The sequence below is a fragment of the Myotis lucifugus genome, unplaced genomic scaffold (genome assembly GCF_000147115.1).
Source record: "Myotis lucifugus unplaced genomic scaffold, Myoluc2.0 scaffold_43, whole genome shotgun sequence".
NCBI lineage: Eukaryota > Metazoa > Chordata > Mammalia > Chiroptera > Vespertilionidae > Myotis > Myotis lucifugus.
The window spans coordinates 6,494,309-6,566,397 of record NW_005871091.1 but is presented as its reverse complement, the minus strand read 5'-3'; the positions used below and the strand labels follow the sequence as shown (position 1 = coordinate 6,566,397).

The 72,089-nt window shown below is 37.1% G+C and overlaps 1 pseudogene; it reads left to right on the top strand.

The window, feature by feature from the left end:
• Positions 1 to 26,412: 26,412 nt before the first annotated feature.
• Positions 26,413 to 26,960, top strand: LOC102429887 (annotated as a pseudogene).
• The last annotated feature ends 45,129 nt before the right edge of the window (positions 26,961 to 72,089 follow it).

Here is a 72,089-nt window from a genome sequence, read left to right as displayed (position 1 = left end):
AATACTAAAAGGGTTCTTCAAGTTCCACGTTGCAGTTGTTTGAAAAAACACATACACATTCACCGCCCCCGCCACAGAGACACACTCACACAAAGACTCCACACATGCTCACATGAACCTGACCCTTCAGAATAAAGAGAAAGTCATGTATGACTATTCAAAACCAGAAAAATTCTAAGAAGCATGAGACTCCTTCCATAGAATAAACCATAGAAAAACTTCTTATAAATACATAGAATTTCTACAGCTCTTCTTGTACATAGAGACACTGTAAAATTGCCTCATTTGTCCCTATTGTTTCTTAAGATGTGATAAAAAAATTACCTGAGAGAAATCATCGCAAACAATTTTACAGCACTGCCCCCAGATCTTCCTTTTTATATCTTAAACCTATACTATTACACTAAAGATTATAGAGCTCTCGATGTTCATACATAGCAATAAACATTTCTAATTATAGGCTTTTAAAATACATTGCAGAGTTTATATATTTAGTTTCCTGTAATTTTTATAGTGATTCAGGAATACAAAAAATGCAGTTCTTAATCAGGGTTTTTGAAGGAAAAGTAAACTTTTGCTATATCTGTCTGATAGTTTAATCAGAATCTTTCAACCATTAGTAGATATAAACGTTTGTATTTTATAGTTGTGATATCTCAATGAAATTTTGAGCAGAAGCATATATGTGGATGTGGATGTGTGTGTGTGCATATATATACATGTAGTAAATGTATGATTTTGATGGGGAAATATAAACAAAATTTTGTCAACCTAACATTTTTTCCATGAAGGTAGAGGAGAAAGAAAATACTTTGTTAAATAATCTCTAAGCTTGGATGTGATGCCAATCATAGGAAATCCACTAAGAGGTTGCAAAGACAGAAAGAAATCTCACTCATTTATATAGCCAAGTCTTGAGATACACCCCATTACATCCTCAAGATAAACAATAGGAATCTTTAAGTAAGAATATTTGATAGTATCTTTTGTCACACAGAGTTCATCCTAAATGTATCTGTTAATTCAGCTGACCATCTGTGTTAGCTAGTTGACTTTATCTAGAGGAGAAACAAACATTTTTTTATGTGAAGGGTTAGTTTTAAAACTTGAAGAAAGTGCCTATTGTTGGATTCCAGCCCAGCCACAGTAACTGGGAGGTAGCAGTTCTATCTCCAATGATCTCAATGAAAAGGCATTTAGATACTTTTTTAAAAGTTGACTTTATTGGGGTGACATCAGTTAGATTTGGAAGCAGCCCATGTGCCAATCAGTACATGAGTGAATTAAAAAACTGTGGTACATTTATGGAATGGAATACTATGCAGCCATAAAAAAGGAAAGCAATCTGGCCTTTTTGTGACAGCATGGATGGACCTGGAGAGCATTATGCTAAGTGAAATAAGCCAGTCAAAGAAAGACAAGTGCCATGTGATTTCACTTATATGTGGGATCTAAAGATGTTTAGATCTTTAAGTGTAAAGATGTTTACATTCAAATGGAAGGTTCTCAGGCCTGTGAAAGACATCCATGGGTCATAGACTGAAAAAATGCCTATTTAGTTTCCAAAAGGTTTTAAATAGATTTCAGAGAGAAGAAAATACTTATAATTACAAGTTTTCTAAAGTAAATGTTCCAAGAAATATGGAAAGTAACCTCCTTATTTCAACAGGAAGAAGTCTCTTGTTTTTAATTTGTCCTTACCATATTAAAATTCAATTCATATGAATACATATTAATTTTTAGATGCATATGTATACATGGACTCTTCAGTTTAATCATCCCCTAGTCTTCTTCGTTTTATTTTCTAGACTTAACCATGATTGTATCCCACACCTTATCTTCTATTGTCAACATGAATATTGATTTTTTTCTTCCTTTCTTCAAATGAAAATATGCTGTCTTAAGTGATTCAGCTTATTCCATTACATATTAATAAATATGCTGACTAAATCTGACCAAGGTATCATAAATAAATATTTAGGAATTAAAAATGTTAGTTTAATTTTAAATAAATTCTTCTTACTGCATTATATGGAATTTACATATGATCTTGTTGATTTCAGAGATCCCTATCTTAAAAATCTCACTGGGAATATATTCACATTTGGTAGTAACTGTCTCCAAGAGTTATGTGTTATTAAGTAATGATATGAAAATCACTTTCTACAATAATTTCTTAGGCTTTTCAAAACATAATTTTCCATCCCAGAGTAAGAGCAGACAGATGGTTGAGGTATTAAAAAATGAAACCATGTCCTATTATACAATCATCTTTACCTTTAGGAATCATTTTCTTTTGCTAAAAGTTTTATTCCTTACTTCCTCTGTCAGGTTTTGTTAATCTTGTGGTCAGAAACTATATTTGTAAATATCAAATATTATACTGATTTTAAAATACAATAAAAAATAATAACAGTTCTTGTGTTAATAAAAATACATTTTAAGGTCATTTTGTGATTCAGGTATGATGTATGACGAGAATTCCTAAATCAAATAATGGTTGAAATAGAAACATTGTGTTTTAAATTTATTTCCCCATTATAACCCTAGTCCCAGAGCAGAATAGGCATTTCATAAATATATTGACTGAAAGAATGATGATAGTGGATCAAATAAAAAATATGAGAGGATTATTTTATTTCCATAATATAAAATAGCCGGAACATTTCCAACCTGGTAACATTTACATTCATAGGTAGGGGATCAAAAATAAATGTCACTAGTGTAAACTTTACAGACTTAAAATAACAACTGTGCTCTCAGATGTCTGAAATTTTTATTGTTTAAAGAAAATGTGTAATTTTAAAAAGATGAAGCATGAAACTGCCTAAATGTCTAAATATCTTCACACATCAAAAACAATTTAAGAGCAAGGACAATAGTGTTTTAGCTAACGTTATGACTAGTTCCTCACTCTTTCATTACCTCCCTAGAAATCAGGTTCCCTGATGCCTCCCATTTGGCTTAGGATGAACTTATTCTCCTGAGTCAATTTCTTCTTGTCTTGGCTACCACCTTCCTAATCTCATCAATTCTGCCTACTTCTTTCAAGGAGTAGAGGGAGACTATGGAGCTAATTAATCCATTTTTCTAATGGTTGCTAATGATTTAATATGTTCATTCTACCAGATAATATCTTTGCATTTTAACAAGAAAATAAAATGTCTTAGTGGAAGAAATTACAACTGTGATGATTTCAGATAGATGATGAATATTAATGTACTTTAAGTTCCCTTGGTAAGTTATAATTGTGTTTATTGAATGGGAAAATGTTATTGTTAATTATTTCAAAAATATGTTTGGGGAAATCAATTCTTTGTATAGACATTTAAATAAAAATGTTGATCTAAACAAGGAGGCAAAGAGTGACCATTTAATCTAGGTGAAGCAGCATATAGTAAGTAAAAATTTGGGAGAATACTACTTTAAGCAATTACTAGTTGCGATAAAATTATCAGTTATTTATAGAATTATATTTCAGTCCTAACTTTTATCAGCTCCTCACTTTCACTTTTTAAAAACTTATTGGGTGTATAATTGACATACAGTAAATTTCATGTATTTAAATGGTATAGTTTGATAAGGTTTTATATATCTACTTGTGGGGGGGGAGAGATCCCTCAGCCCGGCCTGCACCTTCTCACAATCTGGGACCTCTCAGGGGATGTCTGACTGCTTGTTTAGGCCTGATCCCACAGGGACATCCCTCTCACAATCTGGGACTGCTGGCTTCTAACCACTCACCTGCCTGCCTGCCTGATCACCCCAACCACTTGCCTGCCTGCCTGATCACCCCTAACTGCTTGTCTGCCTGCTGATCGCCCCTAATCACAATGCCTGCCTGCCTGAGAGCCCCTAACTGCTTGTCTGTCTCGGCCCCTGACTGCCACTTCATCAGGAAGGTTGTCCGGAAGGATGTCTGAAGGTCGTTCGGCTGTCCGGTCTAATTAGCATATTATGCTTTTATTATTATAGATAAATCTATAAAACCATTAATACAAACAACATATTCATTACACCTTAAAATTTCCATGTACCCTTTTGCAATACATTCTTCTTCCTTCCTACCCCTACCCATAGTCCTCAGGCATCTACTCATTAGCTTTGTCACTACAGATCAGTGAGAATTTTACAGAATTTCCCCAAAATACAATCATAAGTATATAATATATTTTCTGTACTCTCTCATTCAGTATAATTATTTTAAGTTTCATTCATATTGTTACATGCATTCATAATTGCCCCCCACCCCTGCCATTTTCTGTATTAAATAAGCCAAGACAAAATACATTCAATGGCCATTCATTAAAGCATAAATGGAAATTGTAGCATTTGTAATAATGGTAATAATAAATAATTGTGCTTATAATGATTATACCCAATTTGTTAAGAATTTACTTGCTATCAGATACTTGTACTTATATGCAATTTAAGTTGAGTCTCTTGACATCATAAAAATCTGGTTTTTTTATCTGTATTTTATAGATAAAGAAAGTGATATTTATAGAGGTGAGATGTAATACCTGGAACATCACACCCCTAGTATACTCAGAAGTGGAATTTGAACAAAATCATCTGCTTCCAAAGACTATTATATTATAGCCACAAATGTATGTCTGCTATTTCCCTTGTGCCAACCCCTTAACTTTTAAAAAAATATATTTCTTTATTGATTTCAGAGAGGAAGAGAGAGAGGGAGAGAAACATCAATGATGAGAGAGAATTATTGATCAGCTGCCTCCAACATGTCCCCCACTGGGGATCAAGCCTGCAACCCAAGCATGTGCCCTTGGCTGGAATCGAACCTGGGACCCTTCAGTCCACAGGCCAACACTCTATCCACTGAGCCAATCCAGCTAAGGCCTCTGAACAACTTTTTAAATCACTCTTCTGCAAACAAGCAGAAAGTAAACTAAAAGTTTATTATTTTAGAACTTTTAAAATAATATAATATTAAATAGCAAAGATTTAAATGAGCAAAATGAATACACAATATAATCCAGTGGGTACTAAATATTGTCTACTTTCTATATAATGGATCTTTAAAAAAAGAAAGTGGTTTATACAGGTTATTCCTGATCCCAAACTACTTTGATTTTTTTTTCCTTTTTAAAAACACTTAAAACTGTTTACAAAATTACAGTGCATATGCACCTGTGCTGAAAGGGAACAAATCTTCCATAAGGAAAACAATATTTATTTATATATGAGTCATTTATTCCATTTACCCAGACATGACTGCCTGTATTGTTTTTCTGTAAACAACTGGAAATGATTCATCAATCTCAGGAAAATTGGCTAATATTTACTAGGTAGTGATGGATTTCTGCAACATGATAAATTGTCTTTCTACCATGTGTTTATAAATAACTTAAAACATCCTTTAACAACATAAGGAAAAAATAATCACCACACATTTATATTTATAGGTTAGCAAACTGGAGTCTGGAGAACATTTAAAAAATATTATGGAAAAATAATTTTGTTTTGTTTTGCTTTTAATTTTTATGAGTTTACTTGAGCCAAATTGATAATAATTGCCAGGAAATATTTTTCAATCACATAATTAAAATAAGAGTTTCAAATAAGAAGTAAATAATTAATTACTGTGATTTATAAAATAAGAAACAGCTGCATAATTAGTTAGATAATATGAGTTTAATTGTCAAAAGGGTCATCTCAGGGATGTAAATGTTGTTTCTTCCATGAGGTACAGGAATGTATGGAATGTATGGTAAGAGGCAACTGCATTTATTAAAAGCATCTCAGCTCTACTTTGTTTTGTATTTATTTTATTAAAAGTAGTCTGATACATTTTTAAATATTTAACAGGCAGATTATAAAAGATATCCTATATAATAAAAGCCTAATATGCAAATTGTCCCCTCGGGCGGTCATTCGAACAGGAGTTCAACCGGGAGACCAAGAGTTTGACTGCTTGTTATGATGTGCGCTGATCACCAGGGGGTGGCACGGAACTTGGTGGGTGTCAGTGATGCAGTGCTGGCAAGAGGCGACAGTGGAAGCGCTGCTGGCCACGATGGGCCCTGACAGCCCCGAAGGGCCCTGACAAGAGTGGACTGTGGCAGGATGGTGGAGCAGGTGAGCGGTCAGCACCAGGCCAACGCAGGTGCCAGTAGGGGCCTGATTTCCCTGCCGATCATCCTGCAGACAGTGACCAGCAGCAGTGGTGGGGGCCCAGCCCTGATGGATTGCCCAGCAGACAGTGACCAGCGGTGGTGGGGGGCCTGGCCCTGACTCATCATCCTGCAGATGGCGACCAGTGGCCAGCAGGCCCTGATTGCATGATCAGGGCCAAGCCCCAGGCTGGGATGGGGAACTGGGTGTGGGTGGCAGCAACCAATCACCTGTGGCACCCAAGCAGGGGGCTGTGACTTCTCACTGGCTACCTGGGGGTGGGGGTGTTGGGGATAGAGGTGTGGTGAGAATGTAGTGTGTCCGCCGAGCTTGCTCTCACTCCCCCTGCTCCCCTCCTCTCGGATGCCAGGGCTCACATGCCGGGGAAGCCCCCATGCTCAGGTGCCGGGTGCCTGCGAGGAGCCCATCCTACACCAGTGTGGCCTCTTCTGGGTGAGCTAGGCCACAGTCACTGGGACCACAGTGGCTAGTCAGGCTCCCCATGGTTTCAGGCAGGAGCCGGTCTACAAGGCTGGCCGGGAGAGAGCACACTGCCCACCTGGCTTCTGTGCAGCACCACTGGATGGCCCAGAGGCCCACACTGTGCCCCAGCCTGTGGCATCTGGCCATGCTCACCACATCTCCGCATGGGGACTCAGGTGCCGTGACTCAGGTGGAGGGAGGTATGCGGGGGCCCAGGGACTCAGTGCTGCCTAGGGCCTAGAGGTCAACTAGGACCTGCCCTTCCACACCAGACATTCATGCTTCGATCACCAGCCAGGCCTAGGGACTGCACCCGTGCACGAATTTCATGCACCAAGCCTCTAGTTCAATCATATGTAGATTATAGCCATCTATGTCCTAAATGTCAGTGGTTATGCCAAAGACTTTAGTTACTTAAGGATAAATAAATAAAACCTCACTCTTGTTTTTCTGTTGTTGTTTTTTTTAAATCATTGCCTGAGGATATTTTCCCATTATTTTTAGAGTGGAAGAGAGAGGGAATGACAGAGAAAAACACCTGAGAAACACGTATGTAAAAGAAGCACATCTTGGTTGCCTCCTGCAGGCTTCCTGACCAGTCCGGGCCAGGCCAGGGAGGAGCCTACAACCAAGATACTTGCCCTTAACTTGCCCTTGACTGGACAGGCCAACTGAGCCAAACCAGCTGGGGCCTCACTCTTAAGAAAAGGAATTAGAGGAAATAAAATATAGTATACAACAATATATTGTCTGCATAAAAAATTAATAGTTTTGGAAGGTTTCACAGCAGAGTTCATGTTGGAGAGGGGTCTTGAAGGATAAGAACTTCTATGGTTGGACTGGGTATGGGAAGAACATTTTGTGAAACAAAAAAGAACACATAGTATCATCCATGTAGAAGCATAGGGATATTATTGGAATATTATTGAAGAAATAACTTTCAAGTATGGAAAGTCAACTAAGTTGTTATTTTGAAAATATAAGAGGGTAGTATTATTTGCAAAAAAAGCCAACACAAAAATAAAGGCCCCCCACAAAATTATAATCATTCATGGTTCACTGAAAAAAAATAGTTCAGTAAGTGTCAGCCACATAGTTATCAAATAAATTATAGTTTATTGAATAATAAAGATTAATAAACAACCATTAAATTTAATTCTGGTAAATTCTACGTTAAGAATAAGTTCTTTGAGAGGACATGGGTGCACAGAAGATAATTACCATTGTAAGGTAATTAAAAGAAGTTAAAAGTGAGCTAAGACTAAGCTCATAGATAGCTGGGGAAACAATATTCCAAACAGCAGAAATAGCATGTGCAATTTAGGGACTAACAACAATCATAATGCATGCAAATCTTTCTATGTACCCAGAAAACTGAGAATAAAGAATCTAGAGTACTTAAAAAAAAAAGAAATGTAAGTGCATGGGCTTTGGTATTTGAAAGATCACGATTCAAGTCCCAAGCTGAATGATTAGTTAAGTCTTAATCAAGTTATTAACATCACTCAACTAAATAGTGATAGTAATAGAGGATTTCTCATAGGGCTTTTGCAGGAATTAAAGGGAGTTATATAATTCAAGGTTAGCTTTTTGGTTAGAGTAAGTGCTAGATGAATAAAATGATGGTGCTGGTTGTTATGAGCTACCTAAGCATAAGAACCTTGTCTATAGAGTAGTTCCTAGAATAGTTTCTGACTCATAGTAAGTTATTAATTAGTGTTTCTAAATGCACGAATGTTGTTTTTCAAATTATCACCACTAACTCCAAGGAAAGAAAATTCTGGTACAGGGGGTATTAAGACTTTTAATAGCCATATAAGAACAATCCTAAAATATTAGTCTCTTAGATTAAGAAACAAAAATGCTCCTGGTGATTTCTATAGGATATCATCATTTGAACAGTAAGTTAATAGGAATGAATAGAAATGAAGAAATATAGAGACCCATTATAAAAATCCATTTCAAGCAATTTGACCATAAAAAAAAGGAGGACAGAAAAGGGGTTGTAGCTGAAGGAAGAGATACAGAATTTTGTCTTTCTTGTTTTTTACCCAAAAAATTGGATTTGGGAATAGCTTGCAAAGAGGAGAAGTTAAAGAAACCAAGATATCATGGATGAATGAAGTCTGTGATAAGGTAAAAGCAAGACAGGATATAGATATAGATTAAATCCTTCTCAAGAAGCATTACTCCCACTGTACCATAAAGAAGATAGAATCAATGATATAGATACAAATATATTTGTAGATTCTGAAATGGGAAGGAAATTGTTGACTTATCAGGCCTGAATTCCTCAAACTTGAACATTCTATAGCTGGGTGATCCTTTCACCAGCTCCTAAGAGATAATTTCTGAGCCCTTGAGTTATTTTTCTTGGTAAGAGTGAGTCTATATGCTTGAGGGCTAGAAGCAAGCTATACCTGTTTCAGCAAACAAGTTTACTCTGTTAGTGCAATTTATGATAAAAGGGTTTTTGTCGTCATTAGAATTGGAAATGCTGGTAGAGAGGGTTTCAGCTGAAATCTCAGTGACTGAGATTAGTCACATGGGCTCCAGGCACCAGCAGCAATACTAGTACATGGATCATGGTGTTCATCTTGTATGGAATAATCTGTTATTTTCTACTCTAAGGCTGAAGACTAAGGATGTAATCCATATCTGTCCCTTAGGTAGATGTATGTATGCCAGATGCTTCAAAGAGACTAGGTAAATAAACTGTTGGATCAGTAAAATCTTATATCCAACCACTCAAAAGCCATTCCTAAGCATATACATACTTAAAGGTTATTCAGTGAAGTAATTGCTTTTCAAGCAAAATAACACTATTATAATGGTTTCATTGAGACAAAACACATAAAGCACTAGTTCCTATATTCTTAATTAGGGGTCAGCAAAATTTTTTTCTGTAAAGGACCAGATAATATATTAGGCTCTCTGAGCCATAGGAATCTGTTACAACTACTCAACTCTACTAAGACTGAAAGCAGCCAAAGATAATGCATAAACAAATCAACGAGGCTGTGTTTCGGTAAAAATGTATTTACAGAAACAAAGTAGAAAGGAGGCTATGATTCTCTCTAGCTGGACATGAATCAGGTACCTTAGTTTGTTGGCCCAAATTCATAATATCACATGTGCATATCTCATTTAATGTCAAAACATCTATATGAGATAGGTATTATTAGTCCTAATTTAAAATGAGAAAATGAAGAATAGAATGATTGAGCAAAATGTTATTCAGCTAATATAAAGTAGATCTGGATTTTTGCAAATATATTTTTGTTAAGCTATTAATTTATTAGTTTTGGTCAAGTGTTTGTATTAGCCAAGATTAATTTAGCTCTAAATGACCAAAATCACAGTTATAATAGCTTTAAAAAATACATATGAAGACAGACTACTACCCCAGGACTGAAGTAGAAGGGAATGATCACCCCAACTTTATTTGTGCTGTTTTTTTTAATGTTTTTATTTATTTCAGGGACAGAAAGGTAGAGGGAGAGAGAGATACAGAACGATCGATGAGAGAGAATCATTGATTGGCTGCCTCCTGAACACCCCCTACTGAGGATCGAGCCTGAAACCCTGACATGTGCCCTGACCAGGAATGGAACTGTGACTTCCTGGTTCATGGGTGGACGCTCAATCACTGAGCCACATCGGCCCAAGTTTCTTTTAACTTGTTACTTTGTGATTCTCTCCACAAACCTTCCAACTTGTAAATCGAGATTTCTACTCAAGCTAGCACATCCACACTCGAATCAGCAGGTAAGGGAAGGAAAAGACAGGAGGACAATGCTATTTGCATTAATGAAAGTCCTGCATGCTATGTACAGAACTTCCATTTTGTCATGACCATCATAAAAAAACAACTGGGAAATAAAGTCTTTATTCCAGGCAAAGGGCAGAATTGAAACAGAGAAACTGGCAGATGAGGAAGATGCTATATGTGGATTTTACATAGGCTCTGTCATCTAGTGTTTAGCATATGCTCGCACATTTTCATGCAGTTTCTTTCTTTGATGTTTTCATGCAATTTTTTTAAATTGTCAAAAAATATCATTTTAGGAGTGTGGGTGTGCATAAAGATTCCTAACTCTCTGACCTTAAATATCTTTGAGAAACATAAGATTCACATTATTTTCCTCTTTTTAAAGATTAAGAAATTAAAGAGAAATGGGTGAGAGGAAATAACTTTCCTCAGAGCTCTGAAGCAAATGAACCAAACCAACTCTTCAATCTTTGTAATGATTTGCTTTTACATTAAAAGCAGGTCAAATTTTAAATAGTTGCACTTTCTCCAAATAATTCTCTAGCTGGAAATCAATAAAATGTGTAAGTAGTTAACATCAGTCTATCTTGAGGGGGGGAGGGAAACAGTATATGCAAATAAGATATTTAGAGAGAAACTTTGATTATAAAACTCTGCAATTACCTTAGTAACATTTTATTATATTCATTTTAAAACTGGGTCATAGCTTTTCACTTGAGGCGTGAAAGCATGACTTCCTTTTCCTTCCTTTATGATAGAGATTAGTTCAGTCATCATTTTTTGGCATTGCTCTTACCCAGAGAAAATTATGGGGTATTAATTGTAAAAGCTTTTCTGCTCACCTCACTCCTTCCCATCTCCTGCCAATACTCCTTTTCAGAGAAAATCATATACTAGTAAAATTAAATGTTTAGGTTGGAAGGAGCTTTAAAGGTTACCCACCTAAGCCACCTTTCTGAAGCATGAATTGAATACTTGATTATAAGGAGTGAAAAAATAGTTAAATTATATGTTTGTAATTTTTAAATAAACTTTATTTTATCCCATGTAAATAAAATATTTGCAAGATGAGTTCATTTTAAAATGCATTCAATAAATTGTATAAAAGAGGGAAAAAGGGATCATTGTAAAACCTGTATTAATACCCAAAGAGAAAGGACAAATAAAAGGAATACAAGATTCCTATTTCTCTTTGGATATGTGACCAAGTATCCAAATCTTAGATTAAGAAACAGTACACACCTCTTTAAAATGGGCTAATCATGGCAGTGAAAACCTTAAAATAGTTTCATACTAACATAATTTTGTTGTAAACTGAAGAGGAGTATAACTCTAAACAGAGTGAATATCATTTTGGTGTAAGAAAACAGTTAAATCAATCTCAATCTTTCATACTGGTTGTAGAAGTGCTCATATTTGTCTTTCTTAGTTTTTGTTTGTTTGTTTGTTTACCTGTATCATTTTTATCCTCATAAATCAGCTAGTGTTCCAAGCAGATAACTACATACAAAGATGCTTCTTTTTGGAGCAACTCTGGTTCTCAGCCACCGATTAGATCAGAACAGTCCACTCCAACAGTTCTCAGGTTCTGATGTTAGGTAGTGACATCAGTCTGGACTCCTAATCCCCACATTGTAAATTCAAACTGAGGAACATAGTGACTTTTCTTTCTTTCCATTTTTCTTTTTTACATATGTTTTTAACCATTGAAAACTTTTTTAGAAAGAGCATATACCATTTGAGAAATGGAAAAAGTGTCTGTTTATGTTCTTTCCTCTTTGAAGTTTCTTAACCTCAAAATAAATTTGACCATATACTCTCTACATACCATCTCTGTAAACTACTGGCCCATCTTTATGAGGGTATAGAATAGTAACATATATACTTATTAAAGGACAGAGAACCCCAATGTCCCCTACATTTTATAACTAAGAATGGCCACTTAATTCTTACTGGAACAAAGATGTTTTCTTGAAAGGTAATTTTTAAAAATTGAATATGAAGAAATTCAGATAATCCCGGGGAAAAGAATTCCAAAACATCTATGATCCAACCAGTAATAGTTAACAAATGTTTGAGTTCATCACATGTGTGTCACATCACACCCCTACCACCACCAACAACTAGACAGACATAATTAAAGCCTCTTGTGTTCTATTTTACTTTTCTGTTTCTGTCCTTTCTCCAGAGTATTTTCTTGTGTATATTTTATAATTTTTCCATTAAATATGTATTCATGAAAATATATCATTTTAAAGTATACTGATATATCATTTTCCAACATGGTTTAGTCACTTGATATTATATAATTCATGTTAACTTTGCAATGTTCCATTTACAAAAATTCTTCAATAATTCATTCAATTTATTATAATGAAATACGCATTATTTCCATTATTATTAAGTTTAGTTCCGCAATGAGTCCAGGTGCGCATGCATAAGACTTTCTCTATGGTATCCCACTAGAGGTGGATTTATTGAATCATGAGTAATTTACACTTTCACCTCAAGTATATTGTTAATTACTCCTCGGCATGATTTTTCCAATTTAGACACTCATGAACATTTCTTGTTCCACAGTTTGTTTTGCCAAACTTTCTGACTTTTGCCCTCTGATAAACTTGAAATAGTAGTTTATTGTGTTGTTTTTTTCTAGTACTCTTCTGGATTCCTATTAGTTTGTAATTCTTTTAATTTTCCTTTTTCTATTTGTTTTATCTTTATCATTATTTTTAAAAATATTCTCAATATGCATTCATTTTCAATCATATACATATCTATATGTCTACATGTACATAATAAATAATCATCTCCGACTCTATAACTTGTCCATTAGCTTTTTTATCTTCACCTTTCACCCAATAGAAATGGTTTTTGATACAGTAAAATATGTTAATATTTTATTTTGTAAATCGTGCTTTTTTATAAAATAGGTTTTCCTACTTTTAGGCATTTACTATATTCTTCTATATTTTTATAGTAGTTACAGTGTTATTTTTCACATTTAGGTCTTTAACAATCTGGAAAGTCAGGGTGAATTTCAATAACCACCTTGTTAAAGAAGCTGGAAGCCTCCCTCACATAAAAAAAAAAAAAAAAGGAAAGAAATTCTGCAGTGTATTAAGTGCCCGGATAAAGAGCATGCTGGATCACCATCTTATTTCGGGGTTAGTTAGAAGTACATTGAGTTCTATCCTATGTTAAGGTTAGACCAGTGGTCGGCAAACTGCGGCTCGCGAGCCACATGCGGCTCTTTGGCCCCTTGAGTGTGGCTCTTCCACAAAATACCACGTGTGGGCGCGTTGGAGGGCAGTGCGATTGAAACTCCGTGGCCCATGCGCAGAAGTCGGTATTTTGTGGAAGAGCCACACTCAAGGGGCCAAAGAGCTGCATGTGGCTCGCCAGCCGCAGTTTGCCGACCACTGGGTTAGACTCTAAAGTAAACATACAAAGCAATAGCCACTTACTGTCAAGTCTATCATTAAAAATCCCTTAAGAATGCATAATATAGGACATCAACATGCTGCTTCTCTAGCCATGAAACTTGGCCATTTTCCCTTAACATTGTTGAGTTACTGAGTTCAAGTATAAGAATAAAATAATATGTCATTTTACTTGCTGTAATTTTGGTCAGTGCTTTCAGACACTGACATCTGGGATACAACTGAGAATTGAGACAGACTGTACGTACCTCTTTCATCTCTGTGGCATTTGTGTCTTATGTTTTTTGACTACAATTTCAATTACTATGATTTTAAAGGGTAGAACAGATTTTAGGGGACACCTACATACATGTCTTGGCATGAGTAGAAGTCAATGCTTATTAAATGGATGATTATCATTAAGGTAAAGAATAGTTCACTTTACTAAACACATGCCATTCTTTCTTATAGTATCTTATGTAAAATGCTTCACTTTCAGACACCTCTGAAGGAATCAGTGCATGGAAGGGGACATTGGCATTGTGTAGAACATGTAACTTGAAGTTATTCAAAAGAAAGATTGCCCTTGGTGGGCCTGGCCTAACCAGGGAAGCCCTTTGAAACAGGGTATATGCCAGTGGTTCTCAACCTTCTGGCCCTTTAAATACAGTTCCTCATGTTGTGACCCAACCATAAAATTATTTTCATTGCTACTTCATAACTGTAATGTTGCTACTGTTATGAATCGTAATGTAAATATCTGATATGCAGGATGGTCTTAGGTGACCCCTGTGAAAGGGTCTTTTGACAGCCAAAGGTTGAGAACCGCTGGTATACGCAGAGATACACTCTACTTTGCTTCTAGCTTAGAGTAAGTAAGCTTTGATGCATTTGACAGTTGTAAATGAATGGTTCTGCCTATAATTTAGGATGCTTACAAGTAGATTCTAAACTAGTCAGACTTCCAAATTGCTGATTATGATTATTGCAGAGTCCAAATTATGTGGCCTGATTGATACCTTGATTTCAGCTTTGTGAGACCTTTAGCGGAGAACACTGATACATCTGTACCCAGACTTTTAACCAGACTTTTACAGAAACTGTGATATAATAAATATCATTTCAAGCTCCTAAATTTGTAGTAATTTGTTACATAGCCATAGATAATGCATGTACTTATGTAAATAAATAATAATAAAGGGCAAGCCAGGATTGAGAAAGCAACAGAGATTTTTTATAATTTTAAAGATTTATGTTATACATTTGTATATGTTTATAAATGTATAAATATGGCAAGTTTAAAAATAAAAGCCTTGTTTTGTGAATGTTGTGTTGAACCCCCCCCCCAATCCTCTCTTCTTATTTAAAATCAGATGGAGAAAGGAATGAAAGAGCAAAGTCTAACTTCGTGTCTTGCAGGGCACATCATAAGGGAGGAAAGTGAGACAGCTGCATCCTTACTAAACCTTAGCAGAATAAAACAGCCACCTGTTATGTTTATGAATTCTATGATTCCACTACTTAAACTGGGCACAGTAAAGATGACTTGACTCTGATTCAGAGTATCTGAGGGTTCAGACAACAGACTGAAAGGGTGGTAGCTGCAATAATATGGAGACCCATTCCCTTATATTATGGGAGGATGATATTGGACATCAGATAGGTGCCTCAGTTCTTTCAAACATGGGTTTTTATAGGACATCTCTTGACATGATCTAGTATGGGCTTTTTCAGGAGCCAATATGGGCTAATTTCTAAGTGTGAGTATCAGGAAAGTATGAATGTTATAGCACAAGCGGGAACACAATCATGTCAGAGAGAGACTGTATGCTGTATTCTTTTTAAAATACAGCCTTGTATATCATGTAGCATTACTTCTACCATACTCCATTGTTTAGGACAGTCACAAGCCTACCCAGTTCATGGGAAGGAAAATAGACTCAATCCATTGGTGAGGGACTGGCAATGTTCCAGAAGAGCAATGGGGCAATAAATATTTCTATAGCCATTTTTGGACAATACAATCTCTCACTTGTGTATTTCTTATTCTCTTTAATGTATGTTTGGATCTCGGTTTTATTTAATAAATAAGGAGTAAAGGACTACAATCACTTATATATTACATAATTCATTAAAATGCTAATTTTAACTGTTCTGCATATTTTCAATTTAGAAAAGAATCTGCAAAAGTATGTGTATCTTTAAATCAGTTACCTTAAAATCCTTATGAACTACAGAGACTCTCTCTTTGTTGTTTCCTATATACACATTTTTTTTTTTTTTTGCTTCATAGAGATTTCTGCTCCTTACTCTCCCTAAAGCTCTGGGAATTGCTTGTACAGCAAATTTACCTAGGCAATAGAATTAATTATTTCTCAATCGTATTTGTTGGAATTTAAATAACTCTTTTGGCTATTTTCATGTATCCACATGCCCATGTGTGCACGCATGCGCGCGCACACACACACACACACACACACACACCTTTATAAGTTCTCAAAATGCAGAGATCTTTTGCTCAGTCCTTTCAACATTTGAAGCAATCAACAGCAGTAAATATTGTTTAATTGAGACCTGCAAAATACAAGCACAATCTACATAGTCACGGAATTTCAGTGGCTTAGCAGACATTCACGTACATCACACAAACTCATTTCTTGCTAACAAACCCTTACTGAGAACAAAACCAGGTTTTGGGCTACCAACATTTGCACATTAATTCTGGAATCTAGGTTTACAGACTCTGCCATATTCAATACATGGACTTCAATATCAGCCCAGGAGGTCCCACTGAAATGGGCCAGAAGGGACAAGATCATCAGAGACTATAAAAGGAATTTCATTGTTCCAGGCCTGTAATTAATGCACATTGCTATTGTTTATATTCCAAGGACTAACTCAGTCATGTGAAAATTCCTAAGCACAATAAAAAGAACATGGGCAGCCATCCAGTGACAGCTCTTTGCTATGGAAGTGTGTGCACTGTTCCGAATAACAGTCAGCGGCTCTGCCACAATGATCAATCAAGTACTCCTGGGTAATGGTGGGGCTAAGTAAGGTCTAAATTCTGCTCAATTATTTATTTGAAGAACTACTACTATGTATTTACTCAAAGTATTTTATGCATTCTATATATTTAAATGCATGAAATGATATGCAAATGATGAAAAAGCAAAAATAACTGCACTATCTTCTGTTCTCTCACATAGTATCTAGGTCCATCATACATTGAATTGACTAAAGACTGATTAAATAACCTCATTAAATCTATTTACATAACAATTGTTTACATTATATGAACTAATATATTCTGAATTGTAAAGTAAATATACTCCTCAAATATTATATTTTGAATATGTATTTTTGTCACAAATTAGAGACTATACCACAAATTAAATAGCCACATGGTGTATTGTCCAAGGCAAACTTAGCTTTATTAGTAAGCCAATGATTTTATTATTTAAAATTAAAAATGTTTTAAATATAAAAATATGTATCTATAACAAAAAATGTTTTTTGCTAATTTTTCAAGCTTGCATACCATAATGGCGATTTCATGACCACCTTTAGGCATGGCTGTATATTCAAGAACAATTTTTTAGATAATCATGTGAAAACACATTAACATACCAATTGCTATATATTGAATGTTTGTGTTCCCCTTCCAAATTCCTATGTTAAAAATCCTAATCCCAAAGATGATGGAATTGGATGAGAAGCCTTTCAGAGGTAATAGCAAGCCGCCTTTAGAAGAGGTCTGAAAGAAGTCCCTCACCAATTTCCACCATGTGAGGAAATAAAGAGAAGTTGGCTGTCTACACCCCAGAAGAAAGTTCTCCCCAGAACCTGACCATGCTGGCAGGCATCCTGATCTGGGACTTCTTGCCTCCAGAACCACCAGTAAGAAATACATTTCTGCTATTTATAAGCCACCCAGGTTATGGTATTTCACTATAGCATCCCAAATGGCCTAAGACACTTGTTAAAACAATAATACTAATCACTCATTTTACCTATTAAATAGGGAATTGTGTTAATGAACAGCATTAAACTTGTTTACATGATAAGAAAAACCCTACATAATGCAAGGTGTTTTGTTAATAAATTATTTCAATATGTACTTCTTACTGAAACAATGTAAGAAAGAAATACACTTACTATGTAATAAGAATGACAGACTGCCCTATGACTTTGATTTATGAGAACTAACTAAATATGGTAACCTTGAGAGAGGGTAAAAAACACATTGAAATGCCAGATAGTCTAAATTCAAGAGACTTTTAGGTCATGCTTTCCCATAAATCATGGCTTGTTTCTTTCAAAATCCAACATTAGACCAATACTGTTAGGTATTTTTTCCTAAGTGAATACACATAAAATTAACAGGGTTCAGAGAGCTGAGGACTTATAAATATTTCAGCCCATGCTATTCCTGTGGAAATGATGTACACCACAGTCTCTGAGGCAATAGCAAGAGTACAGTGTTTCCCTTTCTGCTAAAGGCTTGTTAGTTTATAACAACAGCCTGGACTGGGAATTGCACCATCAGTTTTCCTATTTCTCAGACATTCAGACACAGACTGGTAACTATTTTATTGGCTCTCCTGGGTCTCCAGCTTACTGACTTCAGATCTTGGAATTTCTAGGCCTGCCATAACCATATGAGCCAATTTCTTATATAACAATACACAAAAAGCCCTAGCTGGTTTGCTCGGTGGAGAGAGCATCAGCCTGTGGACTGAAGGGTCCCAGGTTCGATTCCAGTCAAGGGCACATGCCCAGATTGCGGGCTCGATCCCCAGTGGGGAGCGTGCAGGAGGAAGCCAGTCAATGATTCTTTCTCATCATTGATGTTTCTATCTCTCTCCCTCTTTCTTCTTCTCTGAAATCAATAAAAATTTATTTTAAAAAATAATACACAAAATATATAATACATATATATCCTATTATATAATTCCATATGTAATAACATATAGATCCTATTGTTTCTGTTTCTCTGATGAACCCTAATATATCATTAGCACAGAAATATTTATTAGATTTCGTCTACTTAGTATTTTATTTTTATATTTTTAGACTATCTGAAGTATTTTGGATTATGAATATTTTTGTAGCATTTCAAAGTGGTCTAAATCAAGCAAAACATTGTTAAGTCTTTTAAAATCAGTATTAAACTTATTTAGAATAAGATTTTAATATTGAAAGCATATATATGCAATATTATAGCATGCCTTGTTTAACTGAGCTTCATATCAAAGAATTATCCAATTTCATTAGAAATCCTATATAATAAAAAGGTAATATGCAAACTGACCTTAACAGCAAAATGACTGGGAATCACTGGTCACTATGACACACACTGACCACCAGGGTACAGACGCTCAATGCAGGAGCTGCCCTCTGGTGGTCAGTGTGCTCCCACACGGGAAGCTCTGTTCAGCCACAAGCCAGGCTGACGGCTACCAGTACAGCGGTGGTGGTGGGAGCCTCTCCCGCCTCCTCAGCAGCACTAAGGATGTCAGACTGCAGCTTAGGCCTGCTCCCTGCTGGCAAGTGGACATCCCCCATGGGCTCCCGGGCTGCCAGAGGTATGTCTGATTGCCAGTTTAGGCCCAATCCCCCGGGGAGTGGGCCTAAGCCAGCAGGTGGTCATCCCCCGAGGGGTCCCAGACTGCGAGAGGGCACAGGCCAGGCTGAGGGACCCTCCCCCAAGTGCACAAATTTTTGTGCACCAGGCCTCTAGTATATTATAAATGAGTGCAGAAGGCTCTTTATTATTTCATTTACTATAAGAACTCAAGGTTGAACATTTCTTTAGTGCTACTCATTTAGAATGTTGTCAATAATTTATTACTTATTGTATGTGAACAATTTTGCTATATTTTGATACTCATAGGTTAAAACTATTTTCATAATAACATTAAGGCACTACTCAAATTTTCCACTCTTTTTCTTTCATATATGTACAACAGAGACTTCCAAAGGTTATATGATATCATCACTCTAGACACTAATAGAATGTTATTTGTATATCATTGTATTTTAAATATTTCTCAGATTTAACTTCAAATATGGTAATTATAAATGGGTATAATCCACAAAGGTAAAAGCTCTTGCGGTCCTCCAAAATTTAAAAGTACTACAGTGTTCTGAGAACAAAAATTTGAGAACTCCTGGCATAAAGATATGCTCAGTTCTATAGTATTTTAGACCATGTTAAATCATTTTAATTGCCCCCTTCTTAAAGTTTGAAAACAAACATTTAGACTAGACAAGTAAGGCTGACTGTCTAAAAGCATTCTGGGATAGCATTATATTGTCGATGTAGCACGGTCTAAACCTGGTTCTCATGCTTGCTTTTATAGACTCAGACCGCTTTCAGCACATCCAAAGCTGAACAGTGGTTGTTGGTCAGACAAATGCACCTATGTAAAAATGTGCATAGAACAGAAGAATAAATCAAAATGTCAGTTTTTATGTAAATAATGATTGCCATCCCTGCCCATTAACTGTGCCATTTATCAGAGGATTTCCTTTTTATACATTCAGGAACCTGGAAAGATGACTAGCTATGCCATTCATCTAAAATGCATAGGGTTAGAGCAAAATGATCTAAGATATATTATGACATACTTCACTCCAGCTACGGTAAAACTTTGGAAATATCACTGACCAGGGGCCAAATATAACCTTCTAATAATTGTCATGTTCTTTAAATTAAACTTCTCTCCCCCATATAAAAGTCAACCCTGTATAATTTAAGCAAATATTTTATTAAAACAATGCCAGACAGTTAACAGCATCTATTGAAAAGAAGGAATGGCTTTAATAAAAGAAAGAAGCCAGACTTGCTGGTGTAGGTCAGTGGTTGAGTGCAACCCAGGAACCTAGAGGCCACTGATTCAATTCCCCATCAAGGCACATGCCCGAGTTGTGGGCTTGATCCGCAGTGGGGACCGTACAGGAGGCAGCCAATCGATGAGAGACTTCCTCTCTCATCTATGTTTCTATCTTTCTATCCCTCTTTCTTCTTCTTTCTCTAAAAATCAGTAAAATATATATTTATAAAAAGAAAGAAACCTGGGCCTTTACTGTGATTCTATTAAGTCTTCCATGGTTTAAAATAAAGCATCACCCCCTTCTACAGGAATTCTGAGCATCAATGGATCTGCTGCATCAGAAAGCTGAATACCAGATTACTTTGGCTAAATCGCTTTAACCTAAATGGTAGATAAAGGACTTAAAAGTAAAAGCTTTTCAATAACAACTCAATGAATTGGAGTAGCACACTCAAATGTAATTTGAATTGCATGTAAAGTTTTATTAAACTCACTAGGTGTTTTAACTCATTTTAACTGAAATTGGTTCTATGATGCATTTACCTGAACCTTGGAAGGGGATATACCAGTATGTTCCAAATCACTGTATTTATAGAAAGTTTAGCTGGGGGTGGGGGGATGGAGGAGGGGATTTCTGTCTTTTCATGGACTCTTTATTAAATGCTTCTGGATAAAAAAATTTCATACCAACACTTCCATGGAGACAACTTCTACTTCCTGTTTTCCAAGATTTTCAAAACTAGAGAGTGGTTTAAAACTGGAAGTGCCCTGCTAAGCTGCTGTCCCTGCCAGGTGAAAGCAGAATGCTTTTTATGTTTGCTGTTTATTGGTTTAGAGGGGAAAAAGTTATCTCTGAATCAATAATAGCATACCAGAAGCCAGAGGCTGTATTGATTCACTTTAGTAAGGAAAGTACATTTGGGGCCATAGCTGTAATTGGAAAACCACCTAATCAAGTTCATGATAAAGCTCTATAATTCTTCAGGACAAATCTTCTGTCTCAGACAAACTGAAAAGTAAAATGGGAATGTAATAGGGATTATCACTTCTGAAATTTTCCAGCTTTATGATCTCTGATTCCCACAGTTTTATTATCTGTGACACAGAGGAGTGTTCCAGGAACTTCCATTCAGTCTTTCTTATAAGCATGAGTTTTCCCAAGGTAAGAAAGAAAGTATGAGGATGTTTTTCACTGAGAAGAAATATCTTTATTATTCACCCATAAGTGGGAAGCATTTCAATGGCTGGGCTCCATTGGGACTAATGTAAACTGGCTAGTTTAAAAATTGTACTACTTGACCCATCATGAGCCTCTTCCACATTATCTGTTAGGCTTCATGACAAACTTGTTCCAAAAGAACCATGCTTATCTCAGACCAAGTTTACATTTGCATCCAAAAAAGTACCCTGAAATAATCTGTGTACTAGGGGAAACATTTACCATTAAGTCAAAACCAGTAATGCAAATCTGATTAACTTTTACAGAATGTGAACAAAGTAGAGATATCCTTGATAATCTTTAGTATCCTGTTTTTAAACTGTTTTACAACCCAACATAATAGGAAGTAAGTTATTCATTTAAGTTTCTTGGGTAAGAAGAAGGGAAAATTATAAACTCTGCAAGTAGGATAGGAATTCAGGTGAAAGGCAATATGTTTTGGGAATCCATAATAGTATGAGCCTTTCCATGTGGCAGGGATCCTCGACCTCCTAGAACACTCTACTGCCAGAGCTGAAAAAGGCAGCTGCAGCATGCTAGTGGGCACGTAACCAAAGCTGGTTAGTCTGATCCCCCCACAAGTCTTAATAAATCAGTGTAAAAAGAAATAGAAACAGTTTAAAGTTCATTATTCTGCTGGTAACAGTAACATTTCAATAAGCATGTTGTAGGTAGTGTCCTGTGGTGGGACCATCGAACCAACTTGTTCCTGAGCTATATTCTTGCTCATGAATTCAGTTACCTAGATATCCTTGATTCTTGCCCATTTTCTAAGATGAATTTTCCATAGTTCCTTGTTTCTTTGAGCCCCCATAGCTTTTCTTTCTTTTTTTAATTTAAATTCTTTATTGTTTAAAGTATTAGATGAGTCTCCGTTTTCCTCAATTGACCTCTCCCCGGCCACTCCCACCCCCAGCACATGCCCTTACTGTCTGTGTCCATTGATTATGCTCATATGCATGCATACAAGTCTTTTGGTTGATCTCTTACCCCCTCACACCTCACCTTCCCTCATAGGTTAGAGACAGTCTGTTCAATGCTTCTATGTCTCTGGTTCTATTTTTGTTCATCAGTTTATGTTGTTCGTTATATTCCATAAATGAGTGAGATCATGTGATATTTTTCTCTAACCGGCTTATTTTGCTTAGCATAATGCTCTGCAGTTCCATCCATGCCGTTGCAAATGGTAAGAATTCCTTCTTTTTTACAGCAGCATAGTATTCCATTGTGTAGATGTACCAGAGTTTTTTAATCCACTCATCTGCTGATGGGCACTTAGGCTGTTTCCAAATCTTAGCTCTTGTAAATTGTGCTGCTATGAACATAGGGGTGCATACATCCTTTCTGATTGGTGTTTCTGGTTTCTTGGGATATATTCCTAGAAGTGGGATCACTGCGTCAAATCGAAGTTCCATTTTTAATTTTTTGAGGAAACTCCATACTGTTTTCCAGTGGCTGCACCAGTCTGCATTCCGACCAGCAGTGCACGAGGGTTCCTTTTTCTCTGCATCCTCATCAGCACTTGTCATTTGTTGATTTGTTGATTATAGCCATTCTGACAAGTGTGAGATGGTACCTCATTGTTGTTTTGATTTGCATCTCTCGGATGATTAGTGACTTTAATCATGTTTTCCTATGTCTCTTGGCCTTCTGTATGTCCTCTTTCAAAAAGTGTCTATTTAGGTTTTTTGCCCATTTTTTGATTGGGTTGTTTATCTTTCTTTTGTTAAGTTGTATGAGTTCCCTATAAGTTTTAGAGATTAAACCCTTATCGGAAATAACATTGGTAAATATGTTCTCCCATGCAGTGGGCTTTCTTGTTGTTTTGTTGATGGTTTCTTTTGCTGTGCAGAAGCTTTCAATAAATTACATTTTTTATTGTTTTATTGCTTAAAGTATTACAAAGAGTATTACATATGTCTCCTTTTTTTCCCACCCTTAACAATCCCCTGTCCTCCCCTACCCCCAGTGTCTTATGTCCATTGGTTATGCTTATATGCATGCATACAAGTCCTTTGGTTGATAAATTACATTTTTATTTAAGTTAGCTGGAATGGGTTGACATTACTTGCATACAAAAAGTTTGGCTGTTAACAGCTAGTGAGGTCTATATGTAGGGAATTGAAGTGGGTTGGTCATCTTGTATATGTAAGCCAACAGACAGCACAAATTTAATAATAAAAATTCAGATAAGAGGACACATAATACACAGTAGAGAAATAACTAAATAATCATGTATATTTTTCTGGAAGTAATTGCCCACCAAAAATAAGTGGTTGAAGGTAGAAATGCCAATTCCACAGAATAGTGTGACAGATGAAAGGAATGTCAGGGTGAGATAGCTGTTAATATTTAACTTTGATAGCTTAAAAAAGAGAGAAATGGTCAGTTCAGACAACTAATAACCTGAGGCACCAAATGAATGCTTTAGGCTTTCTATTTTTATCCAGAATTAGATTGATACTCTGATGTTGCAAGCTGAAGTAACTGAAAACCTAATGCAAAGTCTTATTCTTCAGTTTACTGAATTAAAATGTTACTTGTTTTGCAGCCTTCTTGGGCTGTTTTGTAAAATCGAGGGCATTTACTTTTTAAATGTGGAAAACCAAGAATTTCACATAAGATATAGTTTAGAGATCTTATATCTCTCCAATCTACAAAATGTTACTGTTCACCTTAAAAATTAAAATGCCATTTTCTCCTTGTTAATGAGATTGTTTATTTCTTTATCAAATAAATTGGAATTCCTAAATATAGGGAATTACAAGAGAGATAACACAGATTTTTCAAATTATAAGGGAGATAACACAAATTCTTGTTTTGGCCTCAAATTTGTTCCTTTTTATCTCTACAATTATATCTTGAATCAAATTCAGATATGTTGGAGTGGAGGAGAAATTATAACATACAAAAGAATAGGTAAAAGTATTTTGAAGACTTTTCTAACTTATGTATGTAAAATAACATGGAGAATTATGTGGGGAGAGATAGATTCCAGCAATGCTTAACTAAGAAGAGAATACCATTTCAAATTTAGGCTTAATTTATTAATGGAGGTATATTTACCAGAACTCGTAGGTTAGTTTTGTTAACTCTAGTAGTGGGGCATTGTTCAAATTTTGCACACTTGTTGGTTAAAAACTGGACTAGGCAGTAAATAAAGGTGAGGTTAAAAATTTTCCTTGGTTTTGTATTGGGGAGTGAATACAGTGATATAGGGAAATAGAAATGATATAGTAAACTTGAAATATGTAACTCACCTACCCGCCTCCCCTCCCATCTTAAGGGACCCAATAAACAATTCCTCTAACTAAGTCTGAAGAAATATTTTGGTGTATAAGGAGTGTCATGACCATTCCCAGATTCATTATTTACTAGGAGTACTAACAGGATTCAGCAGGTAGTTCTACTCATGGCTATGATTTATTGTCACAAAAGGATGCAAAGCAAATCAGCAATGGGAAAATGTTTATGGGGGGAAGGGGGGAACCAAGCTCAAGCTTCCAAGAGTCCTTTTCCAGCAGAGTCACATGGGATATGTTTAATTCCTCTAGAAAGAGGTTGTGACAACATGTGTGAAATGCTGTGTACCAGGGAAACTCATTAGAGATTCAATGCCCAATGTTGTATACCTTGATTTATTACTTACCAAACAGATCTTGGAAAATTTCATATCAATTTAAAAAGATCACCTCCTCCCCTCTCTACCAGTTTTATTATATCCCATTTTATAGATTTTTTAAAAAAATAGGGGTGGGGGTGGCTAGCCAGTTTGGCTCAGTGGATAGAGAGTCGGCTTGCAGACTCAAGGGTTCCTGCTTTCAATTCCTGTCAAGTGTGTATCCCAGGTTGCAGGCTTGATCCCCAACAGGGGGCTTGCAGGAGATAGCCAATCAATGATTCTTTTTCATCATTGATGTTTCTATCTCTTTCTCCCTCTCCCTTCCTCTCTGAAATCAATAAAAAAATATCTAAAAAAAAAAAGAATGGTGGGGAGGGAGGTATAAGAGGATATAGGGGAGATAAATGATGACATAAAACTTGACTTTGGGTGACTAACACACAATACAATATACAGGTGATATATTATATAGTGCACACCTGAAATCTTTATAATTTTGTTAACCAATGTCACAATAAAAATTTCAATAAATTGTTCAATTTTTTAATAAAACAGTAAGTGAAAATATAAGAAGTGAAAAATAATACCTCAGTTAAGTTTTAATTGAACTTTCTATTGTAATCAACTTTTCACTGATTTCTGTTTTAGAGCTTTTTAAAACTTATTTATTAAAACTTTGTTCTCACATTCTTTGCCTATATTTACAGGTGTTTTTGGTCTTTTAAAAATCTATATGCAGGAGTGCCCTATATGCAAGAAGTCAGTCCTTTGAATAAAAATTTGTCACTGTTTTCCAGTTTTGTCAAATATTTTTTGACTTAGATTATTTTTAAATTAAGATTGTTTTATGGTATGATGTCAAACTTCTCAATCTTTTTTAAAAATATTTTCTGAGACTTGCTCTGTGGACCGTGGGTGAAGGATCTCAAGATGGCTGGGCGAAAACTTGCTCTAAAAACCAATGACTGGGTAGCTTTTGGGGAGATCATACCCCGAAACCAGAAGGCCGTTGCTAACACCCTGAAATCCTGGAATGAGACCCTCACCTCCAGGCTGGCTACTCTACCTGAGAAACCACCTGCTAACGACTAGGCTTACTACAAGGCCAATGTGGCGAAGGCCGGCTTAGTAGATGACTTTGAGAAGAAGTTTAGTGCCCTGAAGGTTCCTGTGCCAGAGGATAAGTACAGTGCCCTGGTGGATGCTGAAGAAAAAGAAGATGTGAAAAGTTGTGCTGAGTTTGTGTCTCTCTCAAAGACCAGGATTGAGCAATACGAGAAAGAGCTGGAGAAGATGAAGAACATGATTCCATTTGACCAGATGAAGTCTTCCCGGAAACCAAATTAGACAAAAAGAAGTATCCCTACTGGCCTCACAAGCCAATTGAGAGTTTATAAACTTGAGTCTGAGAAGAAGCTCTGCTCCTTGTATTTTAAACTCTGGACATTAAAAATAATCAGATGGTCAAAAAAAATATATTTTCTGAGATTTTAATCATAGTTAGAAAGATATTGCCATCCAAAAGTTAGTAAAAAATTATCTTTTCTCTAATAACACTATATTGTTTTATATTTCAGTCTTTTATTTAAAATGCACTCTAAATTGGCAGGCAGTACTTATTAAATGCATATCTTTTTCCTCCAATGATTTGAGATATTACCCCTAAGATATATAAAATATCCACATTAGATTTCAAATATTGACATCCTCTAACAGTTTTTGTAAGTGGTAACATGATATGCATTTCAAATTATTCACTTTGCTTTGAAAAATTCAGAATTTTTAATTCAAATTTTGCACAGTGCTATTTAAATTCATGTCGTTGCACAGACTTTTATCCCTAAGTATTTGATCTTTCCTCTATGCTATCTTCTGAAAGATTGTTACTGACATATGTGGCAAGAGTATTTTCATATATTAATTTTGTACTATATTACCTCTATAAATTAGTATATATTTGTATAATTTTTAGTTCATGTTCCTTGATTTTTCTTATTATAAAATCAGATCATAAAGAGCAATAAAATTTTATCCACTTTTTATAGTTTATATACCTCCAGTTTTGTATCTTCTCTAATTGCAGTGTATACCACCCTCAGTACAATGGTAAGTAATTAAACATGTTAGTGGATACTTCTCAATGTCCTTAAATATCAACAGAGTGAATGAGCATAATTTATGTTAATAAGATAAACCCCTATGTTATAATTTATTTTACTTATCATTGTTAACCACACAGCTATTGAACAAATATATTTTATTAAATGCTTTATATTATAGAGAATTATTATAAACTTTTGCTAGGTACATAATATATTGACTTAAATTATCCATAATCATGATGCATTATTTTCATATTCTGCTTGATTTTAGTTACCATAATTAACACTTAGGCCTTAATATTAAAAAATGAGTTTGGTCTTTGTACTTATATTGGTGCTTTTAAGATTTTTTCTTAAAATACAAAAATAATAAGTTTTCTTTTAACCAATATTCTAATACTATGTAAATAGAATTGAGATTATCTCACAGAATTTTGTGTCAGAATTCTTGTTAAAATCATATAAGCCAAATATATTTTGAAAGTAATATAAAAAATGGGAATCACTCTATTTAGATTATCTTTCTCTTCTAGAATTAGTTTACATAAGTTACATTTTCTAAAAATAAATTATATCCAGGTTTCCAAATGTATTTGTAGGGGTCTGTGCAAAATGGTTTCTTATGAGATTTTAATTTTATTTTCTGTTTTTAAAATTTATTTCCATTATTGATTTTGCAAATTTATTCTTTTCCCATTTTCTCCAGATTTATATTACCTAGTGATTTAGCTATTATATTGGACTAGAGGCCCGGTGCACGAATTTGTGCACCAGTGGGGTCCCTCAGCTTGGCCTGTGGGATGGGGCCAAAATCAGCTCTCCAATATCCCCTGAGGGGTCCTCGATTGCAAAAGGGTGCAGGCCAGGCTGAGGGACCCCACTGGTGCATGACTGGGGCCAGGGAGGGATGCAGGAGGTTGGCCAGCCGGGGAGGGACCTCGGGAGGACTCCAGGGCATGTCCGGCCCATCTCACTGCAACCCAACCGGCCAGACCTCAGCAGCAAGCTAACCTACCAGTCAGAGCATCTGCCCCTGGTGGTCAGTGCACATAATAGCGACTGGTCGATTGGTCAACTATCTGCCCCTTGGTGGTCAGTGCACATCATAGCAAGCAGTTGAGCGGCCTTAGCATATCATTAGCATATTATGCTTTGATTGGTTGAACAGATGACTGGACGACTGGACACTTAGCATATTAGGCTTTTATTATATACAACAGGCCCGGTGCATGAAAATTCATGCACTGGAGGGAGGGGTCCCTCAGCCTGGCCTGCCTCCTCTCACAATCCTGGAGCCCTCAGGGGCAGGAGGTGACCCGGCGATCAGGGGAAGGTGACACCCCATCACACCTCTGCTGCTGCCACTGCTGGCAGCGCAAGCCTCAGCCAGCCCTGGTTACCTGAGCCTTGGGTGGCCCTGGGCGGCTGGGCAGCCACCATAAAGGCTTGACTGCACCTCAGGCCAGCCCTGGGCAGCTGGGCAGACAACATCCCAGGCTTGCCTGTGCCTTGGGCTGGCCCTGGGTGGCTGGGGGGCTGGGGAACTCTGGAGGCAGGCACATGGAGTGGTCTGGCCCACTTGGGGGTGGGCCTGGCCTTGCCATGTCCCTGCCGCCCCAGCGGGGCTATGGAGACTGGGCGCTGCCATCTTGTGGCTGTGGGCGCTGCCATCTTTGAGGGAGTGGCAGTCAATTAGCATATTTTCTCCTTATTGGCTGTGGGCGCCGCCATCTTTGAGGGTGTGCCAGTCAATTAGCATATTCCCTCTTTATTGGCTGTGGAAACTGCCATCTTTGAGGGCAGTCAATTAGCATATTCCTTCCTTATTGGCTGTAGGCACTGCCATCTTTGAGGGCAGTGCATTCAATTAGCATATTCCCTCTTTATTGGCTGTGGGCACTGCCATCTTTGCAACAGCATGAGGGTCAATTAGCATAATCCCTCTTTATTAGATAGGAGGATTTGTCCAAGAACCTGATTTTTTACTTGTGTGTTAGAGTTTTTCAAATTCATTTTTTCTACTTTTATTAGTTCTTACTTTCTACTCCCATTTTTTCTTTTCTTCATTTACTAAGTTTTGAATCATGTTTAATTCATTTATTTTGCTTATATCATTTATGAATATACATAATTAATTTTCCTTTGAGAGTTGTTTTAGCTCTATACCTTAGGCATTCTAATATGTACTATTTTTATTACTGTTATAGTCTAGATAAACTGTACTATCAACTTAGGTTTTATCATAGACTCAATAATTATCTTATTACAGCAATGTTTATCTGTTTATTTAGCTACAAACCCAGATGGTTTAGCTTTTTTCTTCAGATTTTATTTTTAATTTACAGCTTTTTATTTCATTGCATGTATAGATGGTATGATATTTCTATTTCCCATAATTTTATTTCTAAATCATTGTTTCATTAGGAAATTTCACATGAAAAAGAAAAGATACTGACTGGTGTACCTTACTGATTGATATCAAACAGAAAAACAAGTACCAACTTTGTACAAATTATTTTACTTCTCTTAAATGGCAGAGGTATCAATAGCCTCTTAATTTTACTTAGTTTTAAAGTTCAGTGTTTCTCTTCCCACTGTATTAGTTGTGAAAGAAAGAAGTTTTGGCAGAGAAAAGGGAAGAATGAATGGATGACCTATGATGATTACTACTAAGTGATTTTTAAAGATAAGAAATTTTAGGACTGATTTTAGCTCTAGAAGGACTACAACAATATAGACATACCTATGGGCAGCACTGCCTAAGAGGGCTTTGGTATTCTATGTTCTTAATTCTACAAAACTTATCACCTTAATTAAGCCTAATATCAAATTATAGACCATGGGGCTCTGATTAGTCTGGCTTTGGTCATGGTATAGTATCCTAGACAGCTGAGTCCACTGTCTGACAGCTGTAGAATGTAGAGCCAAGAACAATCCTATATAATAAAAGCCCAGCAACCAAATGGTGGAACAAACAGAACTGGTTGACCAGTTGCTGTGATGACACTGACCACCAGGGGGCAGACACTCAACGTAAGAGCTTCCCCTGGTCGTCAGTGCGCTACCACAGTGGGAGTGTTGCTCGGCTGACTGGGATGAGCAGCTGCTCCCCCTGCAAACCCTGGGCTGATGGGCAGGAACTCAGGCTGCAATCATCACCTTTTCGCCCCAGGCTCCTCCTGCTCACTCCATGCTGCCTTCTTCAGATGCCTGCAGGCTGTGCAGTGCTGCCACTGGGCTTGCAGAGCTGACCCCAGAGGCTGGGAGGCGGGTTCGTGGCCACCACAGGACTGAGGCCTACTCCACTGCCTCTTGGTGCTATTGTCCCTGGGCCCGGCCCCGACCAGGTCCCCTGGAGAGGCGAGTGCTCTGGCTCCACAGAAGATGCTGGACCAGGGAGCAGCTGCTCAGAGGGTGGGTCCACAGCCGCTCAGCAGACCGGATGAGAGGCGCTCCCACAGTGGGATGATCCCCAAAGGCCACACCCCCCCCACCAGTGCACGAATCCCATGGACCGGACTCTAGTATTAAAGAAATCTCTCAAGGGAGTTCACAGTCACAGCCTGGAGACGCTGCCTGACTAAAGTAGCCAAGACTGAAGTTACTTTGGTTTGGTAAATTATCATCACTTTCCTATTAGTGACTTTAGTTGTTTATGAGTTCTTTATATGAACATCTTATAAGGGTTTCCTCTTTTAGTTTTTAACTAATCAGTAGCTTTTATTTTTATTATGAATGTATTCAGCTAAGTGCCTCACAATGTTATTAGTTCAAGGAAAGGGTTCAATGAATGCTGAATTGAATATACCTTTTACATTTTTAACATATATATATATATATTTTTTAGTTTAGAGAGAGAGAAACATTGATTAGTTGTCTCCCATAGACTAGAGACCGAACCCTCAACCTGGGCATGTGCCCCAACCAGGAACCAAACTGGTGATCTTTCAGTGCACAGGATGGTGTTCAACCAACCGAGCCACAACAGGCAGAGCAAACCTTCACATTTTAAATGGACTTGTTATAGCACCCTCCTATTCAGAGTTGTGATGCCTTTCTAAAGTCCAGGTAGTTTTTGCTTTGTTTCTTGAAAGCATAGCCTATCAAAATATGAAGAAAAGATGAATGCAAGCTTTAATTATTTGTTTCTTTGGAAAGCTCTTTTATCCCCTCTTAGAAGACAGATAGAGTTTCCTGTACCAGAGTCTTGGCTGCAATGCAGCCTGAATTGCATCTGTCTGATAGAGTTAGGTTTAACATCACCTCAGTGTGATTACAGTCCTTTAGGCACATCACATTTCTGCATATATGGCCTTGATTTAGTCTTTCAATTAATCATTCTTCCTTTCTTGTGTTGCCTTTTTGTTGGGAAAGATTTCAATATGTCACAACAGAACAATATCTCCCATTATATTTGAAGCACAAGCAAAGGAAAACAAATACTGACTGTATAGAATTAAGAACAAAGACATGCCAAGCACTAAGTGACTTCCCTGTCTGCAGTTTGTAAATAGTATAATAGTAAGTTATGTTCTTTGGCATTTTTAACTAAAGAAAAGAACAGATGGTAAAGGCTTATTTAAAATTTAAAAAGAGAAAATATTTATTTAAAAGAATTGCACTGCTAAGATGTAATTTATTCCATGTATGGGGGGATGGGGCATGTGTTCAAGGAAGCTTGGTCTTAACTAGAATGAGATAATGCTATATAATAAAAGCCTAATTTGCAAATCGGCTGAACGGTGGAATGACCAGTTGTTATGATGTACACTGACCCCCAGGGAGCAGATGCTCAACACAGGAGCTGCCCCCTGGGGGTCAGTGCACTCCTACAGGGGGATGCTGCTCAGCCAGAAGCCAGGCTCACGGCTGGTGAGTGCAGCGGCAGTGGCGGAAGCCTCTCCTGCCTCCGCTGTAGGCGGAGGGTAAGGAGCTAGAGGTCCGCGCTGCCAGAGTCCCGGACTGCGAGAGGGATGTCAGACTGCCAGCAGGCAGACATCCCCCAAGGGATCCCAGACTGGGAAAGGGTGCAGGCCAGGCTGAGGGAGCCCCCCCAAGTGCACAAATTTTGTGCACCAGGCCTCTAGCATACTATAAATTGATAGGCTCTCATATAAGTGAATTGCCATTAAGAAATCCACATTGACAGAAAAAAATTCTCCACTGCATTCACCGTATATCATCCTGAAATATTAAGCATAGCATTTTAGACTCAATTATTGTCTTTGGTTTTTACGAAACAATCCATGTAAGAATCTGTCAACTAGACATTAATTATTGGATTTATGTTTGAGAGGGGGAAAAAAACAGTCTGATTGCATTTGAAGTCTACAAGGATAAGATATTGAATTTGCCATTCCTCAGTGGAAAAAGAAAAAAAAATCCTAGACAGTAAGTCAAGTGTTTTGGGAAACAGGTTAAGTTTCTTAGGACATTAGGTACTGTATGGCTGTTTCTTAATTTTCTGTGACAGATGCATTCCTCTTAGATTCCTACTCTGAAAATTGGGTTAAATTAATTGAACATATCTCTGCTATTAAACAGCTCTACAATTGATAGAAATAAAGAAATTGAGATTCAGAAGTATTTCTCTTGTTTAATATCTCTAGACAAGGGGGTCAAAAACTCAAATACCTATAAGAATATGGGTATGAACAGAAGATACATATTTCATAATAAATATTTTGTTTTCAGAGTAAATAAGAACAATGATTATCTCTACAAGGAAATAGTCTCTCCTCTTTTTGGACACATTAACTCTTCTAGATTTAGTTTTTCATCTGCATACCTTTGTTAGAGCAGAGAAACAGGGAAATGGTTATTTACTCTAACCATTGACAACACAGTTGACAACATAGTTTACATTCAGTTTTTCTATCAAAGAGACAATAAATCGATAGCACTGTGTTGAACTGTGCAACTGCAATTCAGCTCCAGCTAAATGCTGGCCCAATGTTTCCAAATATTCTGGTCACTGTCCCCCAAAATGAAGGATGTCAGATCTTTATTGGGAAGGTTTTGAGTTTTCAAAATGTTGGCCTAATTTAATATTTTTTTTCAAATAAAAACTAAATAAAAGAGAGCATTCCAAGCTAACCAATATTGATCTGCAGACTAGATTGGGCAACAGGCAAAGAGTTCCCAGATTTTATGATATTTATATTAGTAAATATTTAAAATTACACCACCAAAAAAAAGCCAGCAAACAAGAGTTTTATTCTATGACAATAAAAAACTAGAAAATGAAAAACTGAATTCACTTCAGTCAGACCACATATAAGAATCCAAACTATGAACATTGTTTTAAGCAACATCACATTCCCTTGTATATTTATAATGGACAAACTAAATAAAAATAATTAGCATACCAAGCCTTCCTTATTTTTGTATGGCTCCCGATCAACTTGCCATAGCTGTCTTTAGAGGTTTCCTAGTGTGGTGTGATATGATTACAGTGATGGCGAACCTTTTGAGCTCGGCGGGTCAGCGTTTTGAAAAACCCTAACTTAACTCTGGTGCCGTGTCACATATAGAAATTTTTTGATATTTGCAACCATAGTAAAACAAAGACTTATATTTTTGATATTTATTTTATATATTTAAATGCCATTTAACAAAGAAAAATCAACCAAAAAAATGAGTTCGCGTGTCACCTCTGACATGCGTGTCATAGGTTCGCCATCACTGGATTAGGAAGAATTATTACATCGAAGTATTTCATTTAAAAATTTGCATGAAATTCACCTACATGTCTGTTATTCAGATTGTGAGAATTCTTCTTGAATATAGTTTCAGCTATTAAAGAATTGGGAATTAACTAACTACTGAGTAATAACTATTCAGAAAGGTAAAACCTTCCACCAATATGGTGGCTATACATGCATCATTAACTTTCTGGATCATCTGTAAAATGGACATAATATTAGTACTAACTTCATTTGGGTTGTAGGTATTAAGTTACATAATATGTAAAGCTTTTAGATCCTAGTATGACATAAAAAGCATTCATTTGTTAGTTATCAATATAAATTTAAAATACTGCTAATTAATAACTATGTTCTGGTAGATAAGAATTTTTAATACATAGTCCCCAATTGTTCCCTCTGACTCAAATTAAAAAATAAAAAGAAGGTGTTGACTCTCTCATAGCCTAAACTCAACAACTAAAATGACATTTGCAAAGTGCAAGTAATGAATTATATTTGAGCAATGGTCTAGTATAAAAACCAATCGGAGAGCTGTTAAGAATGAAACATAAAGCAGTTAAATATTCATCATTAGAACAAGAAACCACAAAGTTAGGAAAGGTAAATATCTTAGTCATAAGTGTAAACAAAGGGGGTCATGAATTGGCCCTTGCAGTTGACATAGACGAGAATAAAACCAGAATAAATGCTATCAGACTAAATAATTTAAAACACCAGCCTCCTAATGGCATGAATTATTTCTAAAAGATTTACCTCTATGATCAATACAGTAGTCCATACAGGAATAATGAATAATATGGAAGTGATTAATATATTTTAGGTAGGAGATTAAGTTACCAACCAAACAAACAAACAAAAATAAAGGATTGCGGAAATTACATAATTTGTCAAAGTGACAAAGCTACAAAAATGTAAAAGTAGGAATTCAAATGTGGCCCTCTCATACTCAAGAAATCACACTCTTTTATTGCTGCCTTTCCATGTAGGGACTAAGAGATTTTTAATTTAATAATCACTAAGAAGCAGTTATTTGAACACACAAATGTGTAGGTAGAGAACAAGAATCTTCACACAGACACAGTGTGTTACTTTACTAACTGGTAAGGAATATTAGCCACTTGTTCATAGGTACTATCCAGTTGCTGGGATTATTTGTAACATATTTAAGGTCAGACATGGAGTAGGGATTAAAACAAATGGTTTTCTATCTCAGATTGACAGCTGACAGACTAGAGGGGAGAGGGGTGACTAGATGAAAAGAAGGTGAAAGGATTAACTAAAGAACATATATCCATAACCCATAGGCACAGACAACAGTGTGGTGATGGCCAGAGGGAAGGGGGCAAGGGCTGGGTAGAAGTAGACAGAGTGAAGGGATGGGGGATGAGGACATTTGCAACAGTATCAACAGTAAAAATGAAATTAAAAAAGAAGTATTGCTCATTAATTTTCTTCTTTTTTGTATTGTAGTATTTTTTTCTGACATGATTGTATATGTGAAGTTCAATAAAAGAAAGTTTATGGGGGGAAAAAAGATAAACGCAAAAAAAAAGATATCCTCTCTTTAGTGAAGCAGGAAAGTTTACAAATATTATGGCACACATTTAATTTGGTTGTTCAAAATCTAGTCACCTTTAAGTAAGAACAATTCACTTTTCTTTGTATTTATCCCTGTGTTAGCTGCATGCATGATGTCCTGTCCTCAACAACAAGGGAAACAATCCAATAAAAATATGTGCAAAGAACTTAGACATTCCCCAAAGAAGACATAGAAATGGCCAACAAATATATGATAAGATACTTAACATCATTTGTCACAGGGAGGACATGCAAATCAAAATCATCAGATTCTACTTCACACTTAAAAAAAAAAGAACACAGAATATAAATTTTGGCAAGGATGTGGATAAACTGCGACCACTGTATATTGCTGATGGGTATGTAAAATATATATTGCTGATAGAAATGTAAAACGTTTCCACAGCCACTGTGGAAACCAATTTAGTAATTCCTTAAATTAAACATAGCCCAGTTGGTGCGGCTCAGTGGTTGAGCATCAACCTATGAACCAGGAGGTTAAGGTTCAATTCCCGGTCAGGGAATATACCCACATTGTGGGCTTGATTCCCAGTGTGGGAAGTGCATGGGGAAGCCAATCAATCAATGATTCTATCTCTGTCTCCCTCACTCTTCCTCTCTGAAATCAATAAAAAATACACTAGTATATACTTTTAAAAAGTTAAACATAGATTTACCATCCTATATAATAAAAGGCTAACATGCAAATCAACCAAACGGTGGAACAACCAATTGCTATGACATGCACTGATCACCAGGGGTCAGATGCTCAATGCAGGAGCTGTCCCCTGATGGTCAGTGAACTCCCAAAGGAGGAGCGTCACTCAGCCAAAAGCTGGGTTCACGGCTGGCAAGCGCAGCGGTGGTGACAGGAATCTCTCCCATCTCCATGGCAATGCTAAGGATGTCCAACTGCCAGCTTAGACCTGCTCCCCATGGGAAGCGGGCCTAAGCCCTCAGTTGGATGTCCCCCAAGGGCTCCCGGACTGCGAGAAGGCACAGGCTGGGATGAGGGACCCCCCCCCCAGGACATGAATTTTGTGCACCGGGCCTCTAGTCTATACTAATAATAGCCTAGGTGGTCATCATGCCCTCACACATCACACCCTAACATCATCACAAGATGGCTGTCAAAAGATGGCCACGTCACAGCAGAGGTGGGGCCCAGCGGAGGAGGCAGGTCGTGGCAGGAGAGGGCAGTTGGGGGCAATCAGGCTGGCGGGGGGGGCGATGGGGGTGAGCAGGCCAGCAAGGGGGGTGGCAGTTGGGGGCGATCAGGCTGGAAAGGGGTGCAGTTGGGGGCGAGAAGGCCGGTGGGGGGAGGCAGTTGGGGGCAAGCATGCTGGTAGGCGGAGTGGTTAGGGGCGATCAGGCAGGCAGGCAGGTGAGCAGTTAGGAGCCAGCGGTCCCAAATTGTGAGAGGGATATCAACTGCTGGATATCAACTGCCGATCCCACAGGTATTGGGCCTAAACCGCAGTCGGACATCCCCAAGGTGTCCCAGATTGGAGAGGGTGCAGGCTGGGCTGAGGGCCACCCCCCCCTCCAGCACGAATTTCGTGCACCGGGCCACTAGTATTCCATAAAATTATTTCATACTGGACTATCACTCCATAAAAAGAAACGAAGCACTGAAACATATTATAACAATAATTCTCTATAAATTTAGAGACAGAAAACAAATTGGTGGTTCCAAAGGGCTGGGAAAATGAAAGAATGAGAAGTAAGAACTTATTAGGTATGGGTTTTATTTTGGGGGCAAAGAAAACGTTTTAGAACTTGATCAAAATAGTGGTTATACAATATTGTTAATGTACAAAGGTCACTACATTGTTTAGCTAACTATGTTAAATGAGTATATGATAACATGATTATATTATGTGAATTTTACTACAAATTTAAAAAAATTACAAAAGGGGTAACAAAGTTTGGACAATTAGTGTTTTATTTGAAACTTTAATCATTAAGTAAGGAGAATATTTTATAAAAAGTACTCATTATAATGGAAGTGTTATGATGGTGATGACTTTTATTGATATTAAGATTATTACTATGATTCTTATTAATATATACTTCTTTGATGGCCCAAGGCACCGAATTTATTTCTGTGCAAAGACTACAGAATAAATCTATGGGGGAGAGTTTCCTAGCTTCTAAATCTATTGATTAGGCTTGTAAAGCTTTGCATTATCAGACAGGAATACAGCTTCTAGCTTCACGATTATTCCACCACAGGCTTCCACATCATTTTGCCACACTGCTCTCTTTTTATTATAAACAGCACACTTGTAGTCCCAAACAGTTCCTAGAAAATCCTAAGATGCCATAATGAAAGCTAGCAGTCCTTTACTGAAAATTCTACTTCTACAATCCACTCAAAAAGGAAATCTCTCACTAATTTGACCTTATATATATCAAGTTTTGAAATTGTAGATAAAATGTGTAAGACACCAGAGTTTATTTTAACCATTAATCTTCAAAATGTTACTAACAATATTATATTCTCTTTGAAAATTATCCAATCTCTACTATAAATTTCACATCTGTGTCATCTATTGATTTAGGAGTTATAGCTGTTCCTCCTCAATCAGAGAGTTTGCCAAATTACTTGTAGTTTTTCTGTCCAATTCAAATTCTGTAATCATCTTTCATGATTTAAACATCCTACATCAAATATTCAAGGTAGTTATTTATCACATAGAAGTTAAGCATACTTACTTTGATTATACAATTCAATAAAGCAAGGCTTCAAAAAAAAGTTGTGACAGCCAAATCTCCACCCTAACACCAATCTCCCTCAATCACTCACCTAGTGTACATTTTCCCTCCCTCCCTCCCTCCCTTCCTTCCTCTTTCCTTCCTTCCTTTTATCAATTACAGTTTACTTATTTTTTTAATATATTTTATTTATTTTTTACAGAGAGAAAGGGAGAGGGATAGAGAGCCAGAAACATCGATGAGAGAGAAACATCAACCAGCTGCCTCCTGAACACCCCCCACTGGGGATGTGCCCGCAACCAAGTTACATGCCCTTGACCAGAATCGAACCTGGGACCTTTTAGTCCGCAGGCTGACGCTCTATCCACTGAACCAAACCAGTTAGGGCTGCAGTTTACTTTCAATATTGTTTTATACTGGTTTCAGGTGTACAACATACTGGTTAAAAATCATATACTTTCCAAGAACCCTGGCACAATGCACAGCCATCACAATAGCATTGACTACATTTCCTATGCTGTACTTATCTCTCCATGACTGTTTTGTCATTTGTATTTCTTAATTCCTTTACTTTTTACCCATCCCCTAACACACCTCCCCTCTGGCAACCAACAGTCTACCCTCTGTGTCTATGAGTCTGTTTCTATTTTGTTTGTTAATTTATTTTGTTCTCAGGATTCCACATATGTATTTGTCTTTCTCTGACTGACTTATTTCACTTAACATAATATCATCTCCAGCAGTTCTCAACCTGTGGGTCGCGACCCCTAAAAATACATCCTGCATATCAGATATTTACATAACGATTCATAACAGTAGCAAAATTACAGTTATGAAGTAGCAACGAAAATAATTTTATGGTTGGGGGTCACCACCACATGAGGAACTGTATTAAAGGGTCGCGACATTAGGAAGGTTGAGAACCACTGACAGGCCAATCCAAGCTATCACAAATGGTAGGCTTTTGTTACTTCCTGTGTCAGAGTAATATTCCACTCAATGTATGTACCAAGTTTTTTGATCCATTCATCTATTGGTGGGCAATTGGGTTGCTTCCATATCTTGGCTATTGTAAATAAAGCTACAATGTACAAAGTTGAGATCTGAGATGTAATAAGATATTTAAAGATAGCCAAATTAATAACCTATTAAAGCCAAACTAAAAAAAAAAAAAATTCTTAAGAAGAATATAACCAAATGCAAAGTATCTGTACAATGTCATGTTCACAATAACTAGGGCATAATAAAAATTAATCAAGGATGAGGAACCAGAAAAAATGTTACTAATTCTTAAAGAAAAAATTATCAACAGATAATTGAGATCATCCAGATGTTGGAATTATCATACTAGGACTTTAAAGTAGCTAGCATCTATCTATGTATTCAATTTGAGGAAGGAGAAAGACTCATAACCTATAAAAATCAAAAAATCTCATTAGAAAAAAGTAAAAGGATGAAACAAAAATTATAACAATTTCCAGAAAAATACCATATACAACTAAATAATTCTTTGGATTACAAGAATGAAAGTGATGGAAGAAAGAATCAATAATCTTGAAGATAGATCAATAGAAATAATACAGTCTGAAGAAGACCAAGAAATGTTTTGGGAAAAAATAAATAAGTAGAGTTTTAGGAACCTGTGGGATATATCAAAAGCATAAACTACATGTAATTTCAGTCCAAGACAAACTGACAAAAGAAAACAGAAGAGAAAGAAAATGTTTTTGAAGAAATAATGTTCAAAAACTACCTAAATGTGTGCAAGACATCATTTTACACAAACACAAGGCTTAGGGAAAAAAATAAAAAAAATAAAAATAAATAAAAAGAATAAAAAGAAAAAAACAACTACAGGCACAACCTAGATCTAATGGTAATTACACAACTCTGCATGGTATAATGTCAGAATACACATTCTTTTTGAATGCTCAAATATTCACCATGAAGAACCATAAACTGTACCACACAAAGTCTGAATAGATTTAACAGAATTGAAATCATATGGAATAAATTATCTGATCACAATGTAATTAGATATCAAGTACCACAACAATCTAGAAAACTTGTAAATATTTTCAATTAAACAAGACACTTTGAAATAAACCATTAAAGAAAAAAAAGTCAAAGGAGAAATTATAGAATAGTTCGAACTGAACAATCTTAAAAAACACAGCATTTAAACATTGGGGGAGGGAACTAAAAGAACTATCACAGGGAAATTTGTACTTTTAAGTGTTCAGATTTTCTTTTTTTAAAAAAAAAAATTAAAATAAATGACCTAAGATTCTAGATTAAAACAAAATTTTAAAAACAATAGGGCAAAGTAAACTAAAAGTATGTCGAAATTAGAAAAAAGTACAGATAAAAGGAGATAGCAATAAAAGACCAACTGAGAAAACTTAACAAAGTGGAAACCCATCTTTTTAACTCAATTTGAAATGTAGCAACCCAGCTGCAAACAATTCTGTCCTCCCTGCCCACCCCCACCCCCATCTTTACTCCTACCTCCACCCTCACCCCCACCCCCACCCTCACCCCAACCTTCACCCCTACCTGACCTCCACCTGACCCCCCACCCCCACCCCCACCGGACCCCGCACCCCCACCTAAAAAAAGCCCTTTCACGGGGCTGTTACTGTGGACGGGCGAGAGGGGGGCAGGCCCGGGCTGCTGCCTGGGGCTCGGCCTGGCCTCCGATGTCGGCTCATGCCCTCAGCAGGGACCGCCGCAAGAGGATGAGCTTCTGGGAGTCGCTCCGCTCCGTGGGGCCGCCAGCGAAGGCCTGGAGGCTGCTGGCCTCGGAGGCACAGTCCGCACCACGGGCAGCGCCTGGACAGGTGAGCGGCGGGAAAGCACCGCCATGGCAGGAGGAGGGTCAGGCCCCCGAGGGCTCCCCCGGGCCGAGGTGGGCGCCCTGGGGACGGGAAGGGGTGAGTCCCCCCGGGGCCTGGGCACCCTGTGCCGGTCACTGGGTGAGCAGGTGGCAGGGCCGGCGGGCTGCCCTGGGGCCCGGCAGGTCAGGAAGCCCGCAGGCAGGGCGGGAGCGTGTCCACTCCCGGCCTCGTGACGGGGATGGGCAGGAGCGAGGCCCCAGGGCGGGAGGGCGCCCCTCAGGGCCCGGCTGGGCGGAAGGCCGGGTTGCTGTGGGGCTGAGCCAAGTCCCGGCTGGAGCTGAGGCGCCTGAGGCTCCTCCGAGGCTCCGGGAGGGTCTGGCGCCAGGACCGGAAGTGGCTCCTGGCTGTTTCCTCAGCGGCCGCACCTGAGCCTCAGCCCCAGCGCCGCCTTCTGCGCTCCCGGTGCCGGGTCTGCGGGGAGGCCTCCTGGGCTGGGTGGTTCCGAGGCCCTGTTGAAACCACTGGGGGACTGGTTTCCAGGACGATGGGTTCGGGAATGTTCCAGAAGCCGTTATCCTCATCCCAGCAGGATGGGAGCTTAAACCCTTTGCGGTCCAATTTTATTTTTGGAATTCAAACAGTCTGGTCCAAATTAATTGACGGGATTGAATGTTGAACTTTTTAATGTTCTTAAAGTTTAAACCAAAAATTCACTGGTTATATTATTAAGTATGTTCAATCAAAGAGTTTATTCTTTAAAACATTTCATAGTGTGGTATCTTTTGAACCATTTCCCCACATGCAACCCAGCACCTTACTGACAATGCGTATAATCTCAGCGGTTTGCGGTGTCGACCTCAGCTCCACGTTGGACCTGCTCCTAGCGCCTGGTCTGTCGAGTCAGCCTGGACATTGGACCGAAAAGGGTTTAATGTCCAGGTTTCTGCAGTGGCTGCATCTGCTGCAGGAGCTGCTGGAAGAGCATGGAGCCTGGTTCTTGCTGGTAGATGGTGGCCAAGTTACCTATCTTCTCCTGCGTGCACTCTGGCTGCAGATCTCGGATCTCTCTCTCTCTCTGTCTCTGTGTATATAGACATACATACATATAGACATACATACATACTAGTACATACATACATACATATGGGGTTCTCATGTACACAACAAGTTGTCTCTTTTTTAAGATTCTACCTTTAAATGTAACATTTGACAATTTAATTAAATTGTATCTTAGTGTCTTAGTGTCGTTCTCTTTGGCTTCTTCTTGTTTGAAACACTGTGGACTTCCTGGATCTGGATGTCGGTTTCCCTCTCCAGTTTGGAGACATTTTTAGTCATTATTTCTTCAAATACGCGTTCCACCTCTTTGTCTCTTTTCCTTCCGGAATTTCAATAAGAAAATGTACTGCTTGATATTGTCCAAGAGGTCCCTTAAGCTGTCTTCACTTTTTATTTATTATATTTATTTTTTGGCCCACTCTGCTTTTTAAAAAATATATATTTTATTGATATTTTACAGAGAGGAAGGGAGACGGATAGAAAGTTAGAAACATCGGTGAGAGAGAAACATCGATCAGCTGCCTCCTGCATATCCCCGACTGGGGATGTGCCTGCAACCAAGGTACATGCACTTGGCGGGAATGGAACCCAGGACCCTTCAGTCCGCAGGCCAACGCTCTATCCACTGAGCCAAACTGGTCAGGGCCTGTCTTCACTTTTTAAAATTCCTTTTCCTTTTGCTGTTCTGTTTGGATGAGTTCCACTGCCTTGACTTCCAGATCACTGATTCTTTTTCCATGTCATCTAGCCTGTGATAAACCCCTCCAGTGTTTGTTCCTGTTCAGTTATTGTATTCATAGCTCTCTTTCATACTTAAAAAAAATTAATTTTAGTATTGTAAGGAAGGAGAAAACCAGAAGCTATAGGATATAATCAGGGAAAAAAATAAATATTGAATTCACAGGAATGTAGCATTTAATCTAGGTTTCTGTAGTTTGAATGTGTGGAACTTGCTTCCTGGGCTGAAAACTAGGGACAGCAGGCCACTTACTAAGGATAGACCCCAGGTCCTGGATGCCCCCAGCCTCCACCCACCACAGCAGGACAGCAGGAGGCTCAATGAATCGAATGAATATGAACTTCATTTGTGGAAAGTCTTTTATCATTTGTTTTGTTTGGGAGCTTATTTTGGTTTTGCTTTTTCTTCGGTTTGTTAAGCCATAAGAAACAAAATGTGGATCAAAACTTTCCTGAAAATTATTTTATCAAGAGAAAGCAAGTCACTTTCTCCCTACCATCCTTGGCTCTCTTCATGTTTTTAAAATAAATTTTTAAAAAGAAAAAAAGAGTGTGGAACTTGCTAATGGTCCTAAATGGCAAGACAAATCTACTTCATGTGGTTACTGTGTAGATGATGAAGTGATTCAAGCAAAGTACCTTGCGTAGTACTCAGAAATGTTTTTGTTCCTTTCATAATAGTTTTAAAGAACTTATTTTCTAAGTCATACTTTCTAATTACTATATTGCTACCTACAAGCAAATTTGAAAGACCCACCTTTCCTTAAATCTCAAATGCAGCTTGTGTACTGCTTATTAAAAACCTCACTTCCGTCATGAAGGTATTTTCTGATTCTTTTGCACTGCTATTTCTTCAAATTATTAATAGGCTTTGAAGACAGATTTCACCTCTAAATTTAAGAGATTTCACTCTCAGAGGCTCTGCTGCTCACCCCAAGGGCGTTTTCTCCCCACAGTCAATTGATTCATTGCACAGTTGTTACAGTTCATTAAAAGAATGAGGGATGCTGATAATTCAGCAGATGAAATTCATTGGCCTTTGTGGCTCAGCTACCACTTTGCATTTTGTCCTGTGGAATGGGGCAGCATGATATGGAAGAGCAAAGAAAAAATGGTGCTTGCTTTAAGCTCTTAGGTTTGGTTTGGTAAATCCTTTTTAAATAAAATAATTAAATATCCTCAACAGGTGGTTTTTTTGTTTGTTTGTTTGTTTGTTTTCAAAATTACTTTGACCATCACTGTTGTACAGCAAAAGAAGTTTTCACTATGAGCCAATGTGAGTTGTTTTGATTTTTTTTTCTGGCAACACTGATTTGTATAGGAGTAGCAACAATGAAATTTTAATACAAGGAAAAACTTCATATAAATATAAAACAAATCATTCAATATGGCATTATAGTATAGAGAAAATTGTCAGTGATAGTAATTATTTGTGTGTGCTAGATAGTATGTTAAGTACTCACAGTTTAGTGGTAAACAAACAGACATGGGATATGAGGAAAGAAAGATAGGAAGTGTTATAGGACAGTGAAAATCTAGAAAAAATTATGGGACAAGTGGAATAGGGAAACTGAGGCAGGAAAATTAAACAAAGCTAAAAAGATTTGCAGGTTGCTTGTAGCAGGACCTTATATTAAGAACAAAGGATTAAAACCTCTCCTCATAAAAGAATGCAGGAGAGGAGGGGGAGGAAAAAGGGAGAGGATGAGGAGGAATCCTAATTCAATTTTTCACTAACCAGGGACTACTTAGTGCAAATCGTCCTGGAGCTGTGAAAACAGCAGGGAGGAGGGGGAAAGACGAGTGCAGTCTAGCTCATCCACTTTAGACAGTGCAGTGAAGCCAGCAGTCTTGGGTTTGTCAAGATAAAATTGCCAGGTGCTTCTCATAAATTGTGGCAAGGCCATAACAAACAAGAGGGGAGGCCTCCAGAGTAAATCTGTACCAGGATATCAAGAGGAGAAATGAAAAACACACACAAAGAAAACCTACAGACAGGAGTGTATGTACATAAGGCAGAACCCCCCCCCCCCCAACCCCCTCGCTCTTCAGATTAGCAGAGAGCCTATCTCTGCTCCATAAGCCAGATGTGTAGATTTGCTTGCCCTGCTTCTCTTAATAAATGTGCATGCTTTAATTTTTAAAATAAATTCACTTTCTCTAATTTTTAAATAAGTTCACTGTAACACAATGCAATTACTATGTGGAGTCACTCCTTTGAATTCATTCCTACAAGCTTGACAAGAATCGAGGTGGGAGCAGCCCTCTCCCTCTGACTCAGGGGGCTCTCTGAGAACACCTCTCTGCTGTCGTAAAGGTGCCTGTCACAGAAGCATTACTAAGTGATAATTATCAGCCTTGCTGCCACAATGACTAGGAGCAGCGAGGGATACGGTTGATCAGAAGGTTCATGTCTTATACACACAGGAGTTGTTTAATTAAACTAGAAAGGTGAACGAGTCTTTGGCATAGTCTATGGGAGAGAAGAGAAAGGGGGAGTTCATCTCCTCATACCTATTGGTCAAGGTTCAACCCCACGGGAGATGATTCTTCTATTCTGAATTCCGTCTGTCTCATTTGCTACTTTAACAACTTAAATAAATGATTTGGAAGTGTGTACAACTATTCCTAATAACAGAGTTTTTAAAAAACATGTTTTAAATCTCCCTCCATTGCCGGGTCCTACAAATCTTTTTTAAAATGTGTTTTGCAGGTCATCTAATTTAGCAAGTGTGAAAGAGGTACATAGACTGTTATAGACTTGTTCCATTGTTTGACTATGCCCTGAGACAAAAGCTGTATTATGTACTATAAGGGGCAGAGATTTTCTTTTATGAGGCTTACAAATTGTGTTCTTTCACCATTATGAAGATTTGTATTTTATAAACAGTGAAGAGTCCAGACTGCTATAAAATTGAGATTTTCCCCTGCAGTTGTATACATTTCTCCTACACAGGATATTGGCATCTGTAGTTCTCTATGTAGGCATTGTAGGGCCAGACTTTTCTGATTGTACTTGGGCACATATACAACCTCTCAGATTTTGAATCCTTCAAGTACCACCTGAGATCCAGTGTTAAACCTGCTACATTTAGAGCTCTGTCATCAGATTTTGCCTTGTGCTTGCATGTAAAGCGTGATGTGTTGCCAAATATGCAATAAAAAGGAATGGCCTTACAGGGCTTAGCATGTTTATTCTTCCCCACTAGAAGATGGAAATATATATTTTATTATCTTGATGAAACAAACATTACAAGAAAGAATCAGGTAACCAGACATTTATTGTGCTTTTCTTTTTTTTAATATATATTTTTATTGATTTCAGAGAGGAAGGGAGAGGGAGAGACAGATAGAAACATCAATGATGAGAGAGAATCATAGATCGGCTGCCTCCTGCAGTCCCCCACTGGGGTCGAGCCCACAACCCGGGCATGTGCCCTTGACTGGAATCGAACCTGGGACCTTTCAGTTTGCAGGCTGAAGCTCTATCCCCTGAGCCAAACCGGCTAGGGCTTATTGTGCTTTTCTTTTGAGCATATCGTTTCAGCAACAGAAGTATTTCAAAATCAATGGCAATTTACAAAATTTAGTTTTAATATGCATCATTCCCCAGAGCCAAATTTTAATTTAAGCTTTCTAGTGAGTTACATATTTGATGCCTTTGCAGATTACACTGTGGACTTAAAGTATAAGAATTCACAAGACAACCTCAACATTTTCATTAGAAACAGCATGTCCAAAATCATTACCCTACCTGCAGACTCCTTAGTTGATAGACACAGAAATCTAATGGAGACCTAGTAATTCATTTTATTTGTCCTTGCTGCTACATATACCTTCTCAAGAGGAAGGACCATATATTTTCATGAGGACAAATTATAACCCTGTTTCCCAAGTTCCTTTTTTCTCCACTGAGCTTGAACCTACCATGGAGTTGTGCAATCAGCATACTAACACTAATCACGACCTATGTGCAGGGCACAAAAGTTTGAAACCAATTGCCTGAGGATTCTCTGGCTGCTGCCACAAGTCTGCGCATTCATTTGCTACTTTTAAAAACAGTAACCTGAAGAAAATGTAATAATTGTGAGATGTCAAGAAGGCAGCGTATGGATGCTAAAATATTGTATTTCCTTCTCTGAAAGAAAGGTTACATAAAGATGTCCATGATGTGCCTTAGGGTGTGTGCGCGTTTACGTATGTATCTATCAGCAATAAAAAATGTATTTAAAAACAGACTCACCTGAAGTTAAACCAATTTCCTGAGGATTTCTTAACTGCAACCATCATGCCTACATCTCAATTTCCTTAGGTTAAACAACAACAACAAAAACAAACATAGCCTAGCTAGTTTGGGGGGCATGGAATGTGCTCATGAGAATACAAATAGTTATATTTTTGTTCCAATAAGCTGATTTTTGCAAAACTTTTTTTTCATTCACCTAGTGAATGAAATTTCGATTTAAGCTGTCAATGGTATTATGTTAAACCATCATCTCTTATGTTTACTAACATTTGGATATATGGCTTTAGAGCTCAGGATCTCAACTGTCACTAGCCAAATGTTTATGATAGTTAATACAATGAGAATATATGAGATTGTGGAGAGAGAGAGAGAGAGAGAGAGAGAGAGAGAGAGAGAGAGAGAATGGACCAAGAAGAAAAATGGTCCAAGTATACAACTGTAAGAAGTACCAAGATTTAAAGGGCAGGTAGGGGGAAATGATCCAGTACAAATAGTAAGGAGGGAGAACTATCTGAGTAGGTAAACCATAGTAATATGTCATAAGAGTCCAGTGATGATGATCCAAGCTGGGAGAAGACCAAAAGTCTAAAATGAGGCAAATGTAAACATTTCAAGTTGCTGCCCTTGAACATGCCTTCAAGCTAAAAGGAAGGAGGCAGTAATGTGAGAATGGAAATCCAGAACCCAGGTATGGGATAGTCACTTTAATCAAAGGTGCATCTCATTTAGTAGCCACTAAATGCCATATATTTTTGTTGTTGTCCAGTGTGATTTTTATCCCGATACCACAAGAAATAAGTTGGTCACTATTTTACAGATTACTACACCAAAGCATCATCTTGAGGTCACTAGAATGTATTATGCAGTTATTCACACCTCTATAATTCCATGTTAACTTATCTGCTGTTAATCATGGAAAATTTCCAGGAATCTTTTAATTTTATTCTGTCTAATGTTTAGCATGATCTATAATAATAAAAGCATACTATGCTAATTAGACTAGACATCCTTCCAGATGACCTTCCAGACGAAGCCAGGGCTGTGAGAGCCAAGGCAAGCCACTGCAGCTGCGACTGAGGGAGGCCCCGGTCCCGGGGGGGCCAGAGGGAAGCCAGTGCCGGCAGTGGGGGGAAGGAAGGCCTACTATTGCATGAGTTCCATGCATTGGGCCTCTAGTATTTTTATACTATTTGTCCTTTTTTGCATATGTTGATGGAATTTTTGTTAAATAGGCTTTGGCCATGATTGGTACCATTATATTTACCTGTTTTTATGTCTCACAAACCCTAAATATGCATATAAAATTATGCAAATTAAATATTTTATTGAAACATTTCAGAATAAACTTGTGAGCGCTTATGACAAGAGATCTAACACAAGTAAGTAAATATAACTTCATGAACAATGGGGAGGGGGGGATAGAGTCCTAAGAGTCTTCCAAAAGAAACTTTCTAAAGTTCCAGCATCAATTTAATTATTTATATTCATGAAGATGGATTGATATAATGGGCAAGGAAGGAAAGCAAATTTATAAAGGAGATACATTAATCCATATGCCAGAAAATGGAACCATACAGTAACTTTGCAAGGACCACTGTGGTGGCTAACCATAAAATAGGATTTCATTTTTGTAAATGCTTTTAGAGCCTAGTTTTATTTAAAATGGTCTTTTAAATGGCTCTAATTTTAAAATTTCTTGTCTCTTTGCACCTGAGTCAGTAGCTCTTTCTTTCCTTACTTGTAAGTTTTAAGGCCTTTATTTTTATAGCTATGGGCAGAATTCCATTTGTCTGAACTGAATCAAAAAGTGCAGGAGCTAAAGAAATCCATTTATAAAAATTGAAAGAGCAAGTGCAGGGGCTAATACAAATATATGGTATAATTGAATTTTAAGACAGAAATATAAAGCCTATAATAGCTTCCTTTGTACTGATTATATCACTCTCTATCTTAAAATTATTTATTATCTTCCCTTTGCCAACCTGGGAATGTTAAACAGGTCTTCCAGCCTCATCTCTCACCAGGTCCTCTGGGACCCCATGCTTAGATCAGACTGAACTATCTGCAATTCTCCAAATGCCCCAGACCATTCCAAACCTCTATAAATTTGCATATTTAAAACCTTTCTATATATTAGCTCTTTCTTGTACCTGAAATGCTTTCTCTCCTTGTCTAATTATTCATCATTCTTTCTAAGCCTGTTCTTTAGTGACCTTCCTCATAACTCTTCTTACACAGAATTGTCCCCTCCTCCATTGTGCCCAAAACTACACTGATACCAGTTTCAAGCTCAGTCTCTTTTACATTCATTCCATCACATCTGTTTAAGTTCTCTGCCCCTGTAACACGGTGAGCACTTTGAAAACAAGGTTGTGATTGGTTCACCTTAGTAGCCTTTGGACCTTGTAGAATTCTGAATACCATTAAAACATCTTGTGAAATGAAGAAGCCAGAAATAGACTCACACAAATATGCTTAAGTAATTTTTTACAGATTCAAAAACAATTTAATGGAGCTTAAACTACAGTTTCTTCAACAAGTATACATTCTTGCATCTTATTTTTAAAATTTTTTCACTAAAATATCTTTAAAAATTCATCTGTTTCGTTATGTGTACCTGTAATTATTTAATTGCTCTTACTGTATAATATTCATTGTATGAATATATCAAAATATATACATTCATTCTATTGTTGATTGCATTTGAATTGCTTACACTTTTTAACTATAAGATCTAGCTGCTATGAACATTTTAATTCTTCTCGCTCAGTATATGTAACATAGACTATTCCTGAATAGATAACTGAGAATAAAATTATTCAGCCATAGGTTATAAATGTTTAATATTAATAGAAAATGCTGTACTAATGGCATAAAGGCTCAATTTAGATCAACCCTCTCACAAATGAAAACTAATTAGGTATTAAAAACAACAGCAACACCCTAGCTGATTTGGCTCAGTGGATAGAATGTCGGCCTGAGGACCAAAGGGTCCTGGGTTCAATTCTCATCAAGGACGTGATTGCAGGCTCCTCACAGGCCCAAGATTCCCTCCTTTCAGGGGATCTATTTTGTTTAGAAATATATAATTTTGCTTATATTATTCCATAGAGATTTTGGAATGAGAACCTGAGAATGTGTACTTAATTATAACACTAACAAGAGAGAAAAAGTACGGTGTATACGTGTGTGTGAAGGTTGCGGGGAAGAAGGAGAGAAATAAAGGAAGAGGAAGAGAATGGAGGGAGAAACGAAGAGGGAGAGAACACTAAATTGCTCTGTAAGTAAGAGTTTGAGAAGATCTTGGTAGAGGGAAGAGGAAGGTGATAAGAGAACAATATTTATTTCATCCTGAGCCATTGCATGGAACTCAGAATCCAGCTTTGGGCAGGAATCTGTGAGCAGCCAGCAGTGTTTACTTGGCCAGACTAAGATTCCATCTCTTGGGCATGTACTTCTCCACCTTCTCATAACAGCACTTGATTAAAACTGATGTAACGAGCAAAGACTCCACAGAAGGAATCTGCAGCAATTAGTGTAGAAACTTCTATTCTGACCCAGGCAATTGACTTAAAGCAGGCACCTGGGAGAGGTCGCTGGCCATCCTGGTAACTGAAATCATATGCCTCACCTAGCAACTAAATTCATTGGAATTTAATTACTCAATACTATTAAATACTGGCAGCATACTCATTATTGAAAGATTGATTATTATTATGCAAACATTTCCATTATTAATTTATTAAAAACTTGGGCATACTTCCCAGACTGGTATTGAATCCTCCACTTCTTGTCATTTCATTACCTTTTCAGTTGAGTATGTTTAACTTTTTGAGGTTGTTATTTTGACTCATCATTGTTTCACATGATTAAGCCATTAAAATTCATTCAGAAAATTGGCTTTTTTCCAGATACAAAAGCAGCACGATAATAATAAAATACAGAATAGTTGTCAGTTCTACTCTGACAACTCAGATTGCAGTCTCTTACTTGTTTGCTCATAGACATTTATATGACCCCAAACACAATAATTTGGCATAATAGATTGCCTGCTAAAATGTGAGTCATAAGGCCTTGCTATAAACAATTGTTGAGTGGATGGGTGGGTGAGGGAAATGAACTCTAAGGTGCTTATTTGTCTAATAATTTAAACTTGAGGAGATGACATTGAACTTATATACTCATTGTCTAAAGGAAAAATTGTTTGCCTTCAAGCAAACATAAATAAATACCTTATTTTAAAAAGTCAATGAAACATTTATGAACATTTCACCCCACTTTATGTTTGTGTGGGTAATATGAAGAAAATGTTTTCCTTTACTAATAAACTTCCTATCTCAGCATTATTCATTCCAAACTGTAAATCCACAGGGCAAGTTTCAGCTACAGTAGTTCATTAGCGAAGTGTTTTTAAATAACACAAAAAGGTTGCTTTTCAATTGTTCCACATATGAAGGGCTGTTTCATCCATACCTATGGATTCAGGATGACATTTTTGGAGTTTAAAATTGTTGGGGTTGAAATAGCCCTGTACATTCAGGGAATATTATCAAATCTGCCTTTTTCTTGCCTCTACTCTGTATCATCAGTTCTTTTTTAAAAAACAAACAAACATAAAAACACTTTATGGTTGAAAGTATTACATATGTGCCCTTTTTTGTCCCCACTGACCTGCTTCAGCCCGCCCCTCCATACCCCGCCCTCCACCCCAGGCCTTCACCACCTTATCGTCTGAGTCCGTGGGTTATGCATATATGCATACAAGGTCTTTGGTTGATTACCTCCCACCCACACCTTCCCTCTGAGATTCTGCACTCAGTTCCATGTTTTCATGTCTCTGGGTCCACTCTGTTCATCAGTTTATTTTGTTAATTAGATTCCACATATGAGTGAGATCATTGATGCTTGTCTTTCTCTACCTGACTTATTTCACTTAGCATGGTACTCTCTAGGTCCCTCCATTGTTTCTGAAGAATCACCCCTTTCTGTATAAGACTGGATGGTGACTTCTGAACCAAATTATAAAAATTATTTCAGATTTCAATGTCACCGAAAACCATTGTGATAAAGTAGTTCACGCCTCTCTGAATGTTTGTTCACTTCCTATGGAAAGACAAATAAAAAAGCAAAATATACAAATGTTGAGGTGAAAGCTGGAACTGCTCCAGATTCATAGAGACCCCTTTGTGTTAATTTTAGAGAGAGAGGCAAATGCTATGAAAGTGGCAAACTCTGTGAAGTGGCAAACTCTGTGGAAGTTATTCAAGTAAATCCCAAAAATGGACCCTGGTGTACATAAATTGAAGTTCCTCAGAACTTCCCTTGCTTTGCCCACTTCTGCTCTTAGTCCTGATAGAGATGAGTCCTGATAGAGATGAAGCATCCTATATAACAAAAGCCTAATATGCAAATTTTCCCCTTGGGTGGTTGTTTGACCAGAAGTTCGACGGCTTCTTATGGCATGTGCTGCCCACTTCTGGTCAGCGCAGAACATGGTGGGCATTCGTGACACGCTGCGACCTCTCGCCGGCTACCTGAGGGTGGGGGTGATGGGGACTGAGGTGTGATGAGAATGTGGAGTGTTCTCTGAGCTTGCTCTCACTCCCTTGCTACTCTCCCCCGGGATGCCAGGGCTCGTGCGCTGGGGAAGCCCCCATGCTTAGGTGCCAGACACCTGCTAGTAGCCCGCCCCAGACCAGGCCTCTTCCAGGTGAGCCAGGCCACAGCCACCGGGACCACAGGGACCGGTCAGGCTTTCTATGGTTTTGCGCAGGAGCTGGTCTGCAGGAGCTGCCCACCCGGCTTCTGTGTGGCACTGCTGGGCAGCTCAGAGGTCCATGCTGTGTCCCAGCCCACAGCGTCTGGCCACACTCACTGCATCTCCATGTGGGGACTCGGGCGCCATGACTCAGGTTGAGGGGGGCACACAGGAGCCTGGGGACCCAGGTGCTGCCCAGGGCCCAGAGGTCAGCTGGGACCTGCCCTTCCACGCCAGATGCTTGCGCTTCAACCACCGGCCAGGCCTAGGGACAGCATCCATGCACAAATTTCATGCACCAGGACTCTAGTAAGAAATAAGACATATCTCAAGCCTACAATGTGAACTATAAAGTACAGTTACAATATCTATGTGAAATACGCTATTGACACCTCAGTCTCTGAGATGAGCAATATAAAGGTATACACACACTAGTGGTAAAATAGATATAGCCTAAGAGAGCAAGTGGGGCAGACACAGTAACTGAAGACAGCTTTTTGTAAAATGACAAAAAATCTGAAGCCATAAATTACAGAATTCTAGGAACTGCATGGGAGAAAAATAAAGTAATCTACATTTAAGCTCATGAAATTGCTGCAAAGTAAAGAGATTATTTTTAAAATGCTGAAAAGATAGATCTATAGTGACACATAATAGATTAGATGTTGCCGAGGGCTGGAGGAGGTAGAGTGCAGGAGAATAGGGAGTGATTGGTAGACTGTACAGAAATTTCCTTTTCAGGGGACAAAAATTAGATTGTAGAAATAGTTACACAATCCTGGGACTCTGCTAAAAGGACTGTATTTATACACTTTCAAATGCTGTGTTGCATGGTATGTGAACTGTATCTCAATAAAACTGTTAAAAATGGTTTATAACAGAAATAGCAGAAGCCTAATTCCCAATAACTATAGATGTTATAAACACATTGATATACATACACATGGGGCTATTTGTTTTTTAATGTTTACATTTCATAAAAAAATAAATAAAGTCCAAATATTGAAAACAGTTGCCAGGTGTACAGCTACCACAAATACATTAGCAAGCATTTCAGTTTGGCATATTATTGTCAACTTTAAAATCTCCATATTTCCTATCATGGCTGACATGTGCAAAAAGGTAATTTGCTGAAAAACAGACATGCTGGAACTCCAGTGATAACAGCATCCAGCATTGCTGACAGCAATACAGGTCTTTGATGTCAAAGCAAAGGGGTGAAGACAATTCATTTGAAGCAAAGGGAGACATAATACTCATACAGAAAAAAATTAGATAGGAATGGATGGAAGTATTACACTGAATGAGATAGGCAATAAAGAAATGAAAGCTGGATGAAGAGAGGAGAAAGGCAGCTTCCACTGATATGGCACTCCCGCGTCACTGCGTGGTAGTGAGTCAAGGATGGGTAAAACATCCACATTAAGCTAAGGCCCTGCTAAGCAGGTTGACATGTGAAACTAGAAGGTCCTTTGGGCATTGTAAGGATGTAAGTGGTATATTAGCACCACTTCGTTTAGCACAGGTGTTCCCTGTAATTGTGGAATGGTGGGAAAATGCAGAGTGCTCCATTGATCTTCATCACATCCCAAGGTGACACACTAGCAGCAATTTAGCACCTGCTAGAGAAATTTGGCATCTGTGGTATTTATCCAAGTGATTGGTCTTAAAGGTTGGAAGTGTTATTTTGTACCTCCATACATGCTGGGGAACTACTATCAAGCATGTGCCAATGGCAACTACGTGGTAAAACCCTCTCAGTGAAAGTTGCAAAAGCCAATGAAATAAAGTGCAGTGAATAAAAGTCTTATAAATGGGGAAGATTAAATTTTTTCACACATCCTCTCCCCATCAAAAAGAGCCTTTTCCCTGACCACTAAGGATAAGAATTATTATGGTGCTTAAAATTATAAGTTACACGTTCATAAATAAATTATTTGGAATGTAATTGTTTTAACATTTTCTACATGTTTTAGCTGTAGAACCATCTAGGAATCACCTATGTTAAGACAAAAAGTTCTTCCCCCTGTTTCAAAATTATCTTGAAATATGAACAAGTTACTGATTTACCAAGATAAAATAGTCAAATATTTCTCATCTGAAAAATAAGGTAGATAAATAGATATAGACAGACATATAATATTTCTGTATCTTAACATCCTGGCTAATATGAGAGCTTATGTCCCATCAAATAGTAAGTAACAAGGCACTCTAAGCCAAATATTAAATTAGCAATGTTTAAATTAACATGCATAATATTTCCATCAGCCCCACAATGTTCTCCCATGTTCATTTCCATATAATGTTAAAATTGATTAAGAAAATATAAATGTCATACCACAGACAATAGGCTGCTGAATGCCTGGGGCGGGGGGTGGGGACTGGCTGGAGAAAGTCAATGGGGGAAACAGGGGGACATAGGTAATACTTTCAACAATAAAGAATTGTTTTTAAAAAAGAAAACATAACTGTCATAAATATGACAACACATTTCTGTGTTTCAACCTATGCTCTGCAGAATTTAACTTTATATTTGCGTTTTGATCTGTCACAGTGATAATGAGAAAGTATCAAAATAAAAGACAATGGTCAGAAGAGATATAAAGCTATGTGCCTAACTGAATTGTGCAGTGACAGAAACTATAATGTAACAGTCAGGAACCATAAGGTCAAAATGTAATGAGATATTAAGGACTTCTAATAAGACGTATAATTACATTGTTAGATCTATGACTTGTTAGAGGCACTGGAAAGGAAGGCAAAAGCTTGCTTGATGTTGAAACAAAAAAGGATTAGTCAGATTTTAAAAGATGTATGTATTAAATGGAAGAATACATCATAAATTAGAAAGATCTTAAAAGATGTACTTAGTTAGCAGAAGGGTACATCAATTTTTCAAATACAATTTTGTTTTGTAGGGGCAAAAAATTAATATCTGTATAATAATAGTTTATTGTACTTGGGCAGTATCTACACACATGCATACACACACAGGCAAATTGAGAAAAAAATCCAATCACCACATCTGAGACAAAAATGGCTTGGTTTAAGTCGAGTGTCAGATATCCACTAATTATTTTATCAAATAAAAATAATAATTTATGTTACTCAGTTAAAAGGGAAGCTACTTATGTAAATCTTGCTATACTGCTCATTTATTCAATAATTTTAACTTGAAAACATTTTGCTCTGATGGAAAATCCTTTATCCTCTTGCCTACCAGTACCAGGGTAGATGAAAAAAACATTGAAAGCAGGTAATTCTCTTCTTTAATATGCATCTTTATGATGTTAGTTTCCATTATGACAGCTGTTCAAAATACTTTATAAAATTGCAATATGGTAAGATAAGATAATTTTAAATTGGTAAGAAAACTAAAACAAAAATATAAATAGAATTATTAGATGATATAATAAAAACTTAACAAGACAAAATACCATGAAATCTTACACTCCTGATATTACTTTACAAACTTGGACCTAAGATTTCTACAAGTTACATGGGGTAAAAATGAATATTTCAGTGACCACAATATTAATTCAAAATTACTCAGAAATATGACATTTACCCCTTTACAGACACCAAATGGAAATATTTCACATAGGCTGTAGTATAAAGATAATAACCTCCTTGTGTCATGAAAAGCATAATATTTTCATCTTAAGCATAGTTATAAAATAGATTAGGTTGCTTCAAAATGTATCCCTTAAATGAACATAAGGCTAAGCTAATCAGTTGCAGAAAGGCCACTATGATGTGATTCAATTTCCTTTCTGAAGAACTATTATTGTTCATACATGGACGCCAAAATAATGGCTCTTAAACTCTTTTGACAATATATATTTTACATCATAATCCAGTAAAAACTTATAAGTTTTTAAAACTTAAAAACTCATAGCCACCCAACAGAAATGTTAAGCAACCATAATTATAATTATGCTATTTTCTAATATTTCTGTTTTATTAAAATCATGATATTTGCAACAAATAAACTGATTTCTGACCTACTAATGGTCTAATAACTATGGCATAAAAATAGTGTGCTAGGTCTATATATAAAAAGAGATAAGGTAAGAGCCATAAATAGAATCTTGGACAGCTGAGCTATGGAAATGTCATAATAAGGTCATACTGTACTTGAGTTACAGACTTTAGAGGTCGGATGGGGCTAGTTTTACATTCCTAAACCACTACAGACCCTTGGACAATCATGCACTTTCCCACATCAAGCATTTGTACATCCTGTTCCCTTACCTACTTGGAAGGTATTTCCTTCCTCTCTAGCCTGGCAGGTTCCTGCTGTTGCTTCAGGTCTCACCTCAACTGTTACCTACTCAGAAAGCATTCTGACATCACTAATAATGGCCCAGTCACTCTACTATTTCTATTGCTACTCCCATTACTTTATACTCTTGTCAATGTGCCAGAAGCTGGTCCATCCTTGCTGCTTGACACAGTCGCTGCAGGGAAGAAACATCTGCACAGCATATGTTTCAAGGGACCTGGCGTATATGGCATATTGTTCTTAATATGTTTGCTCCCCCCCTCTTAGCGCTATGTGTTTTAAACAAGCCCACCTCCCCAAGAAAGGTTGTTTCCCAAGGTGAGGATTTTTTCCCTGGAGTTAGGGATTAACAGGACTAAGGAAGAGAATAAATCAGTGAAACCCCGTAGTGTTACAGAAATACCATGTCCTACTTATGAAGAACTTGGACTAAGACTGTTGGCAATAAATTTGGGACTTGTTGGGCCCACATCCCCAGGGGTCTGCCCACCAGGGAAAGCACCAAAGCCTATACCCCTGGAGACTCACTGACACAGGGCAGTCTCAGGGAAGGCAAGCAGCGAGGCTGCGAGGACATAACCTTTACTGGGTAGGATAATCTCCTTCAGTCACTTCCTTGTAGCTTATCAGTAGAGCAGTGACCTTGGAATAGCCCTTATAATGGAACACAGAGATTAACCTAGGTAGGATTAAACTCAACAGAACTAGATTAACAAACGCCCTAACCTTTGGAATAGAATGGATAGGATTAAAATCAACTGGTATAAATACAGATGTAACAGGACAATAAAGACTGAACCTGGCTAGAGAACCTGGCTAGAGCCTGGCTAGGCTGATGATCAACTGAAAGCTGTCTCTGTGTCATTCTTTTTTCACCGACTCCGTCCACACCTTTGGGAACCCCTGGACCTGCTGGGGTTGGACCCCAACATCAATGCAAATTTATTTTCTTCACAGTAAGGTGTTTGAAGATCACATTGATTTCAATCCACTGACACTCATCTTGGGCTTCAGATCTCCAGAACTACACAATACTAATTTGTTTTAGCCACTAAGTTTGTGGTAATTTGTTATGCCAGCAGTAGAAAACTGATACATATGCTTTTGAATAAAAATCAATGTACAACACATGCTTAAATTAATAGTTCTATATGTCTAAGTTTCTTTATACCCCAATCAAGTTAAAATAGTCTTAATGCACAGTATAATGATTTTGTTACATCCTGTAAAATTAATTTACTATAATTAATAGCCTCTTTTAAGGATATTTTTTATACAGTAGACTTTATAAATAATACCCTAAAAATATTTTTATTCTTATTTTATTTATTTTATATTGTGTCAAATGTGTTTTTAAATACCTTTTCAAAGGTAGAATTATTGAGAAAACTATAAAATTTCTATTAATCTTAAAGTACAAAGTACATTACCATGATATTTTCAAAGAAGGTTTACCAGTTTTCCCAGCACTAGCACTCTTTATCAGTTTACCACATAACTGACAGTATATTATCACCATTTATTCTTTCTTATCACCATTGATTCTTAATTCAAAAATTCAGTAGGCATAAATAGCACTTATTTGAAGTTCTGATAATTTTTTTTGAAAAACCTGTGAAGTTGTTTATGTTTTCATATATTTTTATGGACATAAAAGTTCTTTTCCAAGTTTCCTATTTATGTCATTTTCTCATTTAAAAACTGCTTATATCCTTTCTTTGAGGATTAATTCCAAGGATATTTGCCTTCTATATAACTTTTGTAAGTAATGTTCATTTTCATCTTTGATTATAGAGATTAAAGAGAAAATTCATTTGTCTCACATATTATGTAGTTAGCTTATTCATCCACATTTATTGTCCCCAAAAATTTAAGAAAATTTAGGATACTCTATATTCATAACAGACTAAGAGCAGCAAAAATTATAAACAAATTTTCTTAGTTTATTTCTTTGTTTTCTTCTATTTTGTCTATTTTTTTAATTAAAGGCATTGAAACAAAAATACTCTACAGGTTATAAATGCATAATCACCATTTGTATGTTTGCCCTTGTGGGCTAATTATGATTAATAATGTAGAGTAAAGGGAATTATTCATTTTGGGGAGTAGTTATTAAGCATTTGATATGTCAGACATTGCGTTGAGTCTGGGAAAATTAAAGAATAACAAATAATGTATAGTACTTCAAATTGTTGTTGAGAATAAAGAAGTATAAATTTTAAAGTGAGTCATATTTATAAGTACTAGATTTAGAAGTATGTACATGATGCCACTATGTTAAGGAGGAGGAGATGGTTAACTCAGAACAAAAAGGTGATTTTACAAGTAAGTTTTAAAGGATAAGAATAGAAAGAACTTAAAGACTGAAGTCAGTTCCAGATAAAGGGATCAGTAAGAGTAAAATCACACAGGCATGCTTGACAAATCAAGAAATTTCACATGTCTAGAGTTCAGTATATGTGTGGGGAAGTGTTAGGAATGGAGCAGGAGACATTTGGATATCAGATCATGAATATCTTCATATGCTAAGAATAGAATTAAACTTTTATCCTGTTGGTTTTGTGGAGCCTTTAATACCTTATAAGCAGGGGAGTGGAATGATCAGATTTTGATTCAGAAATACTAATCTATACGAATAAAAGGGTAATATGCTAATTAGACCAGGTCGACAGGACATCTTCTGGTCATCTGGTCCTCCTTCCAGACAAAGCCGCGGTGGTGGGGGCTGAGACAGAGGCAGTTAGGGGCAATCAGGCAGGCAGTCAGAGTGGTTAGGGGTGATCAGGTAGGCAGGCAAGCGGTTAGGAGCCAACAATCCCAGATTGTGAGAGGGATACCAGATTGGAGAAGGTGCAGGCCGGGCTCCCCCCCCCCACACCCACCCCCATACATGAATTTTGTGCACTGGGCCTCTAGTCTGATAATAATGCATAAAAACATTTTGAGTAGGAATCTTTCAAATTAGACCAGAAAGAATGCCTCTGAATAAGTTAAGTCATGATATTTGAAACCTCACTCACTTCTTAAAACATATTTCAAAACTGCTGAAATAGCCAGTAGGTCTATAAATATAGTGACCAAATAATTTATTGCTCAAATACTTTGGAGAATAAAAAGGGGATGGTACTAATAATTCTGTGTTATTAATAATTCTATGGGTTTGACAGGCATATACCAGAACTTTTCTAAGCAAGTAAAATGTATGGTTATCTTTAATGACTTGATCTATCATTCAAGATTTTGCAGAAGGTTTATCTACTTCCTGTTCATACATAAAATTCCATTTATGTATCTTCAGCTAGGCACTTCAGTTAGGCACTGAAGATACATAAATGGGGTAGGGTCAAGTGAGTAGCCTTTGGTAGGTTAATTTATATAAGTCTTTGCCGAACTCTCTAAGCATAACAAAAAGAATCAGAAAGCAGTGGCATTAGAGGAATTGCTTCAGCCACTCTAATCAGATGGCTCTTTAGAGCCTCCACTTTCTGCTGACTTTCTGTGTGAGAGTCCTCATTCTTGATGGAACTCTCTGGGGCAGAAGCAATGCCACTCATTTCTCACCTGACCATATGTTGTGTGTTTAAAAAATGGATATAAGTCATTTTCACTTGCAGCAACAGGTAGGTAGGAAAACAGTTTTAATTCCACACTTACTGTGAGCCTTGTTTTGTCAGTTGAATTAGCTATCCTTATTACTTCAGCAATTCATTCATTGCCTTTCCAGTGTAGAAAAGAGAGTACTTACCCTATCTGCCCTCTAGACATTTCATTTCTGACATCAGGGCGTCATTTGGATCCAATCTGTGTCTTTTAATAGGGATAACATTATTTGAAGAGTTCTCTCTCTACTTTATACAAGCAATACAATATTTAGTTGGCAATAATAAAGCCATATTATGTAACAAAATATGTACATTGCTAAATGTTTTTAAAAACATGCATTCATATAAAATACTTTAAGCAGATAGTTGTACATAGATAGATAGATACATACATAGAACTGCATACAAATACACACCTATAATAAATATATGCAAGTGTACACATATGTAATAATGTAATTCCTTTAATCCTATTTCCCTTAGGGAAACGTCCATGCCTGATTTTCTTTATATTCCTTGATCAACTTCTGTGTTCCAATAAACAGATGAGAATGACAGAAAAAAAAGTATTTGTTTCTATTTATTGTGTCTTCATTTTTTTCTTTGTTTTATCTTGAGGAAAATATTTAAGACATATTTGTTATTCAACTTTGAAAATATGACAACACCAACATAGTGTGATATACATAGTAAGTTATCAATTAAGTTGAATTGAATTAACACAACAGATTGTTTTACCCCATATTCTTAAAAAAGTGTAAGCTCCATTTTCCTGTAAAACATTCTTCCCAATGCACTGTTACTCACATATTTATAAAAAGCTATTTCATTTATCTATTTATTTATTTACCTATTTATTTATTTATTTATTGTTGACACTAATTCAGATGTCTTCCATTTCCCTCTCTTTTACTCACCTCCACCCAGCCTCACCCTTCATCCCTCTGGCCATCACTGCACTGTTGTCTGTGTCTATGTGTTATGCATATATGTTCTTTGGCTAATTTCTTCACCTTCTTTCATCCAGTCTCCTGGACTCCCCTCCCCTCTGATCTCTGTCAGTCTGTACCATGTGTTCACACCTTTGGTTCTATTTTGTTTATCAATATATTTTGTTCATTAAATTCCGCATATAAGGGGGATCATATGGTATTTGTCTCTCTCTAGCTGACTTATGTCACTTAGTATAATTATCTCCAGGTCCATCCATATTGTTGCAAAAGGTAAGAGTTTCTTCTTTTTTACAGCTGCATAGTATTCCATTGTGTAAATGTACTATAGCTTTTTTATCCACTCTTTTACTGATAGGCACTTTAACATAAATTTTTATGTCCATCAAGTTTCTTCACAAAATAGTCATTTATCATAGGTAATCTATCTTCTGTATATTTCTTCTTTCAACTCTATAAATTCATTAATTCCTTTATTTTTGAGCAAACATTTACTAAATTATCAGCTATGTGTTAGGTGCTATCCTAAGCACTGAAATTAGAAAGACACATTAAGAGTTGACAGTAGACCCGGCGTGGCTCAGTGGTTGAGCGCCGACCTATGAACCAGGAGGTCACGGTTCAAGGTTCAATTCCTGGTCAGGGCACATGCCTGGGTTGTGGGCTTGATCCCCAGTGGGGGGCATGCAGGAGGTAGACGATCAATGATTCTCTCTCATCATTGATGTTTCTATCTGTCTCTCCCTCTCCCTTCCTCTCTGAAATCAATAAAAATATATTTTAAAAAAAGAGGTGATAGTAGAGTAGGAGAGAAAGACATTATAACAACGTAGTAATGGGAAACAAGTACCATAGTAGAGAAAACAAAAGATAATTATCATGATTGAGGACTGGCTATCTGTTAGACACTTCACACATCTCATTGCAGTCAAAGGAGGTAAGTACAATGTCTTTCAGTTGTAAAAAGGAGAGATGACCAATTCAGCTGATGGTGTTAGGAAAAGCTTCAGAGAATAGCTGTTATTTGAGTAGAGCTTTAAAGGCAATCTTGAAATTCAGCACACACAGAAAATGAATAGAGGAACACCAAGAAGAAAAAACATGTAAAGACTCTGATATGGTGTGTGAGAGCTTACAAAGTAATGTCTTTGATTTCAGAAATGGTATGAAGAAGTTCTGTGTAAAAGAATATCATATGGACACATTACACCATATTTATATGATAAATACTGGTGATTTGTATATTCTCTATTTGTAGTCTGATATATTATAGCTATTTTTCCTCTCACGGTTCAGAAATGCAGAGGATATTCTACCCAACCACCTAGATAAAACTAAAGAAATAAAAAAAATTAAGGACATAGACCACAGAGTATTCTAACATAAATCTACCAAATGTCCTTGTGAAAATTATTTTCATGGTTAATTTAGATAAATACGTATGAAGATATATATATATATATATATACATATATATATATATATATATATATATATATAAAATTACATTGCCTCAGGTAGCCCTCCTTCCATCAAATGTTTATATAATATGCAAAAGTTTAAAAATACAGGTACATTAGCTAGTATTTATACTTAGATACATAGATATTTTAAAAAATAGGAGCCATATTATACATGCTTTTATTTTTATTAATCCTTACCTAGGGTATTTTTCCATTGATTTTTAGAGTGAAAGGGAGAGGAAGAAACACAGAGAGAGAAACATGGATGTAAGAGATGGTGGGGGGAGGGCAGGAAGAGATTAACCAAAAATCTTATTTGCATACTAGAGGCCCAGTGCACGGATTCTTGCATCAGTGAGGTCTCTTGGCCTGGCTTGTGGGGATTGGGCCAAAACCAGCAATCCAACATCCCCTAAGAGGTTCTGGATTGTGAGAGGGCACAGGCCAGGCCGAGCGACCTGGCCTCTAGTATCTTATACTGTTTAAACAATACATTCCCTTTCCTGTCTGCAATGCCTCCTCTAACATTTACAAAGTGGCCTTATCTGTGTTGAAATGCATGGCTGAATGGTCTAATCTCTCTTTGCACAAATACCACACTCTCTTGATTACTGTTGCTTTATAAGAAGTCTTAAAATTTCAAACGAAAAGGTCCATTTCCTTTTTCTTTATATAATAAATATCTTTGCTATCCTTGTCCCTTTACATTCATATATAACTTCCATATCTAAACAAATTAGCTGTCAAATCATGTGATTATTAGAACTATCAATTTGTAAGTGAATTAGATTTTTTTTTATTTTGTAAAACTCTATTCATGAATATAATTCACTTCCTTCTTTAGAAGTTCTTTTGTTTCAATACAGCTTTGTATTTTTCATAAATACTTTGAATTTATATTTGGTATATTTATTCTGAGGTACTTTATATTTCATTTATACTCTGGGAATTTTACATGACTTCTTAAAGTATTAAAGTCTAAAGTTTTAACTGTATTTATTCTCCTCCTGAAGTACAAACACATTTAAATCACATTGCCTTGGATAACCCTTCCAAATTTATATTTATGTCATTAATATTTGTGCTTTAATTTTTAACTGCACAAACTATCATTCCTAGCTACATCTCAGAAGTTATTTCTGGCATCATTTTATTGTACATCTATGGTTTTTAAATAATTTAGTAATTATTGCCCAGACCCTTTATCTCATTAGCAGTTCCCAAGTGGCTGTTGAATCAATCATCTATTGCTGCTTAACAAGCCACCCCAAAACTAAGTGGCTTAAAACAATTAACCATTTATTAGTGCTCATCAGCCTCTGGTTAGCTGTGTGTTCTACTGGGATGGGTACTGTTGGTCTCAGCTGGACTAGCTCCTATATTTCAGTTCAGCTGGCAGGTTGACTAGAGCTGGCGGCTCTAAGATGACATGAGTTAATTAACCAGCAGGCTAGGTTGGGCTTGTTCATGTGATGGTTCAGGGTTCAAAAGGTAAGAATCAAAGGACACAACACCTCTTGAGGTTTAGGCTCAAAACTGTCACAACATGAGAGTCACTGTATGCTTATTGATCAAAGAAAGTCACATAGCTAGATCCTAAGAGTGCAGAAATAGACTCCTTGAAGTGCAAGTCGTTGGAAATGACATGGTGGATAACTATAGAAATGTTTGCAGCTCACTGTGGTTATTATTCTTATTCTGTCATTTCTTCTGAATTTATTCTTTTATTCTTTCCCTTATCAATTTGCTGTTCCCTTGACATACAGATATACCGCAAAGGATGGATAAATGTCTAATTCTATCTGTATGGGCATGCATCTTGCTCTTGTTTTTATTTTTTTGTGTGTAAATCAATTTCAAAAATAATGAATTGATGTCATAGCAATTTCCAATGTTGACAATGATTTCTTAGCCTTCTCTCAGATGCACAGTGATTGTCAGATCTACTTCTGAAGATTCCACTTACAGCAGGGTCTTCTCTTTTAAGGGTATGTTTTTATTGATGACTGCTGAGTTCTAACATTCTTTTTCATACATTCTGCAGAGCATGTTTAGACATTTTATAGGTTAATCTAAAAATGTGCCATCTGGCCCATAAGTATGAATGCCAGGCTTGTCCTTTGTATCTGGAACACATCCTTGGACCATTTTTGGTAATAATTTAAATATGCCATTCACATCAGGGAATGTGACTTACAGCATTATTTCTATACATAATTTGCATAATTTATTCCTATATCTTACACATTTTAAATGTTTAGTTCTTTATTTGATATCACAATATTCTATACACTTCTTGAATAGAAAGAAATTGAGAGGGAACATAGACTTAGGTTATCAGCCCTAAGCTCCTTTAGGAATAGTACAGAGAAAAGACTTTGTAAATAAACCATGCAATAGAAATATGTGAACCAAATAAGTAATTTTAACTTTTCTGGAAGCCACTTCAGAAAGTAAATAAAAACAAAAAAAACCTCATTTGAATAACATGTATTATTTAATCCAAAATATTATGGCATCAATAGTAATATACGTAGAAAATTATTTATGAGATATTTTTCATCCTTTATTTCATACTATGTCCTTGAAATCCAGGGTATGTTTTTAAACTAACGGTACATCTCAATTTGGAGCCACATTTTAGGTGCTCAGTGGTCAGATATAGCTAGCGGTATTTTATAGCACAGTGAGATTTAGGACAAGCATGCATTTTATACTACCATAAGACAGTGATTTCTTTTTTCACTACCATCCCACATTGGGAGTGAATTTTAACAGATTTGCAAACATACACACACACACACACAGCACACACACACACACACACACACACGACGACCACCACCACCCCACCACCACCACCAACAACAACAACCAAAACCACACTTCATCTTCCAATAGAACTTCTTATCTTTTCATTTGAGCAACTACAAAACCACATCCTTTTTAGGTTAGGACAGGAATCCAGAGGAAAGGACCTATACTTTGCTCAGAAGATAGAGTAGGTAACTTTCACATGGCTACTCATGCATAACTTAACGCTGAATCCGGAAAAAAATTATGTAATAGAACCAACAATGTACACAACATCATCACAACAGATTTGCCATTTAAATCCTTATAAATTTCTCTAATTATTTTATCCTAAGACTATCACAGCTATGTACATAGTCCACATTTTTACTTATTTCTGAGGCTTACACTCAATACTAGCATTTCCAAGTTTTCCTGATCATCAAATAAACTTAAAACAGTTCACACAACTGAATTCATTATACTGTCCAGTGTCAAAGTAGAAGCATGTTGCTTCCCATTCAAAGGTAAGGATTTAGCTACTGACTTCTAAACATTTCAAAGCATCTCTTCTATAAAACAGTTCCATAGTATGGATCATTGAAAACAGCAATAGAGTGAAGTTACCACTGTATCACTATAAATATTTTAGATGCAATGGTACAGTTGAAATGATATTTATTCATCTTGTCTGCCCAATAAAAATGTCAAAAGCAAAGGCTGAACACTATAAACTCCTTATCCCTGAATAAATATGCCATTAACCTGTTAACACATTTAAGACAAAATAATGTGAATTTTAGAACATAGTTATACTTTATACAGAATACAATGATAGTAAATAACATTGTACTGTTGCATTTTGGACAACTGCATTCCTAATAACTTCATTAAACACGCCTAACACAATCAGCCACCCAACATGGGATCATTCATTTGAATAAATGCCTCAGTATATTATGAAGGATGAGAGGCAAAAGTGGAAAATGACTTACATCCGTGATTATTACATGTCAAAACTATTCTGGGCACATTAAGTGTATCTTCACTAATATGTAAAGAAATTACCCACCTTCATTGTACTGATAGGAAAATATGCCTACATGAATTAATTACCTAAGGTCACATAACAACACTGTGGTAGTGCTAGGTTTCCAGGCAGGATAAGTCTGTCCCTGATGTCCCAATACTTATATTACCACTTAACATAGTATTTCTTCCTATAATTAACTGACCTTACACTTCAACTCAATACTGGGGAAAAACTTTCAAGTGGAAGGCACAGTTGGTGTTTTGGAATTGACAGTCAGCAATTTGCTGGCTAATACATCTAAGGACCCAACTGTTTCTCTCATGGGCAGTAATGGAGTAGCCACTTTAGGCTCTGCATTTTGGGTTAATTAGAACACTTCTCAGGTGGTAAAAGTGATAGCCTTCAGTTGGTATGCTTTAATGCCACCTGAGACGTGCTGTTATCACTCAGCTGTGCACTGTCTCCCAGTTACTTCTGCTTAACCCACATTACTAGTTTAGCACTGTAATAATTGGACTATTTTACAGATAGGATATGTAAGAAAAAAATAAAGTATACATATATTTTAAATTTTTTATGGTTTAGAGATTCCTTTATCTGGTTATCAGTTTAGAGATAACAGAATTTATCAATTGCTTTTAAAGTAAGAGCTAATAATACAAATATAGCAATAATAACAATAATAAAAATCAGGTAAAAATTACTGCCTACTTATATTCTAGCCACTCTGATTAGATCTTTACATAAATTATTTGGTTTATTCCTCTATGCAGTGCTAGCCACTGCTGTCATTATCATTAATGATTAAAAAAACACAAAGTTAAAAAATTATTATCTTGTCTTTTGAATGTTAAAATGAACATATATAATATTTTATTATTTTTTATGATCCTAGTATATTTAAGTTATTTTTATGGCTTTTCAGATTAAGTGAGGTCTTTTATTTAAGAAGCATATTCTGTGATGTTACCCAATGTACACAATCATTTGTTCACCTTGAGAATGATGACTAGATTGAGGGCTTCTTATTTGAAGTAACTCACTAAACAACTAAAATAATACTTTATTGAATTTATCAAACCTGTTGAATACAGTTAGTACTTTTACTTATTACTGTTCTGGGATGAATTAGAACAGTAAGCCTGTTGGAATCCCTTTGGTCTAAGAAGTATAGATAAAGTTACAACATTTGCCCTTTAGATGTTGCATGACTTCTATATAAATAATTTTATGGTTCAATCAGTTATTCAAAAATAAGTGCTTTTGAGTGCATATTCTGTCTCAGGAAATATACTAAACAGAAAAGATATAAATGTGAATATAAGAATCATAAGTTAGGAAACTTACAGCCAGCAAATGGTTTACAGACTTGACAATGTATTGTTTATTCTAGCCAAATCTCTGAAAACTTTGTCCTATTTTTTTACAAGATTATTTTCAAAGGTCACTATAAGATATTAGGAAAATGATAATGAGGTAGATTAAATATGGCCACGAATCATTTGTAGTTCCTCTCACTAACCGTGGGAGTCTGTTTCATAACTAACAAAGACTAGCCCTGAAACTTGCTTTGACTAAAAGGAATGTAGATGCGATGCTCTGGGAGCTCTCGAGCTGAAGCTTGGGCTTTTGCCTTTGCTCTCCTGGAATGCTGTCTTGAGAATGCCGTGTAAGGAAACTGGTGGAAACTACTGGGGTATGAGTGGCCATGTGAAAGAAGTGAGCTGCCCAAGTGACAGCCAGGCACAGCTGGGAGATTCGGGGGAATGGTCATATTAGACTCTCTAGTCCAGACAGCCTGCAGCTAAATTCAGCCCATGAATGAACTCAGGTGAAACCAACAGAAGAACCATCTTTCCAACTCACAGAATCTTTGAAATAATAACCCACTTATGTTTTAAGACATTCAGTTGTAGGGTTTTTGTTTAATTAAACTTAATTAAAGAGGATATTTAATTAAAGAGGATATTTTGAGTTTTAAATAGTATATGAGCTTTAGAGGTTAATATATTTTTAAAAATATTTTTATTGACTTCAGAAAGAGCGGGAGAGAGAGATAGAAACATCAATGATGAGAGAGAATCATGGATCAACTGGCTGCCTCCAGCATGCCCGCCCACTGAAGACCGAGCCCACAACTGCAACCTGGGCATGTGCCCTGACCCCTGACCTGGAATTGAACTGTGACCTTGGGGTTTATAGATCAACACTCAACCACTGAGACACACATGCCAGGCTGTAGGTTTATTGATTGTAACAAAGGTCCCATTCTGGTGTAGCCTGTCAATCATGTGCATGTGTGTGAACATGGGGTATATGGAAACTCTTTGTACTTTCTGCATAGTTTTGTTGTGAACCTAAAACTCCTCTAAAATATAAAGTTCACTAATTAGAATAAAAAACTAAATAGCAATAAAAAACATGTGCATTTGGTATATCCTGTTTTAACATATATACAGAGATTCAATTTTAAATGTAAATTAGTTTGTTGTCATGTCAGAATTTATTCAGGTTTAACTTTATCCCTTAGTGAATATTGCTAAATATGATAATTAAATTTTTTGTACTTCACACTATAGAATTCATAAAATATTCATTTATACCCCAAAAGAAAGAAAAAATGGCATGCACTGCTGCTTTTACACAAATACACATAGATACCTGTGGGGAATATTTCATTAGTCAGTGAACTGCTCTATACATGCTAACAAACTACAGTTGTGGGAAGAAAATAATGAATTATAAAATCACTTCTCAAAAATGCTTAATTACTTCAACATTATTTCCCTTGAAAATATTTAGAAGAGGTAGAAAAAAAAGAGATATACATGGTATATGTGTTAGTGTACTTAGCTAATTCTTGATGAGAAAGGAAGCAACGGGGGAGTCGGATATTGTTAAGCCTGGTCAGCTGGGGAGCAGAAGCCTGCTTGCTACACCAGGAAGCTACAGCTTCATCCTCTCCCACAGGGAACCACGGGCCTGTTCCCAGCACATCACAGGAGGGAATGGATAGAACAAAGGGGAAGGTGAGCACATGTTCAATAAAGTCAAAATGGTGCAGGGAACAGTTCTTGACCATAGAGGCCTATCAGTCTAACCTGGATTGGCTAGGTGTGGAGCCAATGCCAACCCACAATAACTTGGAAAGTTGATTATTTTGAAAAAGCTCCTGCTTAAAACCCCAGGGGGACAAAGAAACTCTCCCTTTCAACACTTGTTTCCTGTGCTTTCCTGTTCTCTCCACAGTAGTCAGGTGGCCTTAGCAGCCGAAGGCTGACTCCAGAAGGGAGCCTGGGTACAGCAGCAAAGCAACAGGTTGCAGCCAGGAACACAAGCTAAGCTTGCCAAATGCGGGACTAAACTAAGCTTTAATATGGCACAGGATCTCTGGACATTTGCTCTATTTCTGACCCTGATTTTCCACGGCGGGACGGATGGAGATGGGACATCAGAGGGGCATCCTTTTGATTTTGCATCACAAGTAAATATGACCACCAGACCTCATCCTCTCTTGGGGATCCCTGAAAATGCTTTTTCTCCTGACACTGCAAGATCCCCACATCCACTGGCAATAGGAGCTTCAGCAAGTTATGCAGAAGATCTAGCTAAAATAATTAATGAGCTAAGATAATAATAAACTAAACAACAGATTTTTAATGTACTAGTAGATGAAGCAGCCTTATAATGCAAGATGATGCCAATTAGGACTGTCATGACTAGAGAAGGCAATGCCTGGCTTCCAAGTTGCAAAGGACAAGCTGTCTTTTGGGTTAGATGCTAAGACAGCTGGTGACTTTAACTCGAAGCCAATACTGATTTACCATTCTGAAAATCCCAGGGCCCTTATGAATCATGCCAAATCTACTCTGCCTGTGCCCTATAAATGGAACAACCAAGCCTAGGGTAACAGCACATGGTTTACTGAATATTTTAAATCCACTGTTGTGACCTATAGCTTAGAAACATTCAAAATATCATTGCTCCTTGACAATGCACCTGGTCACCCAAGAACTCTGATTGAGATGTGGAATCTATATATATAAAAGACAAGTGACCATAATGACTGGTTGCTTTGATGTGCACTGCGGCCCTGATTGGCCCCTCCACCCCAACTGGGAGCTGGGCCGGCTGGCCAACTGCCCACAGCCCCTCTACCTGGCTACACCCACCCCAGATCAGCCCATCCCCACCCCAATCAAGGGTGGCACCAGCAGGCCAACCTTCCGCGGCACTCCCCTGGCCGGCCTGCCCCCGATTGGCCCCAATCAGGGCGGGCCGGCCGGACCCCACCCATGCACAAATTCCTGCACTGGGCCTCTAGTGAGATTAATAATGTTCTTTTCATGCCTGCTAACTCTACATCTACTCTACAGCCAATGGAACAAGGAGTAATTTAGGCTTTTAAGTCTAATTATTTAAGAAATGCCTTTCATAATGCTGGAGCTTCCATAAATAGTGATTCCTCTGGTGATCTGAGCAAAGTAAATTGAAAACTTACTGGAAAGGACTCATCATTCCAGATGCCATTAAATACCTGATTCGTGGGAAAAGGTCAAAATATCAACTTTAACAGGAGTTAGGAAGAAGTTGATTCTAAACCTCACTGATGACTTTGAGGAATTCAAGACTTCAGTGGAGAAAGTAAATACAGCAGTAGAAATAGCAAGAGAACTATAATTAGAAGTGGAGCATGAAGATGTGACTGAATTGCAGTAGTCTTAT